General features: G+C 35.0%; 1 pseudogene; it reads right to left on the bottom strand.

Moving 5' to 3' along the window:
• Window positions 1–21,059: 21,059 nt before the first annotated feature.
• On the bottom strand, window positions 21,060–45,060 carry LOC126940275 (probable ATP-dependent RNA helicase DDX6; annotated as a pseudogene).
• Between the last annotated feature and the right edge of the window lie 27,029 nt (window positions 45,061–72,089).

Here is a 72,089-nt window from a genome sequence, read left to right as displayed (position 1 = left end):
CTGTGTTTGGTATCTCTTCTAAAATAGAATACATTTTGACTGCATGATAAAGATTTTCCAACAAATCATTGCTTAAATATTACAATAATTTTGGAGCTAGACAGCTGTTGCATTGGTTGCATAGTCTGACAAGGTATCTTGTAATTTACCTCATGCTTCCTACCTCACTTTCATGAAATGGCTGAGCCAGTGCAGCCATCTGTCAGTATTTCACATGGAAAAAGGGAAAAGAGACATGCATGCTTTCTCCAGTGAAAATTTTCCTCCTTACTTGTGAAGAGAAGCTTTCCATGAAAATTCAACCTGCATGTCACTGACTGTAACCCTACTACAACTGCCTCTTCGGGTTTTAGATTCCCGGAAGTAAAAGGCAAGGAAAAAGTTGGTTGGGAAAGAATTTGACTGGGTGTGTCTTTACACTATCTACCCAAGGACCTACCCAAAACATTTTTTTTTTCCCTAAATACTAGACCCCTTGTCACCTCTTGAGATTATTCACTCTTCTCCTTGGCTTAGAAATCTGAGAGAAAATCTTGAGTTATCCCTTTCCTATATATAAACATATAATTGTAGAAAACATTGGCTTGGTTTTATTTATTTGATTACTCTCAAATGGATTTGCTTTTCTGCATTTCAATTACCCCTATTAGTTCAGATCCATAAATTCATTCAGTATTTTATCAGTCTTTTACACATTTTCCCGCTTTAGTCTTTAAAATACAATTCTAATTATTGATCAGAAGGTTTGGAATTACAGTGTTTTTGATTTGCTTCAGCACAATATGGAAATTCCTCAGCGTGGCAAGAAGTACCTTCCTGAATTTTCCTATATTTTATTCTTAATCTCTCAAACCAGAATATTAAATTATTTCTAGTTAAACTGCATTATTTTTCATTTGTCAAGGATGCCATCATCTCTCCATTTGTTTTTCTTTTACATTAGAGATCATACTTCAAATGAAAAAAATATTTTCATACTTTAGAAACCACGACTAGATACAATGTCTTAAAATACTAGAAACCCACACAAAATATTGCTCACTCATACTTCTATCCCTGTCCCAAATAAAATGTTGCTTTTGTCACCTACTCCTATTCTGAACCTGCCCTTCTCTGTTTACAAAGATGTTGTAAGTTTTTCAGTTTCATGCTGTTAACATTATTGTAGCTTATTCAAGTTTCCTGAGTTATAACTTTGGAGTTTGGGTTTTAAATTTTTGTGCATATTCCTTATCAAATTCAGCCTCATTCATCTTTGTCTCTTGAATTCCTTTCTTTCCAACATCCAACGCCTTTTTCATAGCTTTTATGAATACCCCTCTACAAGGTTACAAAGGCTTTTTAAAAAACAAAATCTTATTGTTGTGGTTCAATAAAGACACATGACTATTAATGAAATTCTAAATTTTATTCAGATTTCTTAAGTTTTTCCGGTAATTCCTTTCGTCCATGTCAGGATCTAATCTAGTATACCATATTGTGTTTAATCACCATGCCTCGTGAGACGGCTGTGGCCTGCGACCATTTATCACTGCCTTTCATGACCTTGAAGATTTTTGGCGAATACCTGCCAGATATTTTTCTGGATGTCTCTCTGTATGAATTTGGCTGATATATTCCTAATGATTATAGATGTATGAGATTTTCAAATGAATGTCACAGAGATGAAATAATTTTTTCTTTATGTAAGGTCAGGTGATACAGCTTTTAAACTTAATTACTTCACTGAGGTAGTGTCTGCTAAAGTTCTCTTTTGTCCAGATACATTTCCCTTTTTATCCACTTCTCTTTGAAACCTAGTCAGTTAGATCAGTGTACACTCAAAAGAGTGGACTCCTAGCAAGGGAGTCTCTGGGTGAATTATAAATTAGTTGTCATTTCCTTGAAATATTTCTCCCTTCTTCAGCATTTATTTACTATACAATATTTTATTTATATCAGTATGGCTAATGGATGTTTATTTTATTATTTGGGTTATAGGCTAATAATAAGATATTAATTTTGTTTTTTAAAAAGTTCCAGTTTTTCCCATTGGGAACTCTTTCAGTTTGCCTCCTTTTGTTGTTGGTGGTGTTATTTATTTGTTTTATGTGACCCTAACATTTATTTTTTGAGCATTTCCTTACTTTCTGGCACTCTAAGATGTTCCAAGCTTAATTTGTTTTTTTCCTTACATTTTTCTAGAGCTGTAGCTCTACAATAAACTGTTTCTCTAGGTATCCCTGAAGATCAGAAAATGGTATTTTTATCAGAAAATGGCATGTAGAACATGATATTTGAACACAGGATGTGATTGTTGTTAGTGCTGTGTCACTGGGCCTGTATGTATGTGTGTATGTGTGTTGCCGTATGTGAATACACACATACATACATAGAGCCTATATATCTAAACATGAGTTTATAGTAATGTCTCCAACTTTAATCTAGTGCCATATGGTTTATTTTCAATTATTTTTTATTGTTCTACTTTTTTCTCTTCAACTCTTTTTTTTTTTTTTTTTTTTTTGCTGTAAGTTTTTATTGGATAGATTTATAGTTCCTAATACATAAATGAAACATGGCTTTTCTTCCATAGTACTTTTATTTTCACTATTTATTTTCCCAAAGATCTATCAATCCTTCCCTCTGAACAATTTATGCTTATTAAATTATCAGTGTACGGTTTTAAATGTAAGAACACCCTGAAGCATTAATTTTTTTTAGAAGTTTCACAATCATGTGTTGCCGTAAATATTATAAACACACAATAAGGGTATGTTATAATGCCACTCCTAGGATCATGTAATGTTACAGGTAAATTGTGAATACTTTTTAGAGTTTGGATTAATAATACCTGAAATAGGAAAGAGCCATATGCTATGGGATTCCATCCATAAGAGCATACTGCTTCCTAGCAGTGTCTGGGATACTGATTTTTCAAGATGTCTGTATCTGCTAATATGCCAAACAATGTAAGATATGATATTTAATCTCAGATATATTTTTAAAAGGTTAGACAGGAAAATAAATGTATATATTCAACAAAAGTTCACATGGTGTTTATGACAAGTAAATGTACATTAGTGTTCTTGTTGTTTACAACTGGAAACAGTAGATAGCTAAATGTTTCTTCATTTGAAGACATTTACACAAGTTTTTTTTAAAGTGGTCCATCAGCACTAATACCAGAATGAGTAAGTTTTGAAAAGTAGGTTACATTCCTTTATATGTAAAATGCAGTCCTAGTTGTTAATTCCTCTGACAGCTCTGGAGATATAGTCAAAGCTTAATAGAGACCTTGGGGCAACTAATTAGTATACAGGAACATACCTGCCCGGGGATGCAGTCAGATCTGGACAGAGAGAAAAGAGCAGAATTAACCCTTTTCAAAAAATAAAATAAAACGTACTTGAATGTGTCAATGTGTCAATTAGTGGTAATTCATCTTACAATGATTATTTCCATGCAATGTTAGTTATATATTTTACGTTTTAGTGCAAAACCTTTTACAACTTGATGAATTTTAAAAACAAAAATGATTACATTCTGGTTAGTACCTTATTGTGGTACAAATCGGAGTTTAAAACTGGGTTTAATTCAATTATTACAAGAATTGAGTAGTTTACATTTCATTTAAGATACACTGTTTAAAATTACCGAGATCTTTTTTATACTTTAGATTTCAAGTAAAATAGAAATGCAGAGAATGACTAGTGATTTAATTCATTATCACCATACTTAAAACACTTAGTGGCATATATTAAAAATTACTTTTGTAGGCCCGTCATGGTGGCTCACACCTGTAATCCCAGCATTTTGGAAGGCCAAGGTGGGTGGATCACTTGAGGTTAGGAGTTCAAGACCAGCCTGGCCAACATGGTGAAACCCTGTCTCTACTAAAAATACAAAAATTAGCTGGGCATGGTGGTGGGTGCCTGTAATCCAAGCTACTCGGGAGGCTGAGGCAGGAGAATCGCTTACACCCAGGAGGCGGAAGTTGCAGTGAGCAGAGACTGCGCCACTGCACTACAGCCTGGGCAACAAGAGGGAAACTCATTTCAGAAAAAAGAAGAAAAAGACAACTTTCTCTTGTCACTTAAAAAAGTGTTTATATAATAAAGACATTAAAAGTGAATTATAAATAAAGAAAACTTGTCATATATTATGGTGTTATAAATTTTACTTATTACAGTATATTAAAAATAATTTTAATTAAGCAAGGACATAATCTTGTTGTATGAATGCCAATATTTTTTACATATATTGCTTCTTCCAAATGAATTTAGGTTGCATAATGTAAGTGTGAATCTACTAAAGATTATTAGTGAGACTGGAAAATTAACTCTTGTTCAGAATCAGAAAACAGAGGGAAAGAAATAGAAAAAGGGATCAAATAGTAGCCTAAAAATATAGAGGTTTAAGAGGCTAATTTAAGAATTATTTTTAATTTTCCAGTAGACCATGTATGTGTTTGCCTCTATTTATTATTTGTTTACAGTGCAGTACAGTTAAGTTACATGTTACAAACATAATTTGTTGCAAGTTAAAATTCTTACAAGGAAAAGATTACCCAAAAAGAATAACTACTGATAACTGCTTAATGTGATGAAATAATGCTGTTCTCAGGTGAAAACTTACATGCACTCTGCAATTTAGTTGCACTTTGAAAGTTTATATTGGTTATCTCATGAATAATATGAAATAAGTATTGAGGAGGCAGGTTATGATGATACTGAAATGCAGGAAAGAGTTCAGGAACACCTGGGCACTGACTAATCAGTATAGGATGTTGTCAGGGTTATACACCTAATCAACAAGAAGATACTGATGTTTGAAGCGGTTCCATTAAAAGGACTATACAAATTGTTGGTGGAATTTATCCAGCTTGATGATATAACTATGATATCAAAAAGAATGCTAGTGCAAACCCAGGTGTCCTAACTTACTGAAGAACTTGATACATTGATTGCCCAGTTACTCTACTTGTAATTCCTAACATATATTATGACACTTTATTCTTTTTTAATGTTCCCTCTTTTTAATTTTTATTTCTATAGATTCATGGAGTATATGAGCAGGTTTGTTACGTGGTTATATTACACAGTGGTGAGGTCTGAGCTTTTAGTATACCTATCATCTGAATAGTGAACATTGCACCAAATAGATAACACTCCAACCCTCACCTCTCTCTCATCCTCTCCTTTTTTAAAGTTCCCAGTGTCAATCACTCCACTCTGTATATCCATGTCTGCCCATTATTTAGCTCCCACTTATAAGTGAGAACATAAATCATTCGATTTCCTGGTTCTAAGTTATTACACTTAGGATAATCACTTCCAGCTCCATCCTTGTTTTGGCAAAGGACATGAGTTATTCTTCCTAATAAACTTTCCAAATGTTGTCTTCTTTTTTGTTTACCTCTGGAAAATAAACAAATATATATATACACACACACATATATATACACATATATATACACACACACGCATATATACACACATAGGGGACACCTATGTTTGCACTAGCATTCTTTATTGATATCATAGTTATATCATCAAATATATATATATTATATATATACAATATATGTATATATATTTTAAATGTTTTTAGATGAAGTCTCGCTCTGTAGCCCAGGCTGGAGTGCAGTGGCACAATCTCAGCTCACTGCAATCTCCACCTTTCAGGTTCAAGTGATTCTTCTGCCTCAACCTCCCGAGTAGCTGAGAATATAGGTGTGCGCCACCACGCCCAGCTAATTTTTGTATTTTTAGTAGAGATAGGGTTTCACCACGTTGGCAAGGCTGGTCTCAAACTCCTGACCTGTAATGATCTGCCCGCCTCAGCCTCCCAAAGTGCTGGGATTACAGGTGTGAGCCCCCGCGCCCAGCCAGAAGAAAATATTTAAATAGTACTTAAGTAACACTTGTTTTGAAGGCTCCAATTATTGTAAGCATTAATTGAATATGTAGCCCATGTTTTCACTCTTTGGTTTACTTTTCCAGACCAAGTTTCCAAAGTGTGTTTGCTTCCTTTAAGTGTTTTGCAGCATGAGTGTAATGTGGTTATCATGAGGTGAAAGGGATAGTATTTCAGTATCCTTAATACAATCAAACAGTTTTCATGGATGTTGCTTACTAAAGACAATAAAAAATCTCACAGAAAACGATTAAAATTAAATTACTTATAGCTATTGAGAAAGAGCCTTATTTATTAACCTTTATAGGTAACATTAAATTAATTAATTTCAAGATTTCATTTAGAAAAGTATGCACAGTATTTTTTTTCAGAAATATGAAAATTTCTGACTACATTTTTCTCAATTTTTTATTTGTTTGCTTCTAGGTGAAGAGAGCCAAGTATCCGAAACAGGTGCAATTCATTTATTCATAATGCAAATGAATATTGAGCTCCTACTTTCATCAGGGGACTTTGCCAAATGCTTACTATACTCATGTTTCCTAAATCTAGGGTGAAGAAGAATAGGGGTTTAAAAATAGGCTTTATCTCTGGCTGTTAAAAATCTACTGAATTTCAATAAGCAATTGATTCGTGACATTCTTCTAGGAAATTCTCTGTCTTGTTATTTAAGCTAAGTGTGAATGCAATTCCTAAAACATTTTTAAGAGAAAATATATATATATATTAGATTCAGCCTCTTCAACTTTACAAACTATACAGACTAAATTTATGTAGTCTGTACTATAACCCAACCACTTTAAATACTTTGGATTATATTGAACTCTTCCCAGAGAGAGACGGTGGTTTAATCATTTTTATAGCCCAGTTCACTTAGCAGAATGCTATTTATTGAGTAGGTGAGTAATAAATATAGCAGGTCTTCAAATAACATTTTGTTCACCATCTTTTGTTATAAACTTGATGAGGGGGGGAAAAAAAAGGGTTCCTGGTAAAGGCCACTGTTGGTATGAAGTTTGCATGTCCTCCTCATGTCTGTGGGGTTTTTTTCTGGGTACTACAGTTTCCTTCCATATTCCAAAGATTTGCATATTAGGTCCATTGCCATTTCTACCTTGTCCCAGTCTGAGAGTGTGTGTGTGTGTGTATGTGTGTGTGTGTGTGTGAGCACACACACCCTGCAATGAGATGGCATCCTGTCCACCGCTGGTTCCCACCTGTGCCCTGAACTCCCAGTATAGCCTCTGGTCACCCATGATCCTTACTGAAATAACTGAGTTAATAATTGTCTTACTTGTTTTTATTAATCTTTCTCAAGTGCATGCATGAATCACATGTATTTTAATTTTTAATATTAGAATTATTTTGGTCTTCCTTTAGAAAATCGTTGATGTTTTTGTGATCAGAAACGTGCCATAGGAACTTACCATTTGTTTAAATCAATTAGCTCATGGTAAAACTGATTTCATTACACGTTGTTTGCTTAAAGTCACAGTTTCCAAGAACCTATCAAAAACATGCATAAGAAATTGCCATATGTGTTTTGTTAAAAATGAATGTACTTGTCTATCTTTCAGATACTGTATTGAAAATCAGATAAGGCCGGGTGCAGTGGCCCACAGCTGTAATCCCAGTACTTTGGGAGAACTAGGTGGGTGGATCACTTGAGGTCAGGAGTTTGAGACCAGCCTGGCCAACATGGTGAAACCCCGTCTCTACTAAAAATACAAAAATTAGTTGGGCATGTTGTTGGGTGCCTGTAATCCCAGCTACTCTGGAGGCAGAGGCAGGATAATTGCTTGAACCTGGGAGGTGGAGGTTGCAGTGAGCCGAGATCGCACCACTGGACTCCAGCCTGAATGACTAAGGCTCGATCTAAAAATAAATAAATAAATAAATAAATTCAGATAAAATAAATTTTAAATGTAATATATTCTCTTACATAAATTTTCACATGAAAATTCAGTTTTCTCTAAATAAACCAACAGTGTAAAAATATCATCAGTTTTATCTATGAAGAAGAATTTTTCAAGCAATGTGATTCTTTCATAAAATCAGAGCCAATTAGAGCTCCCGAGTAAATCATTGAATTGGGTTTCAGTAGCATCTAAGGGACTCTTAGTAATGATGTTTTACCAAATTATTAAATATTCTCTGTTTAAAATATTTAGGGAAAAAGTACAAGCAATAAATCTACTTATATGTCAAGTACACGGACATCACAACTATTAAAAATGACAATAATGCATGGATAGTCTCATATGCAGTTTTCTTCTAGGCTCAGAGTATATTAAAATCTTGAAATCTCACAACGTTCAGAATAGACTCTATTATTTTATATATCTATTTTAATAATAATTATGAAAGGATTGGATTTATTTGATTTATTTGCTCTGTGAATATGTGAGTAATAGAGTTCCTGAAGAATTATGATCTGAATACTATGGGAGTACATATGTAATTTTAACAACACATCTACATTGTATATGTGTGTATATTGGTTTGTAAGTTTATGTATATGTGTACGACTCCTTTCTCCTCATGAACATATATCTTTGGAGAATTTAAACATCCATTTCAAAACCTTCTGTATGTATTATATGATTAAAATTTATAATAACATATACAGTACACAAAGAGATAGAGTCCATTGAAACTATTCTATTACAAAATCTCTACAGCTAAAGTTGGCTGACTTAGTAGGTATGACATTGTGAGTCATTAAATAAATATCTTCAAATAAATTGATGGAAGGGACAATGGTGGACATGTTAAAGGATAGAGTCAAGAAACAAATGAACTTTTGAACCATCCTGACCTTCAAATCCCATCAAAACAATAACATAATATGATTTTCTATGTCATCCATTTTTCATGGTCCTCATAAAGAGGCTGCTTCTACTTATATCCTCGAAGATATTTCTCCATGGAATGACATCTCAGAAATCCATGCTATAATTAATTAAATCTTTTATTTTGGCAATGGTAATATTTTGTACTTGTTTCTGAATACGTGTTATGATCCTTGTAGATCAGATCTTTTGTGAAATACAAAAGCCATCCTATTATCTCTGAATCTTTAATCAAGGATTTATACAGAGCATGCTTTAAACAAATGTTATTTATGATAATATGGGCCCTTAATGAAATAATCCAGCAATAAATAAATATTTTAACTACTTAGAAAATTCAAATAAATGATGTCAAGCTATACCTAGGGTAAATTATATCATGACCATTGCTTGACTATATTATGTCACTTATATTCTGCTACCATTTACTTGTATGCTATTGTCTCAGATTCGTATTTTCTATGTTTTAATAGCTCAGGAAGGTGCATACATGTAAGCAGAACATCTAATTAAAAGAATATTATTTCCAAACACGCTTTTGAATTTATACGTGAAATCGTGTTAACTGTTCACAAATAGGAAAGACAGAAGCCCATTTCGGGAATAACATCTGATTTCTTTGAAAATTATCTTATGGACCTATTAGAACAGATCAGGGCAAAGTGGTCTGTGATAGGTGAATAATATTAGAAACCCGGAGAGTCAAATGTTGAATCAAAGGCAATTCAAAATTGGTTCAGAATAAACCACTGTCAACAAATCACCATGAAATGTGATGATAATGAAAGAAAAAATTGGAAAACCCAGATTGAATGATAAAATAATTAATCCCTAAAGTGGCTGGCAGAGGAAGGAAAGTTCAAGCTAAATCAATGTAGTATCTTTCCTCAGCTAATGTATTAACTTATGAGGAGGCTAGCTATTGATTTTTTAGTCCAGATCTTTCACTGTTTTTTCTAGAGAGAAGAATATTGGACAGTTTTCTACTTACATATGATCTTTTTATGAAATAGTGTTTTATATATAATGATGCAAATACAATTTTGTTTTTTTTCAAACGTGTATTAAAATTGCCTAAATTAATGTGTAGGATTCTGGCATTTGGCATACAGGATTCAGCTTTGCAGAATAAGGACAAATGATCTCTCCAATAGTGATAACAAATATTGATATAAAACCACTGTGGAGTGATCATTTAAAAATACATAGAAAAATTACCTAAAAGTTCTGGGAGAATTTGCAATCATAAATTGCTTAATCAGTGTGCAAATAAGTGAAGTTCTATTTCTGCATTTTAAAATTTAATATTACAATATATGAGTGGTTACAAAGTCAAAATAAAATCATACCACATTAATGCCAAGTAACATTGTAAACACAAATGTCAATGCAGCAATAAAACGACTGAATGCTTAAAGTTCATTACAGATTCATTACAGACTAAACATAATTGATATAATGATGTTTACTGAACCACACCGTTCCCAACAAGACATCATACCTACTTGTGTTTCTAAATTTCATTTGATAATTGAAAACTTAAAAACAAACAAAATCCACACAATATAACCTCTTTTATGTAGAAGCAATGAGGTTTGACAAGGTTTTCTGAAATTTAATTTTTACCTAGTACACTCAGCCCTCCTAATCTGAAGTTTTTCATATCTGTGGATACAACTAACCATTGATGAAAAATATTTGGAAAGAAGAAATTAAAAAAAAATAAAAAAAATTGAGAATACAGTATAACAACTCTTTACATAGTATTTACATTGTATTAAGTATTATAAGTAATCTAGAAGTTATTTAAGTACAGAGGAAGATGTGCGTAGGTTATATGCAAATATTACATCATTCTACATCAGAGACAAGGATGTGAAGATGTTGGTGTCTGCAGCATCCTGAAGTCAACCCCTCTGAGATACCAGGGGCCCCCATAGCGTTCAATTTCACTTACTACCAGTGTTTAGTGAGTAGGATGTATTTGTGACTTGTAAGAATGTTAGAATGTGATAGTCATCATCTCAAATTGCCCTGGCATACATTAGCCTACTATTTTAGTAGTAACAAGTTATTTAATTATTGTATTGGGTAAAAGAAAGTGTGACTTGAATTACACTACAACATTTCATAGCAATGTAAGATAAAATATTGATTTTATTGATAACAAAATAATGCCTAAACATAGATTTGAAAATCAAAAGGTACTAAAAGTCTTGTAATGAAGACTTCCTCACAATTCTATGACTTCAGTAGTTCTCATTTGTAATATTTAAATATTTACCTAAATAATTTCTCCCATATTAAATATATACACAATTTGCAAAAACATTAATAAAAACTTTCCTTGACTGCTTTTAACTTTATGTGTTACTATCATATTCTTTTCATGATACATAAGGCTTATGTCCCTCATAGATATACCATTTTATCCTCTTCCTCTCCATTACCCCTGTATTTCAGTGTAACCAATAATCAGTGTCTATATTATATGACTTATGAAAATATTGTTCAAGTAGTAGTTACATCCCATTTTCTCATTTCTTTTTCTTTTTCTTTTTTTTTAATTCCAGAGCCCACATAGTTAGAAATAAAAAATGTAATAGGAGTGGAGGAAATGTAATTGAGTGAAAGTGTCAAACAGCAGACAGGAGATGAGGACACTCATACACACACAGAAAGTGAGGGATTAGGGGGAAAAAGCACAATAAAGAATAGCAGATGACAAAAAATGTTATATTGAGAGATGAATGGAAAGGAAGCATCACATGAACAAGAAGAACACACATCAATTTATAAATACTTCCTATTCGTTGAGGAGACACATATTTTGAACTACCAAACACATCTAATTATTACGATTTACACACTCAAAACCTCTTAATTTCACTTTTAAATACACTTTTGCTGCACGTACATCCTTTTTTGACAAGTGAAGCTTGTCCTTTGTTTTTATATACAGCTGGATAATGATGGCCCAAGAGACTGTAATGTCAATTACAATATTTCACAAAACATCAGCAACCTGGGGAAACCCTCCACTTGGGTAGCAGATAACACATCCACTACAGAATCCTCTTGTACTCCAGAAAAAAGACCTTCCAAACTATTTCAGTTTTATGTTCTGCCATAGTGCAGTTTGCTTCTGCCGTCTCAGTATTTGGTAATCAATGGGTGTTTCAGAGTTGGCCATTCCCACAGATTTTCCTTACTTGAAATAGGTAGTAGAATTGCCAAGGAACAAACATAGAATTACTTCATGCATTGACCTAGAAACATTGCAAATTATATTTATCTCCTAAACTCAATTACTACTTTTAGAGATGTATAAATAAATATTAATACACAGTAAAGAACAAGGTAACAAGGTTTAACATCTTTACATCATAATAGCAATAGATAAAATATGTAAATTCTATGGGTATATCTAATCTCATTTGTTCACACAAATTGTGTAACTTGACACCACGATTTACTCTATTAAGAGAAATTTCGAAGGTGACTCACATGGCCCAATACCTAAAAATTAAGACAATTTACAACTTGCAGTATTGTATAAGTATTTATTGTGTACAAACACATTCAGATTATATGTTGTTTAATTGTCAGGGAGTTGCACTTTTGAAGAAATCAGTTTTATTCTCTCTCTCAGTCTGTCTCTATTTCTCTGTCTCTCCAATTTTTTTTTTTTTTTTTTTTTTTGAGACAGAGTTTCGCTCCTTCTGTCCAGGTTGGAGTATAGTGGCACAATCTCGGCTTACTGCAACCTCCGCCTCCCTGGTTCAAGTGATTCTCCTGCCTCAGCCTCCCAAGTAGCTGGGATTACAGGCATGCACCACCACACCTGGCTCATTTTTTTGTGTTTGTAGTAGAGACAGGGTTTCACCATGTTGGCCAGGATGGTCTCGATCTCTTGACCTCGTGATCTGCCTGCCTCGGCCTCCCAAAGCGCTGGGATTACCGGCCTGAGCCACCTCGCCCAGCTATGATAGTGAGTTTTTGTTTGGTTTCTTCTAACTACTATTGGAGGGGGTTCAAATCATAATAATGAAAAGTTTGTTGTATATTTTAAGGCAGAGGGCCATTTGTAAAGTTTAATGCCACAGAGTTCTAATTTATAATACCTGACTTCTAAATCAGATACTGACATATTTTCTTTTACAAAAATGTTGTCATAACCAATGTGTATAATGTTTAAAGCTTTTAAAATACAAATTGGTTCAAAGATATTATATATATGTACATTTTCATGTACACATATATGTATACACAATTCGTAAAAATCTTGGCTGAAAAAGGCACTTATGTTTGCAAAAAGTTTACTACAAAGTAGGCATTCAGGCAGATTTTTAGCTATGTGTATTTTCTTTCTTTTTTTTTTTTTTTGTTAGAGGGAGTTTTGCTCTTGTTGCCCAGGCTGGAGTGCAGTGATGCGATCTCTGCTGATTGCAATCTCCACTTCTGCAACCTCCGCTTCTGGCATGCGCCACCACGCCCGGCTAATTTTTTTTTTTTTTTTTTTTTTGAGATAGAGTCTCCTTCTGTTGCCCAGGCTGGAGTGCAGTGGCGCGATCTCGGCTCCGTCTCTAGGATTCAAGCGATTCTCCTGCCTCAGCCTCCCTAGTAGCTGGAACTACAGGTGCCCGCCATCATTCCCGGCTAATTTTTTTTTTTTTTTTTTTTTTTAACAGAGATGGGATTTCTCCGTGTGGATCAGGCTGGTCTAAAACTCCTGACCTCAGGTAATCTGTCCTCCTCGGCCTCCCAGAATGCTGGGATTACAGGCGTGAGCAACCAGCCTGGCCATATATTTTACTTTTTTAGCATAACCGTCAAGAAGAGATTTGAAATGAATAGATATATTTTATTGTTGACGTATTATATAAATTTTTAATGGCTAGATGATGATTTCTGGAATTATTTGAATGCATCTTGACAAAAAGAAAAGCTTTCTAAAGCTTACTCATAAACGAATGATTGGTTAAAATAACAAAATGAATAAAAAGGAAATTCATTTTACTTTCATAACAATTTTTCTTAGTCATGCCTAAAGTATTACTGAAAGAATCAATATATGTCTTGTTTTCTCCAAATGTAATTATTCATGGCTTTAAATCACTATGGCTACATCACAGTATTCTAATTGACTGTAGTAAATTCCTTTTTAGAGGAAATAATCTATTTAAAGGTGGATTGTTATTAACATTTAAAATAATAAACAGAAAATTGTATTATCCAATTAGTTGTATATTCCCACTGAAATAAATCTTGCTCTCAATTTCCAATACAGCAGATAATTTCAAGGTTGTATTAAATACGTAGCAGCTGGAGGTTGCCAAATGAATGTGTTGAATGAGTACATTTTAGTGAACTGTGTACTATCTTTTCTGACATGCATGTAATCATAACACATTTTCTGGCAGCTGGATTCCCTACAGCAAAATGAAGCTGCAATAGAAGATAAAACACATGCTTATGTAATGACTATAAAATAGTATGTATATATTTCTGAAAAATGTCTCAATTGGAGGACTGACTCTAGCTGAGGTCTTATTTCACAATTCGCATCACTGAAGCATTTTCAAAATCCTGGGTATCTAGCTCTTGTAAACTAAATCTGAAATTTTATTTAACACATGCACAGTCTTTCTTAAAATATTTTCTAAATAAAAAGATAAAATGATTCTAGTAATTTTAATTTTTCATGCCACAAGCATGTGGAACCAAAGTCATACAAGTTTTGGCGATTTTTTTTTTAATTTTAAATTCAGTCTTTGAATTTGAATGAATACATGGGGAAAGTATTTTTGTGTGAAATACTCATTAGAAATCGCTTTCTTCCCCCAGAAAAGCCTATAGTAAGCCACTGGGTTTGAATAGTATAAATAGTAGTTTTGTTTTGTTTTATTTTGTTTTTAATTTCCTGGAGTCAAACTTTACCAGTAAAACAAAAAGTACATAAGTGAGTAAAACCTGAGATCTGGGACATGCTGCCTGACTCCCCACATCCTTTCTCACCACATCAAAGTCATGCTCTCTGGACCAGAATAATAGATAAGTCCAGTAAGTGGGCATCTGTGGTTTATTTCCTATCACTCCGTTGAGAGCATTTAAGTTATGAAACATATTTTTTTATATCTTAAAAAATATTTAAAAAATTATAAAAAAAACACATTTTTTATATCTTAGAGAATTATTTAGCTTACATGATATTCTCCAGGGATGACTATAGTGATTTTTATTCATAGGGACTACCACGTGTTTTATTTAACAAATTTAAAAAGGTTACCTACATTTATACCTATTTGCATCATGCTTTCTATTCTTATTCATCACATTTCTTCTTGACCTACATTAGTGTAACGTGTATTTAATATTTGAGAATGTGTAATTATACTGTAGAAAGAGAAAAATATATAAGATAGTTGAAATTTATAAGATATCCTGGTATAGAAAATGCATATTCCAGCAGATTTCAAAATATAAGTTAACATAAAATGCTTTTAGTATCTATACTAATGTGGGATATTATAGAAATAGGACATTATAGAAATATGTATACTAATGTGGGACATTTAGTATGTATACTAATGTGGGACATTATAGAAATAGTATGTATACTAATGTGGGACATAGGTGGCTTAAGCCTGTAATCTCAGCACTTTGGGAGGCCGAGACAGGCAGATCACAAGGTCAGGAGATCGAGACCATCCTGGCTAACATGGTGAAACCCCGTCTCTACTAAAAAATACAAAGAACTAGCCGGGCGCGGTGGCAGGCACCTGTAGTCCCAGCTACTAGGGAGGCTGAGGCAGGAGAATGGCGTGAACCTGGGAGGGGGAGCTTGCAGTGAGCTGAGATCCTGCAACTGCACTCCAGCTTGGGCCACAGAGCGAGACTCCGTCTCAAAAAAAAAAAAAAAAAAAAATAGAAAATGCATTAAATAGATGATAATATATTTAGGAAACACATCCATGATTTTAGGATGAGTAATGATAAAAAAGAAGAAGCCTACCATTTATATAGGTTATAATATTAAATGACAGAAAGAGAAACAGTAAAAAAGCCAAAGGCAAATAAAAATTCTTATGGAAATATTAACTCTCACACATAGAACTTGGTATTTGGGAGAAAATAACAGAAAAGAGTGTGACATTTTGATAGATTTGAGTTTCTTGAAACTGTCTTGAACACATTTAGTTATTCACATTTTTGGGAGGCACATACCTATATTTCTATTTTTCTAAAATATGTTTATTATAAAGATGCTATAAGTATTAGCATACTGATACTGATAATATTTTCTAAATGTTTAAATGCACTCTATATTTCTGACTGTAGTAATTTTTCCTTTCTAATGTCAATTCTTATCATTTCTTAGTTTTCTTTGATCATTCTTGTTGAAATTTTTCCCATTAAAATCTTTAAAAATATTATTTCCCTAGATTTAAAAATCTGTTTTTCTCTTTTGAGTTTTTAATTTGTCCCTTTTTATTTGTATTATCTCCTTCTTTCTATAGAACTAATATTTATTTATTATGTTTTAGCCTTACTATTTCAGTGCTTATTGTTTTTAACTTTTTATTAAAAAAAATATAAATTTCCTCTAAGTACTGCTTTGCTATCTTTCTGTTTGCTTTTTGGATATATAAGCCCTTGATTAATGCAGTAATGATTTTGGATATTGCCTTTATCTTTACATGATTGCATTTTTTTAAGGAGATGATGTCAACATTTTATTATTAATAAACAGTCATATTTCAAGATGAACAGATAATGCAGTCATAATATTGGTACTTGTTGAACTAAATACAAAATAGTTTTTACATGCCAAATGCTATGTGTATATATGTATACAGTTCATGTGTAAATATATAACTAGATATGTACATAAAACCGATGTTTTAAACTATATTAGTTAAATTTTATCATGTTATCTGTTATTCAATGGATCTAATAAAGACAGAGTCTGTTGTTATATTTGTTTATTCCAAGAATTTATAATATGTTCGTTGAAAAATTTTTGGTTCATCTGTTCAAATTTATAAAAAATCAGAACACATAAATTCATTACAAATTATGCCCTTTACTGTAAACCTCATTATTCCATTTAAATTCCCTTCCCTAATATATCTTTCTGTTCAAAATAACATTGATATTGTTTTGTGTTGTTGATTTTTTTTTTTTTTTTAATATTCTGGCCTTACTGAATCAGGTTCATACAAAGATTGAAATTACTGGTTTATTTATTTTTTCACCAATATAAATACAGTATTTTATATTTTCACTCTAAAAAAAATCTGTGCCATTTATTGTCAGTTTATTATGTAATGTTATTTATATTTATTCTTTTTTTTTGGAGTTCCAGTGGGCTTTTATTGAGATAAATTAACAAAAATCAAGATTTTACCATATTTTTTGCACCTTATAAACTCAGCAGACTCTGGTCCATATATGTGTACATACAACATAACACATCCTAACAAAAACCGATCCCCACTGGAACATCTGCCAATGAACAAAAAGCCAATTTTCTCTTCGCCAATATTTCTGAAATTTTGAGTTCCCACTGTTCACTTCTTAGTAGAACTGTCCCATGTGGCTAGAGACATTGGAATTCTCTACCACTTTTACTGAACAAAAAATAATGTTTTTCTTTTGTTTCAACAAAGAGAACAGTGACTTTTGTTTTCTCCAGGCAACCCGTCCCCCACAACCAATGGTTAAAATACAGCAGCTTGTATCTTATAACCCAGCCCTACTCCCTCCCTTGCCCAGCATTGTCTACCGGATAATTTTTATTTATTTATTTTTTTGGGGGGGGGAAGGAGTCTCGCTCTGTCACCCAGGCTGTAGTGCAGTGGCAAGATCTCGGCTCACTGGAAGCTCCGCCTCCCGGGTTGGCGCCTTCTCCTGCCTCAGCCTCCCCAGTAGCTGGGACTTTAAATGCACTTCTCTTGTAATTTATCAGCTGTGGAGGGGCAGAGTCCAGGTGCCATGCTAGCTCCCTCTGACCTTTTAAATTGTGACAACCATTGGACACTTAACTCTTTACCTGAAAGATGAGTTTTTAGATCAGCAAGTTGAGTAAATTTTCTTTGGGAGTTTTAAAAAACTATCTTTAGAGATATAAAGTACAACTACAATCTCACAGAAGTCCACTAAAGTTCACCAAAAAGCTGACTGACTTCAGCTCTCATGAGGCAAATAATTTTGATAAAGGTATTTGGCAAGAAAATGATTCCACAACGACAAATTTACAGATACCTCGAAAGTTTAAAAAATAGCAAATTAAAATAACATGGTTTAATTCCCAAGAACTTATTTCATTTTTTGTTACTCATCTAGAAGGTCAGGAGTGTGGCTAAAGGCAGTTTCTGATGAGGTTATGAGCTTCCAAAGGGTTTCTAAATTCTTAGTGCAGACACCCTCCCTTTTGGAGCAAAACACCCTCCCTCCCACATCTATTAAAGAAAACTCAAAAAACCAAAAAATTAAAAAATTAAACCAAGTCCCCAAATTGAAAGTGTTACTGAAGTATAACCTCTAATGAGGAGTGGCACCTAAACTATCTGGGATACCACTACTGCACACGGTCTTGTAGAGGCAGTGGTTCAGTTTTGGTGCTTGACCCTTTAATAGGAATTGTTAAAGGGAAAGATGTTCTAAGGACTAGGTCAAAGCCTGGACTTTTCTTTTTTTTCTTTTTTAGTCCCTCATAATAAGGAACACTGTTACTGTTACCTCTTTCCCGATGCCTCCTCATTAACCTAGTACACTAGGTTATAATGGAATTAAAACATTAAAAAAATGGCCTGGCTCGGTGGCTCACGCCTGTAATCGCAGCACTTTGGGAGGCCAAGGCAGGTGGATCACGAGGTCAGGAGATCGAGACCATCCTGGCTAACACTGTGAAACCCCGTCTCTACTAAAAATACAAACAATTAGCCAGGCGTGGTGGCGGGTGCCTGTAGTCCCAGTTACTCAGGAGGTTGAGGCAGGAGAATGGCGTGAACCTGGGAGGCTGAGCTTGCAGTGAGCCGAGATCGAACCACTGCACTCCAGCCTGGGAGACAGAGCGAGACTCTGTCTCAAAAAAAAAAAAAAAAAAAAGAAAAAAACATAAAAAAAAAAAAAGTTTACTGGTTTTGATTCATCTCACTCATTTTGCCTGGAGATCAGGCCAAATATCAAGCATGTTGGGAGGGGCATAATTTAAAGCAACACTATTGATCGTAAAGCATTTACCAGCAATTTACAGTACAAAATAACAGACAACAATTCTTGTTAAAATGCAAGAGAATGGCAATCAGCTTTCTGTAGCAGGAAAGTTAACAGCTCTCAGGTTGCCCATTCCTGCAAAAGTTTATGTATCAAGGTTGGCAGAGGGCAACACATTTACACACTAGAGGAAAGGATCCACAGAAAACTAAGCTCCAGAACTGCTAACATTATCAAAGCTGGTACTGGCTCATATTCTGAAATGCAAATCTGTGCTTTATAAATATACTGCTCAACCGCACTGCCATTCAACAGAATTCCCACACTGCAAGGTAGATTAATCTTTGCCCCCATTTGCAGAGCTTCAAATATTCCTCAAACTTTTAGAAAGGGAGGAGAAGCAAAATCAGAGTTTCTCAAAAAAAAAAAAAAACCCAAATATGTATATATGATTATCAATGTTTTGAAGCTTCCTTGCCCTCTCGGGTAAATCTACTCTAAAGGTACTAGATGACACAGTGTGCCACAAACACTACATCCCAGATTGCTGGGGCCCTTTACTAACACAGGGAACCATAGAAATCTGCTCTCTACAGCAGGAGGCCAAAGTACTTTCTAGAATTTATGTTGGGTAACACTGAGCCCCCTCTCATCTTTAGCTGTTTCCATAATCACTCTAATCCCCTTAATCCCAGCAACCTTCATCCAAAATATCTATCTGTCTGTCTATCTATCTAAACCCAGAAAAAGAACGTATTTACAAAGTTTATACAAATATACTCACTCATTTTTATACGGGACACGTTTTGCCACAGAGGAAAGAGGGTCAAGGCCCTCACATGTCTATACATCAAGTGCCATACTGCTATGGGAGGCGTGTGTAAACCAGACTTTAGTGTCTGCTTTAGAGCACAAAGGCTTGTCATACGGCTCCTGCAATGATAGACTGCTCTTTCCTTTGGGAGTGATGATGTTTTGTCTGCTCAGCCCAGAATAAATTTTTACTTGAGATTGTTTATTTATTTTTTATTTTTTATTTTTTTGAGACAGAGTCTCGGTCTGTTGCCCAGGGTGGAGTGCAGTGGTGCAATCTCGGCTCTCTGCAACCCGTGCCTCCCGGGTTCAAGCAATTCTCCTGCCTCAGCCTCCCAAGTAGCTGGGACTATAGGCGCATGCTGCCACGCCTGGCTCATTTTTTGTATTTTAGTAGAGACAGGATTTCACCATGTTGCCCAGGCTGGCTGCGAACTCCTGAATTCAGGCAATCCACCTGCCTCGGCCTCCCAAAGTGTTGGGATTACAGGCGTGAGCCACTGCGCCCAGTCAGGATTGTTTTTTTAAAATACATGTATTTACAGTGTGGATGAACTGCAGTTGTATATCAACTCCTCCACATAAAGAGAAAGAAAATAGTGTCTAAAATTACTAATGAGTTTTATCTTCCAGCCCTGGGCTCATTGAGTATCGGGTAGAAAGGGAAGAGGCTTCAACTTGAAACTAAAATGAAAAGACAAAATATTTTAAAAGAAAAAGAAAAAAGGAAAGAGTTACTATTGTTGATTCCTTGAGCTGTGTCTAAAAGATGATATTCTGAATGGTCTCATAGCATAAGGCACTTCACACAAATAAGTAATAAGCTCTTCAGGTTTAAAAAATTGGATGAGTAATATTCCATGGTGTATATGTGTAACAAACCTGCACGTTGTGCACATGTATCCTAGAACTTAAAGTATAATTAAAAAAAAAAAGCTAATGAGGACTCGGAGAAGTTGAAATGCACTCAAGTCAGCTACTGGAGAATTTTGAAATCATAGATAAGCTTGTGTGTTCATTAAGATTCTTCTCTTTTTAGGGTTTCTCCCCTTTTCTTCTTTCTTTTACTTCCTTGTCTCCTTTCCCCAGAAAACATTTTTTTTAAAAACCAGAAGTTAGTGCAAGTAATGTTAAGTAAGCACATAGTGCAAACAAGTGGAACCAAAAAGGTGTATTCCTTCTTTTCAGCTTTTTTCCCATCACCAGTTAAAAAAGAAAAAATGCCTGAGCTCTTTTAAGTCTTCATAGTTCCAAAATAAAACATGAAAAACCCACAAAGAGAAGAGCATTCTCCTCAAAACGATGCATCACAGATCCAAACGAGCCTTCTGTAGTTTGTCAAAGCATGCTTGTTAAGGTTTCTCATCTTCTACAGGCTCACTGTGGTATTCTGCCACACACAGGCTCTTGTCAATGTTGCTTGGAATAGGTGTAATTTCTGTTCCCAGCTGCTCCTCAATACTTTTCAGGTTGAAGCGACCATCATATGTGATCAAGTTGATGGCTAAGCCAGGATGACCCAAGCGACCTGATCTTCCAGTATGATGGAGACAGGTCTCTGCCAGCTTTGGGAAATCAAAGTTTATTAACACATTCACAGCTTGTATATCAACACCTCGGGTAAACAGATCAGTGCAAACAAGATTGTGGCATAAGCCATTTCAGAAATCATGAAATACACAATTTTGATGTTCCTGCCTCGTTTTAGCATGAATATAGAAGCAAGAATAACCTAGTTGAGAAATCTTGGCTAGCAATTCAACTTGCTGAGAGGAGTTACAGAAAATGATCGACTGGTTTATCTGAAGCCTGGAGAAAAGTGCATTGAGGCAGTGTACTTTTTGGAGCTCAGTTACACATGCATAGTACTGGGTTACTCCCTTTAGAGTTAGTTCCTCCATTAGGTTAATCTCATAGGGTTTCTGCAAATGGGAATTCATGAACTTCTGTACACTAAGAGGAAAAGTAGCAGAATATAGTAAAATCTTCCTGTTTTTAGGTAGCATGAGAATAATATCCTCCATTTTTCTGCACAAAATTCTGTGACAGCAACTTATCTGCCTGCTCATCCAATACTATCATCTGGACATGATTAACCTTTGCTACTCTTTTTTCTTCTTCTTCTTTTGAGACAGTGTCTCCCTCTGCTGCTCAAGCTGGAGTGCAGTGGCACAATCTCAGCTCACTGCAACTTCTGCCTCCCCGGGTTCAAGCAATTCTTCTGCCTCAGCCTGCTGAGCTGCTGGGACTACAGTCGCATGCCACCAGCCTAGCCAATTTTTGCATTTTTAGTAGAGACAGGGTTTCGCCACATTGGCCAAGATGGTCTCCATCTCTTGACCTCGTGATCTGACAACCTCAGCCTCCCAAAGTGCCAGGATTACAGGCGTGAGCCACCATGCCCGGACTCTTCTCTGAATAAGATCCAGGATTCTCCTAGGGGTAGCAATCACCACGTGCATTGTATCATCAAGCCTTAGTAAGTCGTCTCGTAAATTGGTTCCTCCTGTCGTTGCCATCACTTTCGCCCCTCCCATGTGTTTCCTGATCTGCATGCAAATGCGACTAACCTGTAGAGCAACTTCTCTAGCTGGAACACGCAGCATTTCTTGTATATTGTGCTTCTTCAGATCTCGCGGTTCAAGTAAGGGAATGAGGTAGGCTCCGCTCTTGCCTGTTCCATTTTTTGCTCTAGCTAAGATCCCTACCAGATAAAGCAATGGGATTGCTCTCCTCCTGAATAGGAAGTGGCTTTTCCCAGCCCATTTCAAAAATTCCCATTAATAACTCCCGTTTTAAACAATAATCTTCAAACTCATTTTCTTTTGTGGAGGTCACATCTGAAGGTTTAATTCTTAGATTTTTCGGAGGGAGTTTTAAAGTCTTTTTCCAGTCGTCGCCACATCTAATAGTGGTGGTCTAAACTGTGCTTGCTGCTGGGTGCCATTATTGATTGTCCTGGTGTCTTTCAGCATAAGGCACTTCACACAAATAAGTAATCTGTTGCTGTGTCTGGACCCTCCCAGGGTCACCACTGGGTTTCAAAGGGCCCCTCCGCTGACCATTTTGACTGGACAGACCCCTTATAACAAGGTTCTCTCTTCTGGCTGTGCTTATGATGTTTTAGTTGCAAAGGTGTCTTTCAAACTTCAAAATTTTGAAAGTCAGTAGAGAAATTGTAGTAACAGTTTATTAGGATCTCCCAAACGAAGAGATAATTATAAGTCTTGCTCAATAAATGAGTCCCTGTTGCAATGCTGGCAAGCACCTGTAAGTCTCTGAACAGTAAACAGCAGTAACTTTGCTCTCTTGCACGGAATCAGTTTTTTATTTTTGAAGAGCCCTCTAGCAAGCTTGAGTTGTATCTGAATTCACTCACGTCAATCAACGAGGCCACTCACGCTCGGCACCCTCGGTCCTTTATGGTTGACTTGAAGATCCTCAAATCTATATTTATTCTAAACTATCACATTTGATCTTCTTTCAGTTACTTCTCACTTAGCGCTGCATTCTTTGGTACAGTAAATTACATATAAATTTATTAAATAAGATATGTAACAATTGTAAAATGTTGTATGTGTTGTCTACTAATTTTATTATTGTTTTAAATAATTGATGCTTTTAATCAACGTTTTAATTTTAAAAATAATCAACAGAATTTTTTATTTTGTATTGATGTCACTAATTTAAAGATACTGTTCTTTCCACATCAGTGAACTAACATATTCTATAAAAGGTGGAAGAGGGGTTCATTTTCATGTTTGCTGCATGTTCTGTTTTCTGATCTGACAGATTTACAGACATCTTGAGCATCGATTTCCTTTGCATAAGCCATCTCTTTTCCTTTCCTGACTTTAGTATCAATTTGCATGTTAGTTTTTACTTCAGTTAGGGAGAATCTGTTTGTCTGTTTAGCTATCATCATGAAGTTTTTGTGTAACTAATAATGGTTTCGTTATCGGACAATGTTAACATTGATACATTCTTAAATATTATTTTAAAAAGATTTTATGACAAAAATGATGGAATAAACCTAATATTTTGGAAGCCTATTTGGGAAATACTGAAAACTATCTAAATATATAATAGAACAAGAACTACACATATAATATAAATGAATATATATATATATATTTGTTTTCTGAACAAGGGTATTTAATTTCATGGGGAAATCAAAGATATGCTGCCTAACATGGTGCTTGCTCTGCAGTAATAAAATATTTATAAACTGTGAATATAATTTTTGAATAATAAGAGTATTCAAAATAAAAAATTATATTTTAAACTTGACCTTTGTTTATTGGGTATATTTATCATTGGCTTAATTTTAGCACATAGATAGCATACAGATATTATATTTTTGCTAACATGATATATTAGAGAACAAAATTGTGATACAAAGATGATTTTGACAGACTAGAAAAATAGACCACATCTGACAAGTGACCTCTAATAACTGCAAGTGAAAGCCATGAAATTAATTTCAAAGAACCAAATGGCCATAACAGCAGATTATATTAAAACAAAAATTCTTAGGGACTTCAGTTAACACAAACATCAATGACTTAATATTTTGACGTAAATGCCGAAGTAGTTCATGTGACTTTAGTCTAGATTAGTAGAAGGGCAGTGGTCAGCATAAAATGTGTGGCAGACCTGCCAGTTTTCTTCTTTAGACTGATTGTATTACTTATTTGCTTTTTGTTGGACCATGTTTATTGGCATTGACAAGGCTGGACCTGCTACAAAGTAACTGGATTTAATTTGAGAGACTCCGAACATTCTGGTAGGCGAATGACAAAGAGAATGGCAAGATTAGCTTACCTGTTGCAAGGAAGAAAAAAAAAAAAAGACATAAATAGAGACATAACAATCAGAATTTGGTGAAATTGTGTGGAGAATGCAATCATAGTCACAGTAATAGCATCTCTGCACCATCACATGGTAAGTGTCTGCAAAATTTTAAACCATCTTTCCTGAATACTGTTTTGCATTTTATTAAAAAACTTTACAAACAGAAATAAGTCATTGCTTAACAAATGAATATTTTTAATTCTTGTCCAAAATACTTAAAATTACAATAATATAGAATGTGAATTGCTAAACATGTTTTAATATTTAATAGTTTATATATTCATGAACAGCATGAGTCCTAGAAGAGAACAAAGATATTTAATTTCTATAAAATTTTTTGTGCATTTTACCTTATAAAAAATATATTTCAAAGTAATATTTTACCATCATAAATACAATTCTAATGAGCAGAAATTAAATCTGTCAGGCCAATGTATTGAATAAACCTACATTCGTAGTTTATTGTTTTTTTGTCTTTACCATTGATCCATGTAAGGTTTTGATTCCTGATGCTTTGGATCCCCCTTCACAACTTTTGCTCTGTCTCTCAGAAATGTGTAGGATGAATGTGGCAGAAAAAAATTAACCTACATATCTCCTTCCCACTGCAGGGCCTAAAATAAGCACTTTACACTTTGAAGTCCCTGAAAATAAATGATAAATAATAACAAAATGCAGATCAAAATGCAAAGACATAGACATGGATATAGCAACTTAATAAAAATAATTGCAGGTCTGTGAAGCACCAGTAGGTCTTTTTTTTTTTTTTTTTTTTTTTTTTTTTTTTTGAGACGGAGTCTTGCTCTGTCGCCCAGGCTGGAGTGCAGTGGTGCAATCTCGGCTCACTGCAAGCTCCGCCTCCCGGGTTTACGCCATTCTCCTGCCTCAGCCTCCCGAGTAGCTGGGACTACAGGCGCCCGCCACCTCGCCCGGCTAGTTTTTTGTATTTTTTTTTAGTAGAGACGGGGTTTCACCGTGTTAGCCAGGATGGTCTCGATCTCCTCACCTCGTGATCCGCCCGTCTCGGCCTCCCAAAGTGCTGGGATTACAGGCTTGAGCCACCGCGCCTGGCCACCAGTAGGTCTTAAAAGTACACAAGTACTTATCATCCGGCAGTGGAGAAGGTCCAACCTGGAATTCTAGTCAGATTCCACTCTCTTAAGTCAGGCATGCTTCTGAACCATTCATGGTTTCAGCTGTAAAATGAGTGTGTTTTAAATAAGTGATTCATGTCATAAGCATAGTAAAATTGCTGGTATATGTTAAATTATGAATTAATATTAGGTTTTATCATTATTATTATGTCAATATATTCACAAATGATAATATACTTTATTTCCCGGGTTGTTATGAAAATGAAGATAATATCCAAGGAGTATAAAATTTATATATTGTGAATCCATTAAAAGATAAAAGACTTAATAATTAATCTTTGTTTTTATTAAAACTTTCTGATTTTTTTCAAAAATATATGCATCTCTAAATAAGTTTCCAAAAGTTTTGGAACTTCTAGAATTAGTTGCTGTTAATATAAAAAGTAACAGAGTTGATATTTAAAGTTCCAACTTCTAAAATAATGTTTGCAACACATGTAAATATTATACACTATAGTTAGAACTTAGATAAATATAAAAAATTGAAAATGGCAATATTGATCTTTGAAAATGCAGATCATTTGAAACACTAAGCCTTTGGCATTTACAAAAAATAAAATCGGATAAGGTTATGTTTAAATATTTTTAACTATTTTATTGGATTGGTCTATAGGTTGTAAATACGTTTATATTACCATTCTTTTAAGTTACTGTGTTCAAACCATATTCAAATGAATTTGAATATAAATGAATTTGAATATAAATTGTAAATACATTTATATCAGCATTCTTTTAAGTTATTCTGTGTTTTTCGTACTTTCTGTTTATTTTTCACAGTAAAACTATATTCTACAGTAATAATATGCTATAGTTTCAGGACTTACTTGATATTTTGCTTTTTATTGGTTACAAAGTTATCAAAATGTATATATAAAATTTAAGAAATGAATAATATGTCTTGTGTCCCCCCCAAATAAAACAATTATTTGATAGTTGTATACATTAGCACTTGCTTTAAAATCTTCAAGATTTTTAAAAATTTAATGAATCTGTATAAGTTGATTCAACTGACATTTACAATTACTCCTTACCAACAGTAAAGGCTAATAAAATAATTTTAAAAGAATTTAAATTTATCTACTCTTAAATTGTAACTTATCAGACTTAGGTAATAAGAAGTACACATACAGTTATTATGTAGGTTAGCTTATTATTAGTTGTGTAAAACTATGATCTGAAGAAAAAATTTTAAGGTCAGATTCACATAGACTAGATGGACAAACACTGTTTGAAAATATAAGTGATTGTAATAATTTTTAGTAGACAGTGGTAAATGAAGAGATTTTATGGGCGGAGATAAGAAGTTTCAGAAAAGTAATAGTCTGAAAATTCCAGTGTCAGTGGCAAAAATAATCAGTGACACAACGTATGTGTAAAATGGCAATAAATGACAATTGGCATCACATAAGCTAGTCGATGGAGTTCCTCAAATGCCTAAGCATGTTTCATTTAAGAATGGGAAACTTTTAAGAAGCCAAAGTAAATAAAAACACAGCATGTGTGTTGCTTTTGAGAAAAGAGACTGAACATAAGGAGACTATTTAAGACACTATTGCAACAATCCTGGTGAGATAAAACTAAGGATATGAATTAGTGTTGTAATTGTAGGACTAGAAATGAGAGAAGAGTGTACCTGCATATGGAAATTCCACAGGTCTTGGCTGTTTGTATTCCCCTGAAAAGTGAAGATTGAGAAATACGAGGCAGAGATACCAAGCAAATGGGGAGGAGAAATCCCACCATTTCCAGCATTCTCAGCAATGCTTGTTTTTCTTTCTTCAGTCGGAAAACAAGACATCTGTTAAATTATGTCTCTCCTCTTTCCTTTTCCTTTCCCCATTCTTTCTCTCTTCATATCTGCACATAACTACACAGACATAAGCATACACACATACTCACACACACGCAAGCAATTACAATCAATATAATAATAATCATCCTCATTGCCACCATCACCACCACCATCTTTAAACCCTGCCATCCTGTTTCAGATTAATAATGTTAAAAGAAAAAAACCTTCATACAATTAAATTTTACAGCGTTTAATTGAGCAAAGGACAATTCACAAACCGGGCAGCCTTCAAACAAGATTAGATTCAGAGGTACTCCAGCACTGCCCCAAGGTCATAGAGGATCTATGAACAGGAAAAGGAAAGTGACATGCAGAAAACAGAAGTGAGGTATAGAAACTGCTGGATTGGTTCAGGCTTGGAGTTTGCCTTATTTGAACATGGTTTGAACAGTTGGCCACCTTTAATTGGCTGAAACTTGGTGACTGGTACAAGAGTAGGTTGCAATCTGTTTACACATCCAGTTAAGATACTGTTCACTATGCACAGAGAAACCTTTACTGAACTTAAAATATGTAACGACACAGCTTTAAGCTAAACTTAATTAAATAATTCATATAATTTTACACCATTTCAACTTTCCTTATCTATTCTCATTATAATTACAATATCCTTGCTCCTCATTATAGTTCTCATGTATTTAGAATGTATTTCTCTATGCTGCTTTCTTCCTTTTATTTCATGTCTCGCCTTTAAATTCACACAGAATTTTAGGTGCTTACTGTTTTCTTTATGTCCTATTGAAACTTCATCTGCTGTAATCTGGTTCATATCCACCCAACCTATAGAATTCTGAACTATGAATTTCTAAATGTCAAGTTCCATAGACTCTTCTCAGACATCATCACACAAATTCATGTTCTGTCTTTGAAACTGAAAATCAGATTTAATTTGAAGTTATATTAGTCTACCTTTAAAATCACTATAGTATCCCTACTACCTGTTCAATTTCTATACCCTCCATCTTATTCAAGACATCCACAATTTTTTACTGTGACTTTCATTAAAATTGTGTAATGCGTGCAATATTTTTTCTAAACAGTTTCCAAGGATATTTATTTTCAACTCAAAAATGTAATCATTATGTTCCTTCCCAATGCAAATACATGCAAACATATATAAACAGACGCTCATTGAATAAACCAGCTAATTCACTCTTCTACTTTAGCCATAGTAGCTATTCTATATTCTTCTCTTAGAGTTCCTTTAATGTCTTTTGCTTTCTATAGCACACCTCCATCTGCCTAGTAGTCTTTTAATCATCACAGAGAACTCTCTCATGACATTTATTTCTAAAAGCCTCTCAAATAGGACTTTTAGGCTTTCTATTCAAACTTTCATAAATTTGTAAATTTTGCCTTCTCTGCCATTCTTGATAATTAAAAATTTATACATTTTTGGGTAATAGCTAATGGTGTCTTTTCACTGTAAACTGAACTATATATAGAGTTTAGTTTTATACAATGCATCTATGTGTATCTTTTCATTTCCTTTCCTCTTTACCTGCAAAATTATAGCTGTCCAATTACAATTTTCTTGAAGAAAGAATGAGAGAACACAAAGAAAGAAGAAATCGAAAAGTTAAACAAGATGAAATATAGCAAGAAAGTAAAATTTTTATTCACTTAAAAAATAATCCTATTACCACTTAATATACTGATATATTAAGTTTCATAAATATAGCACTTTAAAGTTAAAATAGCAAATAAATAATTTTACAATTGCTTTCTCTAAGAAAACAGGATATATAATTACTCATTCAAAGGCTAAAATATTGTCATGCTTAGGGTTAGCTTCCAGTCCATACTGCGGTCCAAGGGGAGTGAGTGGATATGAGAATAGCTGAAAGAACACTCAGGGGTCCGTAGGCAGGTGAAACGTAGTTTTATTCAGCAGCTCTCTCATCAGCAGCTTACTCATGCTACCTGTCTCATGCTGTCCGCCTGTATCTCAGCTTTCTGCGTCAGCTCTGTGTCTCATCTCAGCAGTCAGCTCTGTGGCTCCTGACACCCCCATGCCTGAAGCTGCACTCCCTGGCCTGGAAGGCCAGCTCTGTCAGAGTCAGCAGCTTAACTCTTTCCCTCTGGGCACAAGCTGGTTCCTGGCTTCCCCTTGCTCACCTTCAAGGTGACTGGCTCTCCCTTACAGGGGTCAGTAGCATTACTGGCTCTCTGGGTGTGCGTGAGATGAGTTGTGCCATGCCCTGTCTTCCCCCTGTCTGTCTACAAGATGGAGGGCTTTAGCACTCTTTCTTTCTCTGGGTACAAGAGTGCCTTTTCAGTGTCAGCAGGGCAGTTATACCTTTTTCAAACAATAGTGGCTCCAAGCCATATATGAGCTTATGCAAACAGGTTATATAACAAGTGGAGTTATGCGCCTGCACTCCAAACTCACTGAGTCACTCTGGCCCAGACGTCTGCCTCAGCCTATTGTTGACCAAAGTACACCCATGTACCTTACACATACCTTAGCCTCAAATTATCCATTTTTTAATTTTTATTTTTAACTATTTATTAGTGTATTTTTTCTCATATTTGTCTACTAGTCTTCTCTAAATATGTCAAAATTTTCTTAATTTACTATTTTTCTGTTTTTCCACCTCTAGAAGTGTATTCTATGCATGTCAAAATACACCTTACATTTTGTATTTTTCCTAAATACAGTATTTTTTGAAATTGTTCTCATCTTTTCCAATATGCTGTAATCCAATCTTTAAGCAGGTCTACTGGATTGCTTACACAGCAGCTTGGACTGGTTGCAGAGCCTTCTCTTTCTCTGGGCCTCATGCAAAAATAGTAGTTTTGTAGTCCCTCGGTAAGCGGGCTGGAGTAACAGCCAAATGAGGAATATATTGTCTTAAAAATCCAAATAGGCTCACTAGGCCTAGTGTGTGTGTGTGTTGGGGGTGGGGGGTGTTTTTTTTTTTTTGGTTGTTGGACATGCCAGATGCAACAACTTATCAGTCACCTTAGAAGGGATATTTCAACATGCCCCACACCACTGAACTCCTAGAATTTCCATTGAAGTAGAATCCCCCTGAAGCCCCCTGAATTTTTATCAGAAGTATTTTCTACCCTCTGATACACAAAAGTTTTACTAATAAGTAATAAACAGTGGCTGCTTCTTGCACCCAAGATTCAATCAGAATAATTTAATCAGTGTAATGGGCCAATGTAATTCATCTGTGAAAGAAAAAAAGACGTCAAGATCTCTGTAAACTAAATGTTGACATCAAGCTGAAAAGTTGATGAACCTGTGAGGCAAGACAGTAAAAGTGTATTGCTGGCCTTCTCAGATGAAAGCAAACTGTATCGGGTATTTCTTATGAATAAGGATGGGAAAAAGGCATTTGCCAGATCAATAGCTGCATACAGGTACCAGGATGTGTTTCACTTTTATCAAATGAAACCACATCTGCTACAGCAGCTGCAACTTGAGTTACCACTTGGTTAGGTTTACAATAATCCACTACTGTTTCAGAGGTTCATCTGTCTTCTGCAGGGGTTTAAGTAGGCAATTTGAATGAGAATGTGGTGGTAATCAACATACTTACATCTTTAAAGTTTTTGATGGTGATACTAATCTCTGCCTGCCCTCTAAGTATTGTTTGTTGTTTGCTATTTTCTTAGGTAGAGGCAACTCTAATGGCTTTATGCCTGTAATCCCAACACTTTGAGAGGCTGAGGCAAGCGGATCACCTGACGTCAAGAGTTCAAGACCAGCCTGGACAAACTGGTGAACTCAAAATACAAAATTAAAAATACAAAAATTAGCCAGGCATCATGGCGTGCACCTGTAATCTCAGCTACTCGGGAGGCTGAGGCAAGATAGTCACTTGAACCCAGGAGGCGGAGGTTGCAGTGAACCAAGATCACACCATTGTACTGCTGTCTAAGCATGAGTGCAGCTTAAGCATGACTGAGACTCCGTCTCAAAAAAAAAAAAAAAGAAGGCTGAGGCTGTTGTTGGGCCTTCAATGCAGGCTAATTTCTTCCTCTTTCCACTCCTATTTCCCTCCCTTTTCTCCCAGAAGTGTTTATTCAAAAAAAAAAAAAAAAAAAAAAAAAAATCTGCACAATAAAGAATAGAAACCTGCACGCAAAAATTCACCTAGGAATTGGCTTTCTAGAGAAACCAACATGTGACACTCTTAAAAAGAAAGCTGTAATAAGGAATACCTCATCGTCAGCCTAACAATGACGGCCCCATCTATGGCAGCACATCTTACAAAAGGGGCAGTACAACTACTAGCACTTACACTCATGGTATATATAATGACATATACTGATGGAAATAATTCATTAACTTTGGATAAATCAAGCATTTTAGATATATGGGGGACAGAGTGTGTATAAAATAATGTACTTGATGGCTATCGATAAAAGTAACAGAGCTCTGGAAGAATATAATGTAAATCTGAGCCAGATGAATTGCTAACTCAATGCTAAATATGTAACTAGATGTCTTCTGGGTAGTTTACACTGTTTTCATTTCCTGAAACAAAAGAGAGAAAAAAAAAAAATCTGAGGACCAGACCTGAGATTTAATCAAAAGAATAGCCAAGCTCCAGAGACTATTAAATTCCCAACCAGGGCGGATCTGTTTGGCCAAGTTCATAAACCAGTTACAAAAGTATAAAACGCTGACACATAATATGAGGCAAACAGCATCTGGGTTGATAATAATCAAACTGTGGATCATCATATTTTCTTGAACCCGATGAGCCTGGAAAAGTGGCCTAAGTGGCCTTGTCCTTTTTTTTTTTTTTTTTTTTTTTTTTTTTTTGAGAGCTAGTGTTTTCTCCTTGCTTGGAGCTGATGCAGAAGAAGTTTCTTCTCTCCTAAAAGATACCATGTTTCCCTACCCCGATTCTGCTCTTAGGCCTTTATCTTGGAAGGATGTCTATGGCTAAAATTAAGCAACAGTATAACCTCATCAATGATGTGCTGGCTCTGATAAGAAAAAAGGACTGAATCTCCAAGGCAGCCGTAAGGTTTAGCTGGTATGTACCAGCAGGAGTCATAATACATTTGAGTTTGATCGGGTGGACCGGGCACCATAATGAATAGCTGATCAAATTAGGAGCACATTTCTGGATACATGAGTCAAAATTCTGTAAAGGGTCCCATGAGACTGTGCAAAGTTGACACTAAGATGGCTCCTAGATGTATTGTAAAAGTTATATCTAATACTAAATATAGTTAGTACATCAGTATTATTGTGACAGACCATGAAAGAAGTATTTGAAATGCCCAGAGAAATAAACAAGATAGAATAGATATGTTATCTATTATGACATATACATATACAACAAATGATGATCTAAGCTAACATATACAACAAGCAGTTATGCTCCATTAAAAGAAACAGGGGCTACGTGTCTTACTAAGACAAAAAGGAATACATTGGAAAGAAAACACGGTATCTGTCTTCCATAGATAAGGAATGATAATATAGGAAATTATTAAGGACATAAGCTTAATGATGGCTATGAACATATTGATTTTACCCTTAATAGAAGGTAATACATTGGTCTGCCAAAATTTCATGGATGCTAGCAAAGGACAAGATTCTCCTGGATCAGAGACAAATTTGTACTCACAGCAAAAGCCATAGTCAGAGTAATACTAGAGTTACTGGCAAGCAGAAGCAAGGTGGCTTTTTGTCTGGAAGAAAATATTACCTGATTTCTCAGAACTCCTAGCTGCATAAACAATCCTGAGAAAGGTCCAGAACAAATGAGTAGTTACAGTCTTGCAATTTTGACAAATCCAACAGTATGTGTAGGAGTGCAAGAGACCCATTCTGGACTCTATCCAAATAATCAGTGTGCGTGGCAGGGATCCAGATAATAGAGTCCAGGTGTATGCAATTACTATAATAAGTGGCAAGTAGCAAGGTCAGACCATCACGGGGAGACCTGATCCTCAGAGATTTACAAAGACAATTAAGAACTGGCCAAGATGGATAGCCTCATTCCTCCCAGGTCCTTCCTCTTGCTACTAAAATATACTGAGTCAAAACAACAAACAAGCATAGGAGAAACTGTAAAAGTTAGAAAGAAGTTGGCATACTACTAAAAGACCTTGTGCTCTGAGGAATGACTCAGCAATGGGCCCTTGGTTTCCTTAGTGACTTTCATACATCTCAGACAGGACATTGCAGAAGTCTTTAAGCCAGAAACTCCAACAGGCAATGACAAAACACACACACAAAAAAAAACCTGACTCTGTAGCCAAAGGACTGAGAAAAAAAATTGGCCTAATAAAACAGGAAACATTTTTCATAATACAAGCTATACTTCAGTCAAACAATCTCAGAAAACCATTCTCTTCATGCCCCCATATTTTCAATAGTGATGAATGGGGCGGTGAGCATTCACTCTACCTTTCCCACATCCAATAAATGATTCAGAGGTTAGAATTATCTAACTAAGATTTGGAATCAGTCATCACAAAATGCTTTAGCAAATTATGAATCTTGTTGAATCAAATACAAAAAGAAAAACGTGATAAAGATATAAAAGTTATAGAAAAGAATTATATGCAAATTGTAGAGCTAAACAATGCAATGATAACAAAAAATCCAAAACATCTGGATGGACTCAATAGTAGAGTAAAGGTAACAGAGAATAGACTCTGTGAAGTGGAGGTCAGATCAATTTAATTTATCAAATCTGAATAATACAGAAGTAAATAGACTTAAAAAAAATTACAGAATCTGGGAGAAAGAATGTGGGTCTCAGAAAATATTCAAAGGAAATGTGGCTGAAAACTCCCCAAATCTAGTGAAAGACATACATCTACAGATTTAAGAATATGAATCTCGAATAAGATAAACCTTAACAAAAAGCTAAGACATGATAATTAACTCTAAAGAAACTAATTATGAAGAATAATCTTGGAAGCATTCATAGAGAAATGGCAACTTATTTATAGAGAAAAAAACATTTCTAAAACAGTAGATTTCTCCTCTGAAACCACGTAGGTCAAAACGAACAAAAAAATAGCATTGCATGTTTCAAGCACTAAAAGAATCATCAAGTGGAAGTTCTGTATGTGGCAAAACTATCCTTCAGAAATAAAGACAAAATAAAACATCACCGGATGACAGAAAACTAAGACAAATTTTCACTAACCTTAAAAAAAAATAGCTAAATGAAGTTCTTGGGACTTCAGAAAAGAAAGAACATTGAAATTAATAGAAATAAAGGTAAATATAATATACCGTTCTTATAAATTTATTGAATTACATCAGTTTGTTGAAGCAAAAATTAAAAATATATTGTGTACAGTACATGCCAGGGAAATTCTTAAAATAATTATAGCACAAATTGGGCAGGGTAAAGGGATATAATTAGAAGATTTTTACATTTATTCCACTTGGAATAAAACAGCAATATCAGTAGACTGTGTTAAAATACTTATGCATATTTTAATACTTAGAACAACTATTAAGAAAACCATTCAAAGCAAGAACTTAAAAATGCATTATACATAAATCAAGGAGAAATCCTAAATCATGTTCAAACAATCCACGGTAAGGCAAGAAAAGAGAAAGGAATGAGAAACAGAGGAAATAAACATAAAAAATTATGTATATAAAAATATATAGTTACATATATTATATATCAATATAATATATAGATAGATAATTTACAAATTTGTACTTACAGCAAAAGCCATAGCCTGCTTCCTGTTTTGTTAGGACAATTTTTTCTCAATCCTTTGGCTACAGAGTCAGGTTTTTTTTGAGCTTTTATTTGTCCTTGACTATTGGAGTTTCTGACTTGTAGACTTCTGTAATGTCCTGTCCGAGATAAATGAGAGCCAGTAAGGAAATCAAGGACCCATTGCTGAGTCATTCCTCAAAGTACAAGGTCTTTCAGTAGTCTGCCAACTTCTTTCCAACCTTTACAGTTCTTCCTATGCCTGTTTGTTGTTTTTGCTCAGTATATTTTAGTAGCAAGAGGAAAGACCTGGGAGGAATGAGGCTATCCATTATATAATTATATACTTATATATTATAATCATATAATTATATACTTACATATTATAATTATATATTATATATAGTTATATGTTATATATAATTATACATAATTTATATATATAACATAATATAATTTATAATTATATATATAATTTATAATTTATGTTATATATAATTATACATAATTTATATATAACTATATAATTTCTATATAATATATATATTTAGTTAAACAGATAGTATATATGGGCAGTCAACAAAGTTGTTAATTGATTTGCATACTATCAAAATTTTGGACCCGAGCCAGTTTTTGGGCTCAGAAAATACTGACTGAGTTAAAATCCACGTCTCCCAGATTAAAGACCTTGTAATGTGATAGTAAATGTAAATGTATTTTTTAAGCTTCGTTTGGTATCAGTTTAAGGAGCACAAAGGAAGTTGTTTTACATGAACATATTACATAATGCTTAAGTTGGGGCTTTCAGTATATTTATCACCTGAATATTGTACATTGTACCCACTAAGTATTTTTTTAATCCCTCACCTCCCTTCCACTCTCCAACCCTTCCAAGTCTCCAATGTCTGTTATTTAACTTTCTATGTCCATGTGTACAAATTGTTTAGCTCCCACTTACAAGTAAGAACATGCTGTGTTTAACTTTCTGTTTCTGAGTTATTTCACGTAAAATAATGGCCTTCAGTTCCATCCATGTTGCTGCAAAATATATGATTTCATTCTTTTTTATTGCTAAATAGTATTCCATTCTATACATACCATTTTCTTTATTGAGTAATTCACTGATGGGCACGCAGGTTGACTCCGTATCTTGGGTATTGTATTGTATTACATAGTGCTGTGATAAACTCAAGAAAGCATATTTTTTTAAAATGATTTCTGTTCCATTGGGTAGATACCCAGTAGTGGCATGGCTAGATCATATATGGTGGTAGCTCTATTTTTAGTTCTTTGGGAAATCTCTGTACTGTTTTCCATAGAGATTGTACTAATTTACATTCCTACTAATAAGTGTTCCCTTTTCTCTGTATTTTCACCATCTACTTTTTGTCTTTTTAATAATAGTCATTCTGACTGGTGTAAGATGAAACCTCATTATGGTTTTAATTTGCATTTATTTTTTGATTAGTGACTTTGAGCATTTTCCCACATGCTATTTGACTATTTGTACGTCTTCTTTTGAAAAATGTCTATTCATGTCCTTTGCTCACTTTTTAAAGGGGTTGTTTTTATTTTTGTTGCTGTTGTTACTAAATTGTTTGAGTTTCTTGTAAATTCTGGGTATTAGTCCCCTATTGGATGCATAATTTGCAGATATTTTCTCCCATTCTGCAGATTGTCTGTTCACTCTGTTGATTTTTATTTTTTTTATTTTTTTGCTATGCAAAATCTAAGTGCCATTTCTTCTTTTGTTTGTTTGTTTGTGCTTTTGAAGTCTTACTCACAAATTCTTTGCCTATACAAAAGTCCAGAAGAGTTTCCCCTAGGTATTATTTTAGCATTTGTATAGTTTCAGGTCTTATATTTAAGTCTTTAATTAATCTTGAGTTAATTTTTTGTGTATTATGAGAGATATGGGTCCAGTTTCATTCTTCTGCACATGAAAATCCAATTTTCTTGGCACCATTTATTGAAAAGGATATCATTTCCCTAGTGTATGCTTTTGTCAAGTTTGTCAAAGATCTGTTGGCTATAGATGTGTGACCTTATTTCTGTGTTCTCTATTCTGTCAATTCAATCATACTGATTCCCCTAGTCGGTCCCCAGAGGGACCTATAGATATTTTTCAGGGACCTTTCGACTAGGAAAATATATTTGAACACTGTGAGAAAAATTGAACCAAAGTTTCAAATCTACATTGATCTCCAGGAACCCAGGCCATTATCTGAGTCTTATGCTAAATTGGAGCTCAGACTTCTTGAGTAATAAATCAGATCTAGCCAAAATCCAACTCACAGAGTGTCCTCTACATCTGAAGATTCACTCTGTGGTTATTTTTTACTGGTTATATTGTAATAAACATACATAGTTGTTGATATAAGCCCTTTTCTGATAGGCCTAGTGCACAAGGCCAAATGGACTACTCTGAAACTGTCCTCATACTTTGGCTGAGATAGCATATCAAAAACAATATATTTTACATTATATTTATATTTACATTATATTTACAATATATTCATATTGTTTAAAAACAAGATATTTTAGGGAGTTTAGCAGAAATTGGTGCCACTTTTAAAACTGAAGGATTCAGCTGGGCATGGTGGCTCACACCTGTAATCCCAGCACTTTGCGATGCTGAGGTGGGCAGACAACAAGGTTAGGAGTTCAAGTCCAGCCTGGCCAACATAGTGAAACCCTGTCTCTACTAAAAATACAAAAAATTACCTGGATTTGATGGCGGGCACCTGTAATTCCAGCTACTTGGGAGACTGAGGCAGGAGAATCGCTTGAACCTGGGAGGCAGAGGTTGCAGTGAACCAAGATTGCACCATTGCACTCCAGCCTGGGCAACAAGAGTGAAACTCCGTCAAAAAAAAAAAAAAAAGAACCTGAAGGATTCAGGGGTAGTGTGGCCCAAAATAGCACCATCTAATTCACAAGTCTGAGACTTGCCAAAACCAGATGCATCCTCAAAAATCTTTGTAGACTACTGCAAATCAAAAAAATCAAAAAAACAAAAAAAAAACAAAAAAAAAAAACTAGTAGACCCACTTGCAATCATTTTTCAATATGTGTTATCATTGCTAGAGCTGAAAAGAGAACATATGATGACTGCAGTGTTTATAGAAAGTCCCAATGGGAGAATTACAAGCTAGCACCCCACCCTGGTATTTGGAGCAAGGTCATAGTATCTGCCATGGAAGATTACATACCTTTTGAGGAAAAACAAATAATCGAAAAATAGCAGAAAACTCTACTGGACTGCTGGAAAGCTACTTGGTCCTGATAGAAAATACCTGTTTATGAGCTACCTAGAGATGACCCCATCACAATTGTCCATCATGGGTTGGGTATTTTAGAAGCCGCCCTGTCTACATGATCATGTGAGCTCAACAAAAATCTTGTAGAAGGCGGCATTGGTATATCCAGGATATTGCAGAAGTGGGAACATAGGTCACAAGCAAGTTGCATGAGAAGTAATCCCAGAAGTTCATGTCATCATGCACTATTGCTGTACCAGTACCTCATTCATCATTATACCTATGACTGTAAGGGGGCTTTTTACAAGCAGTTGATGAATGAGGGGGAAAAAACCTGAAGTTAGTTTAGAGTGGCCTTGAAAGAGACTCATTATGTAAAATTTTTCTGATGTACAGTGCTTTGCTTGAGCAATTAGCCACCTATAATTTGTAGAAAGATAAATCATTCATCAATAGAAAATAAAGTGACACATGGGCAGTGACAAATGTCTTGGATGAGTCAGGAGTCTGGAAGGAAAAAGATTGAAAGATTTAGAACTAGAAATTCTATGCTAGAGACATATAGATGGATCTATGGAAATGGATATGAAGGGTAACGATTACTATCAAATATGAACATCCATTACATAGTATACAACAATGAAGAAGACCTAAACAAAAAAATTATGCATGATTGTTCAGCTAGTTGACATCAGTCAGCCTCTGTCCTCAGTCAATCCTGTGCTAATATGATAGGCACATGAGCAAAGAGGTCATGATGGCAGAGGTGAAAGTCCCAAGACTGATTTAGCCACAACCACTGCTGAATGACTAACTAGCCAGCAACGGAGACCAATACTAAGTCCCTGAGATGGCATCATTCTTTAAATACATAATAACTGATTATATTAGACTCCAATGAATTGAGCCAGTGTTTCATCTTGACAAAGGTAAACACATAATATGGATGTATTCATTTGTTCTCACACTGCTTTGAACAAATACCCAAGACTGGGTCATTTATAAAGGAAAAAATTTAATTGACTCACCATTCTGCATTGCTGGAGATGCCTCAGGAAACTTACAATCATGGTGGAAGACAAAGGAAAATCAGGCACCTTCTTCGCAGGACGGCAGGACCGAGTGAGTGCCAAGCAAAAGTGGAAGCCTCTTATAAAACTGTCAAATCTCGTCAAATATTACCAACAGTAGGCACAAAGAGAAAGCACAGCTAAACCAGCTTGGCAAAATGTCTTCAGGATGAGAAAGTGTTATACTGAAACTTACATTAAGTTTAGAATATTTCCTTTTGTAAGATTTCTAATATGAAAAAAATAGGTAAGTAATATAGCCAGGACTATCAGCTAAAATACCCACTGTTGCTTTGGATGTAATATGAGACACTTTTTTATTATTTCAGGAGTAAATGATTTATCAATAAACATTAGAATATTTACTGAATATTCTTTATAAGAAGGAAATAATTATAAAATGCCTAATTGATAACATTTTAAACTTGTCCATGACTTCTCAGTAGCTTATTGCATTTATTAAAGAAATTTTCTTCAATTTATTATATGAGATATTGTATAACTACTAATTTAATAAGTTAAGATTATAGAGTACAATTGAGATCTTTATATAAGTATATATTAATTTTAAATAATCATAATGTGGGAATCCATGCTTTGATTAAAAACTAATCAGTATGTCAGAAAATATTTTAAAACAATATATTTGAGCAGTAAAAGTATACACCCTTTGCATGACTACATTTGTAATCTCAACATTTTTGTAATAACAGAAAACTGTCTTAAAGTTTCACTAGACTGTATTCGCAATCGATTATTAAGTATTGCCTTTAACAAAGTTGTAATATACAGTAAGTACACAGCAGTTTGTTCAAATTTGGGTCAGTTAAAATATGATATCAGTCTTAAGGTTTTAATACGAAGTTTTTTTTTTTTAAATAAAATGCAACAAATTTTTCAAAGTGATTTAAACTTTTAAGGTAATTTGGTTGAGATATCTAGATGAAAAAATCTATATCTTGAGTGTATATGACTAATGATCATATATTTATGTCATAAATCTGCAGACGAAAATCTCTGATTTATAGCACATATGAATTATTCTTTGAAGCTAGGAAGTCAAAATTACATTGGGGAGAACCACTGCAAATAAAATATGCTGACCATTGTATATGAAGATATGAAGATGACATTCCTGACATACCTTGAATTAAGGCATTGAGATTTTTCTGCAAAACAGACAGTTGTGTTTTACATTATCTATTTTTTTTTTCTGTACTTTGGGCTAGCTATGTTTTTTTTTTTACTCAATTTATCTATTGGCTACTCTCATTAATATTTAAAATTCTAGCTATTGTTTTTGTATATTTCAAAACATTTCATGGATGTAATACACAAAATACTGAGATAATACAAAATAGTAATAGGCTTGAATAAACACAAATGCAACCAAATGCAACTGGTTGCATTTGATTCCAGATCAAATGCATCTGGAAAATGATGCATTACAAATTGTAAATAGTTTTCAAATATAATATTTAACATATTATTTTATAATAATTTAAATATTTAAACACTGAGGCACTATTTAATTTTCTCCAGAGTATTTGGGTATGGATGGAGCACTTATTTTCAGAGAGCATCTCTGCTGCATGTTTTCACATTTTGGGACACTATATGTAAACCTAATTGGCTGGGAAAATTAAAACTTTCAATTTTGACCATACTTTCCATGAAACTTTAGGAGTCTGAGAGAAATCTTTTACTTCATTTAAAGTTATCAGAATTCTACATAAGATGTCTCTGTTTTTAATCACTGGCAAACACACATCAGGCACAGAAAATATCATTTAATACCATTTATTTTGTAAATAAATGAAGATTAAAATTTGCCAGTGCTAGGAAGCATTTTTCTTATCACAATTGTGTCTCATGCCACAAATGCTTTAAAGTGTTTTTGTTTTGGTTTGGTTTTTTTTTTTTTTTTGGCAAAACACAAAATACTTTTATTGTCTCCTCTCTAACTGATAATCATTAGGCAATAAATACTATTAGACACCACCAAGTACATACAATTTTCAAATGCAACCCTGTTGCAACAACAATAAAAAATTGGTATAATAATTTTTGTTAAAACACTAAATTATTGATGCTAGTTTCTTTGGGTGGTGGATATGTTTTAAATAGGTATCAAGCATACAATGTTAATTTGTCATAATCCTCAGCTCCACAAGGATTATTAGTAGCAAGCAGTGAAAGGGATCTACCATTCTTTTTTCTTACAAGCTTTACTCTCTTTTCCAATTCGTATCGCCCTCCCTTATAGGGACTTTGTATTTTTTATAGACTCATGACTATGTTTTACATAAATGATATTTTGTTATATATATTTTTTCCAGCCAACCATTTGTTTAGAAGAACTTTGTATGTACCTGTAACCACATCTAATGCGTTGTTTCTGGCAGTTGCATTGTTTGTCCACAGTATATACAAACTACATTTTCCACCTGCAATCATCTAATGATAGGTACATAGAGGACATCAACTGTTGAGTACCAAAAGTGACTATCCACTAATTAAATGTGTTAGAATTACACTAAGAAGTGAATCAAAGAGCAGAACTCTTGAGTTGTAAAATTTATGCATTTCTAAATGACAAAATAATATCAGACAATGATTCATTTTACATTCCTTGCAATGGTAAAGAAGTTTTTATATATCCCGATATTCTTGCCAATACTTGTTATTATACAGATTTCTAATATTTGCCAGTCTGTTGAATATAAATGGGTCTCTTTACTATTTACAGTCTTATTTATTCTATTTATACTGTAAGTAATTATTAGATTAGCCTACAATTTCAGTTTAAATACATTTTTTATACCTGTCAGGGACTAGCCTATTTTGTCTATAATCTACTTATTCTTATTCTTAGATAATTTTTCCAACAGGCTTCTGTATATTCATTCTTAGTGCCAGTAATTTGCTGAATATTTTAAATATTAACTCCCAGTATAAGATTATCTAGATACAATCTTTAAACTATCCTAAATTGGTTAATTTTGTCTATAGTGTTTTTTTTGTTAATCAGAATAGTTTAATTTCATAATAATTCATTATTTTTATTATTTATGCTTTTTGGATATTGTCTACAAATTCACTCTTCCATCTTATATTATTTTCTCTGTAGATATTTCATAGAAAACTCCTCAATTTGTCTGATATTTTATCATAACTAAAATCAGGCTATTCAAGTTGGCAGATTTACTGCAGAAATACGTGGTCTTCTCAGGCAAAAGTTGTTGATTTGTTCCATCATGTTTGATTACGTGGATAATATGATGACCCACTGGGTTTCCTCATTGTACAGTAATTATGTTATTATTTTGAATTAATAATTACATGGTGGGAAGATATTCTAAGACTGTATAAATAAACTATTATTTCTTATGCTATAGAAAGCAATGAATCATCAAAATTAATTATTTAACATAAGAAAGTTGGAAAAAGTATACACTCAAAAAATGAAAGAATAAAGAAAGCTAAGCAAATTCAGAGATGAGATGAAAACTTTAAAAACTTAATTCAATCTATGATTAATATCCACAAATATTGGGCATGTGCAAAAAAAGAACAGAATTTTATAAAAATACTGTAAGAAAAATAAGTTCTTAGAAATTTAATATATCATACATGTGCTTAAAAAATCAGAAAGAAATTTGAAGATAATTTGAGAAGGAAAGAAAAAAGAGAAAGAGAAAGAGAAATAAATGAGAGGATTAAAAAAGTGTACTCATCCTTACAGATATTAATGTAACTAAAGCAGAATAAAAAATGTCTGTGGTTCATGACCAAAGGATTTTATAAGAAAGGATAGCTTAGACACGTTTTAGTATGTGTATATATAAATGCTATTTATTTATCTGTGTATATTAAATTAACATATGATGAAGGAGAAACAACAATGTGTAAAGTTTTAGAACATATTAATTATTTTAGATGCAATAATTTGTATAACTATTCTTTGAGACTTTCTTTCTAATCCCACATTACTTCTACATGGATTTAGATAGCTTTTCTATCATAAGAGAGTGCTATTCCCGTTACAGCCTTTATTTCAGTATTTATCTATCTAGGTATGTATTTCTTTTTATATCAGTGTGTTCAATAGTTTCGTATTTCATTCGCTAGGTCATAACCTTTTTTATTGTTGGTAATCCCTTTAAGCTGGCCCATTGTCATTTATACATGTCTGCATTGTTCTTTGAGTACATCTCTACTGTCTACCACCACAAGATGTTTCAGGTTCATTTTGTACATATATTTCCCAACAATGGAAGCAATTATTTCTCCAAGGACAATAGTTTCCTTTTCTAAAGAATGATATTTAGGCCGGGTGCGGTGGCTCTTGCCTGTAATCCCAGCACTTTGGGAGGCCGAGGTGGGCAGACCACGAGGTCAGGAGTTTGACACCAGCCTGGCCAATATGGTGACACCCCGCCTCTACTAAAAATACAAAAATTAGCCAGATATGGTGGCAGGCGCCTGTAATCCCAGCTACTCAGGAGGCTGAGGCAGGAGAATTGCTTGAACCCGGGAGGCAGAGGTTGGAGTGAACCAAGATCATGCCACTGCACTCCAGCCTGGGTGACAGAGTAAGACACTGTCTTGGGAAAAAATAAAAAATAAATAATAGTAATAATATTTAAACCCAAGACTGAGTGCTAATTGTGCTCATTGCTTTTGAGGTGGCACTGCTTCTTGGGCATCTTAATGGACAGAGATAGGAAACAAAGGCATGCATTCACAGTCATTCATACCTACGTGCATATGTATGTATATGTGTGCACTCACACTCATACACACATGCACATATGCAAACACACAGAGATAGAGATTTCTATTTTTAAAGTCATGATTTCACTATGATCTCTTTTATTTCAAACAAAATGGCAGAATTCATCCTCTCTTCTTTTCCACATTTCTTTCCTCTGTTAATGAAAAAATATTATCCAGTATATATTTACTTATTTGTCTGTCCTTGAATATACACATCATAGTTTTACATTTTCTAAATGATGAGTCTGTGAAAAATAAACAAAAGCATATCAATTAGAGTGCTCATATCCTCAGGAATATTTATATATATATATCATATATATATCATAGTGAATGATTTGATATTATGCTTTACCTCATCTTTCTGTAATTGATTTATATAACTCACTTACAATATGATTTTAAGGATTGTCCCCCCATTCCCCATTCTTGTTTATTATAACTGTTTTCTTTATTTGAGTGTTTGAAATGTTACTATCTTAGTTCAGGCTGCCATACAATGTACCATGGATTGGGTGGCTTATAAGCAGCATTAACTTATTTACCAAAGTTCTGGAAGCTGGAAGTCTGAGATGAAGGTGGCAGCACCGTAAGGTTCTGATGAGGACCCTTTTCTGAACTGCAGAATGCTGATTTCCATTTGTGTCTTATAATGGTAAAAAGAAAGCTATCTAGTTCTGTGGCCTTTTATTTATTTTCCTTTTTCTTAGAGAAGAGTATTGCTATGTTGTCCAGCCAAACTCCTGCACTCAAGAACTCTCCCATCTCAGCCTCCTGAGTAGCTAGGACTCTATATAGCTTCTTCTTATAAAGGTACTAATCCTATTGCTAAGGGCTCCACCCTCATGGCCTAATTGCACTAAAAACCCCACCACCAAATACCATCATACTGAAATTACTGAATCAACATATAAATTTTGCGGAGGGACACAAATATCCAATTGCTTATACTTGACAGGTAACCAAGTCAAGGTTAGTTCAGAACTATATAAAAAGAACCAGTCAGAAAACTGATGTTTCTTCCCATTACTTTTATCATTTTCACCCCATCTCCTTCCATCTTCTCTAGGTAACCAAGCTTGTTAGGGTATATTTTATCGTTCGTGATTTATGTTTGCAATAATATGCAAATACCAGTATATTTTACTGTCCACTCTTCTTTTACCCGAAATGCCATCGTAAATGTCATTAATTTAAATATTAAAAGTAGAGAGTGACTGGTTTAAGAATGACTATGTCATATAGACAGATCAGGAAATATTTTATGTCAAAGCAATATTTATACTGAGACACAGGAAGAAGACAGTTCTATGAGGTACCAGTTTCTATAGCTTTTGAATGTTGATGTTTGTTTTTATAATTTGGATATTTAATTTTTTATATGTCTTTAATTATTTTGACTTCATGATATAGTCCCTTAAATCACAGATTTTAATTTTTCCTTCGTGTATGATTTGTTATTTACACAGTGAATAGAAACCCATAAAACTGTAATTTCATAAAAGTTAGTTTTTGAAAACTTGTGTGTGTTATGATCAGATCAGTATTTCTTCATGTGAGTCATAGTACAAAATTTAAAGCTGAGATCTACTTCACATTTGCTGTCTTGTTATATATTATCAAGATTGCTTATGTTTTACAGTGAATAGAAATGAAAAATTGAGTTATATAACAAAGAGACTTGCGGCAGAATAGTCATCAAACATGTTATTGTTATGTGATTTTATGTTATAAAAATTACAGCTGAATTTTAAGAGGAATAGGATGGATACAGGTCATGAAAAATAAAATATAATTGAAAACATAAGACTAATAGTTAAAATAATCTATTACTTAATTCTAATATCCTCTTAATACACATTTATACATTTAAATCTATTTTGCTTGTCTTAACAAGATTGCATAATGATACCTCCAATATATTTAATATTTACTTAGCCATGGCATATTTAATTATTCATTCAATCCTAGAATATGCAAATAGTTTCAAAATTATTAGATAACACACTCTAAGTAACAAATGTACTAATTGAACTACATTTGTTTATATTCCCTTTGGCATTAGCCTGAGTTTGGATGGTCAAAATGCTATATTTCAAAATTTTGAATTAATTCCTTTTCCCTAGTTCTGGGTGGTGTAGTTAAGTTATTTATTTAAAATATGGTAATTTCTTTCTATTTATATTCCATTTAGGGTTTTCTTTTGCTTTTGTGATTTATAGTTGTATGTAAAACATTAATATAACTCCAAAAGATGTATATAAAAATGTATATACAGAAAATTACTGTGGTTCATTTTTGTTTCCTTTTATTATTGAACAATTTTTATACCATAAAATGTGCCCTTTTAAAAGTTTGCAATCCAGATTTTTTTAGTACATTATATTTCCTTTCTCAACCATTTTAATCCATTCTATCTGATATTAAATGAACTTAATAAATTATTCAACTTTTATTCTACACTCAGTATTGTGTCTTAGACTTTACTGTGATTACCTCATGTTTAGATACATAGACTTCACTTACGGATGAAGTTACTTAGCCTAAGAGAGATTGTATACATTTTTCAATATCATGTCACTGTGCTCATGAATCAGATTTAGAAGTCAGGTCATCTGAGGCCATATTCCATGTACATAGTAAGTCCCAAACTGCTTCTCTACTGCTGTAATGCTGGTCCAAATACTGCAGCATCTCACCTAGATTTTTGTCAATGTGCCTAACTAGTGTATTTGCTGCTGTCCTTCCTACCTATGATCTTTTCCTCACGATGCAGCCAAATGATCCACTGAAAATCTCAGGTCAGATCATGTCTCCTCTCTGTTTGAATTCCTACAATATTTCCCCTTTGAATGGAAATAAAATCCACAGTACTTAAAAGGGCTGATATTTCTCCACGATCCTTACCCTCATTTTTATGGATTCATCTACTAACACTCTATCTTGATAGTTGATACGTCAATCACACTAGCCTCTCTGCTGGATAGCAATGAGGTTCTCTCTTTTAAAGTTGTGATTATTATTTTAATTCTCACTCTTTCCACATATCGTCATGTTTTTTGCACTCTTTATTCTACATATCTTAGCTTATCATGAGTCATTTCCTGACCACAATTCACTTTTTCCCTGCCCCAGCATTTTGGATCCCTTTACCCTGTTTGGTTTCCTCTGTAGTGCTTATTGAGATGACTGGTGTAGGTTAAAATTCATGTACGTGATTCTCTTGTGTTCACCAGAATCACCGCAAGAAATATGATGGTTTTGTCACTGCTGTATTTCTAGGACCCATAGCATATACTTGTCCAACAAAACAAAAGATTAGGCTTTAAAGACCCAGAGCTGATGACGAGGTATAAAATGTTGAGTAGAATTAGTTTACTAATTCTCTACCCTAGAAATACATAGAAAAGAAATAAACTAAATAAGGAAGGAAGGCACTAACATCTGCTATTGAATTGATTCTAATTATACTAATGAAACTTGATATTGCCATTTCCTACTACACGAATAATTATATAATAGCTTATTTGCATGTGAACATATATGGGTGTAAATTAATGCAAATCAGAATCTAATGAACAGTCACCTGTATGTAAATTATTCAGACCAATTAATTGTATAAAACCGTAGAAGAATAATTGCAAAACTCTTCTTAAAATTAATTTCTTGCAGCAAAAAAATGGAGGAAGTTCATGCAGCATTTTTTTGCTGGGTGTCTAGCTCTAAATTGCAGACATTCATTGCGTGAACAGCTTTAGCTAAATATGGAATAATGAGGATCTTTTGGAAAACAGAAGCTGCTAAATATTCAAAAGATATTTGTTCACATCTAGTTGAAAGGTAAAGCTGAAAGGAATGATGTTTAATAGACTGACAAGTATTTAGAATAAAAGCATGTCGCAAATTATATTACAACCATGGAAACGCTAACTACTGATAAATTGAACTTAAAATTCTCCTTATCCCAATTGAGTGACAAAGGGAACACTAAACACATTTCATATAAAATCTACCTTGACTCATTGATTGGAAACCTTTCTTACATGCTGAAATTTAACCTTTGCTAATGCATGGCAACAGATCTAAGCTTGACGTATTTTTTTCTTTTTCCTTTTTTTTTTTTTTTTTTTGAGACAAGAGTCTCGCTCCGCAGCCCAGGCTGGAGTGCAGTGGCACGATCTCAGCTCACTGCAACCTCCGCCTCCTGGGTTCAAGTGATTCTCCTCCCTCAGCCGCCCGAGTAGCTGGGACTATAGGGGCGTGCCACCATGCCCAGCTAATTTTTTGTATTATTAGTAGAGATGGGGTTTCACCATGTTAGCCAGGATGGTCTTGATCTCCTGTACTCATGATCTGCCCACCTAAGCCTCCCAAAGTGCTAGGATTACAGGCATGAGCCACCACACCCGGCCTTGTTCTTCCTTTTTAAAATTTATATTTTCTCAATGGAACATTTCAGAATATATGGAAAAAGTCAAAGGATTGGTAGAAGAAGAATGAGGAAGAAGAAAATATTTAATCCCTACTTTCAAGGCACTTTTTGATTCTGTTTTACGTTAACTTGTGATATCTGCTAGGGGTGTTTGAAAAAGACTATAGCTTATTAATTTACTCATATGACAAAATGAATGATGTTTTCATTTAGACCAGTAACAGCAAAGGAGATGAAACAGCAAAGGAGATGGAAACTTTAAGACATGATGTGAGTTTGCTATACCTTTTGGAAATACTCAATTTTGTTATAAAGAATAAGAAAATATAGGAAAGATAAAATTCATAAGACAAGTTAAACACAGATAATAAATAACCTATTTGTTCATGGACTATTGATACATTAATAGGATACATTAGGTATACATAAAGGATGAGTAAATAACACGGAAGATGTAGATACCCTAAGATAGGCTAAGTGTAAAGTAAGTTAGATGTAGGAAACAATATAGTAACAATATATAGATAATTTGATGAAACAAACAAGAGTACCACTTTTAGAGAGAAATACATGAAATCGTTATGATTATGGTGCTTCTGGGCTGACAGCTATGTTTCTCCTAAATTGGCCACCCATTGATGACGCTCGGTATGGTCCCACTCTGCCCATATGTGCTCAGCCCAAAAAAATACAGATGAAACTCATAGCTGTTCAGCAGGATAATTGGCAAGCTACAGCTATTGGCAAAGCATATTTTAATGTATCATTCTAATATAAGATGTGTATGTATCATTGGCCCACACATTTTCCATCTGTTGGGGTTCCTGTGCTCAAACCTTGATTCTAGTCCTTATAACCAAGCCATCTGTGGAAAATGATACAGTGAGGGTAAAGAGGAGGGGAGAAACAAATAGATAGATAGAAAATAGAGAGATTACACATGAATGTTGCATAACTCAGGATTCAAGTGGTGTGATCCTTCCGCCAATATATTTCCCTCTATAGCACCTTGCTCCTGCTTCTCTTAATGCATTTCCATTTAATTTGTTAAACTGTGTGTTTCAATCACCTTAAATTGGTTTGTGAGTGATTCTGTTCCATGACGTCTGAGATATAGTTCATCTGGTATTGTACTTGGAGGTTACCACTTCATTAAGGTAATTCCCCACATGATCAGGCACTGATGCCCTTAAAACCTGGCAAAAGGGTCAAATATATTGGGCCACTTTTTTTTTAAGCTTTACTGGATCCCATTTTCATATATACCTCTCTCCATGGGCCAAGAAAATCCTCCCACTTAGAGTTCATGCCTACACTTCGTAGAGCATGCAGTGGATGCCTGAGAGTGAAATTCTGAGTCACAATTGTTCTGAGACCAGTATCAGTGTCTTCATGGGTTCTTACTCTAGTTCTGTCCCTGTAGATAGAGGCCAAGATGACTTGTTTACAATATAGATAAACAAAACTTGATCATGTGGGCAACTGTGTCCACCTGCATGCTCTCAAGATCTCTCATAGTGCAGAGTTGGGAGGGAGGCAATTGTCAGCTGGAGGCCAGGACTGGCACTGTCCATGGTGCTATATTTCAGCCTGGCAATAAAGGGAGTTCAATATTTTCAAATTCAAACCTGGCTTTTCAAGACTTTATAAAGGTACATTCGACAAAGTAGAAGCATAGATTATACTTTATTTCACAATCTGGTAACTTTTAAGTCTCTAGACATATGGTATGTGGGCTGCCATTTGTACCCAACCTTCTTGCAAGTATTATGACTGAGTCTGTCTTAAGGCCTTTATTTATCTATATAAAGAAGGAAAATGTAATAGTATGCAAAAGTAAAGTGATTTTTTGAAGAAATACCAGAACTTTGACTCAAATATTACATAATTTTAAAATAATTTTGCTTCTCTAAAAATTATGTAGCATTTTGATTTTTTTATTTTTGGAAAACATTGCAAACAAAATAGCTAGTGCTTAAGGAAAGGCAGACTGGAACAGATAAATGAGGTAATGGAAACTTTGGGCACTTTAATTGTTAGTAATAAGATTTGGTGGCAAAATCAAATGTTTGAGTGAAGGCTAGAGTGGGGTCAATGTTGGAGCAGTGCATGTCTAGACTTTGTTATGGATACCATATTTCAGTCAGTTCTTCTGAAATCAAACTATTTTTAAACAGACCAAAAAAATCCAGGACAAAGTTCTCTTATTTATCCACTTAGACTGCTGCTTTTTTTGAATTTTATTAGCTACCTGCCTTTTCTTGTCAAATTCTCCTGAAAATTTTATTTAGTGTATAGAAAAGTAATGATTTTATACATACTTTTGAGTATTTAATTATGCAATATATAAAATACTTGCAAACCCACTAATTTTCATGATGTCTCCTAAAAATATTGGCAAATGTGGTGATGTTTATGAGAACTGCTTTGCCTATTGATCAATCTTTACTAAAAACTTAAGAATTTTATTCAACTATATCTATAATATAATGTATAATTTATCATCAGTGGTAAATAAAAGTAAGTTTTAAAACAGAAAAAAAGTCTAATTCAATTAAAAAATTTGAGATACCGAAAGACAACTTCAGAAATTATGAACCTTCAAAATTGTTCAGAGTAATTTTGCATGATCAAACACAAAAGTCACTTCTGTAAAGGAAAAGTTACAAAAAGTATTACTAAACATTTTTAAAAAGATATTTTATACTTAAAAATTGCTGAAGAACAGAAATAAGTAAAAGACAAATTGATTTTTATACTTGATAAAAAATATAAAGTACAACAATGTGAGAACCTATATATGTCTACATTAATTTTACTGATTTCCAGAAAAACAAAAACATAAATTATGAATGAGGTGAGAGCAGGAATAAACAAGAAAGAAAATGTTAAAATGATGAAACTGTCAAATAGAGACAATTTTATATCTTTCTTTTCAATTTGAATTCCTTGTATTACTTTTTCTTGTTTGATTTCTCTTGTTAATTCTTCTAGTACAATAGAAGTGAGGAGAGTGGATGTCCTTGCCTTAAACCACATTTTAGAGGAAAAGTTTTCAGTTTCCTTCCATTGATTATGATGTAGTGATGCGTGAATTTTCAATAAATGACTTTAATAATTATGAGATATTTTTCTTCTACATCTACAGTGTTGAGGGTTTTTATCAAGAAAGGATGAACTTTGTAGAATACTTTTCAGTGTCAATTTAGATGATCATATAATTTTTTTTGTTTTCCAGTCAGTCAATGTATGCATCATATTGATTAATTGACATTTGTTAAAGCAGCCTTGAATTCCAGAGACAAATTCCACTTGATCATGATGTATAATCATTTTGTTGTGCTGTTAAATTTTATTTGATAATATTTTATTAAGAATTTTTGTATCAAGTTTTACTAGAGATACTAGCCTGTAGTTTTCTTTTCTTGTGAGATGTTTTTCTGGCTTAGGTAGAAAGCTGAGGATAGCCTCATAAAATACATCAGAAAGTGATCCTTCCCTCTCTGTTTTTTGAAGAGTTTAAGAAGTATTGACATTTGTCTTTCAAAGTTTGCTAGAATTTAGCCATGAAGCCATCTGGTCTTGGACTTCTCTCTGTTGGAAGATTTCTTTGTTTTTTTGCTTGTTCGTTTTTCACTTTTTACTTTTGTTATGAGTACATGGTAAATGTATATATTTATATATGAGATATTTTGAAACAAACATACAATATGTAATAATCACATCAAGGTAAATGGGGTATCTATGACCTCAATAATTTAGCCTTTGTGTTATAAACAATTCAATTATACCTTTTAAGTTATTTTGAGATGTACGATTAAATTGTTATTGACTATAGTCACCCTGTTGTGTGATCAAATGCTAGATCTTATTCATTCTATTTTTTTGTACACATTAAACATTTCCATTTCCCTGGATCTCCACTACCTTTCCCAGCCTCTGGTAACAATCCTTCTGCTCTCTATCTTCATGAGTTCAATTGTTTTAATCTTTGTCTCCCACAAATAACTGAAACATGTGAAGTTTACCTTTCTGTGCCTGGTTTATTTTTCTTAACATAATGACCTACAATTTCATTCATGTTGTTGCAAATGACAGAATTTCATTGTTTACACTGGCTGACTAGTACTCCATTAGGTATACGTAATGTTTTCTATCCATTTGTCTGTTGATGGACACTCAAATTATTTCCAAATGTTGGCTTTTGTGAATGTTGCTGCAAAAAACATGAGTGCAGATACCTCTTCAATATACTGATTTCCTTTATTTGGAGTATATGCATAGCAGTAGGATTGCTGGGTCATATGGTAGCTGTGTTCTTAGCTTTTTGGGGAATAGCCAAACTGTTCTCCATAGTGGTTGTGCTAATTTACATTCCCACCAACAATGTAAGAGGGTTTGCTTTTCTTTACATCCTTGCCAGCATTTGCTATTGCCTGTATTTTGGATAAAAGCCATTTTAACTAGGCTGAGCTAATATTGCGTTGTAATTTTGACTTGCATTTCTCTGATGATCAATGATGTTGAGCACCTTTTCAAATGCCTGTTTGCCATTTGTAGGTCTTGTTTTGAGAAATGTCTGTTCAGCTGTTTGCCCAAAATGGCAATAAGATTATTAGATTTTAAATAAGATTATTAGATTCTTTCCTATATTGTTGTTTGAGCTCTTTAAATATTCTGGTCATTAATCTCTGGTTAGATAGGTAGTTTGCAAATATTTTCTCCCATTCCATGGGTTGTTTCTTCACTTTGTTAATTGTTGCCTTTGCCGTGCAGAAGCTTTTCACCTTGATATGATTCCATTTGTTTATTTTTGCTTTGGTTGCCTGTGCTTGTAGGGTATCACTCAAGGGAGAGAGAGGGGTAGAAAGTTTATTCAAAGGAGTAATAACAAATAACTTTCTAAACTTAAAGAAAAATATCACTATTCAAGTACACGGTTATAGGACACCAAGCAGATTTAACTCAAATGAGACTACCTCGAGACATTTAAAAATAATTGACATACAATAAAGCTCCAATATTTCTTGCTACAGGCTTTTCAGTGGAAATCGTACAGGGTAGGGGAGACTGGCATGAGATGTTTAAAGTGCTTGAATTATTATTTTTTACCCTGGAATAGTATATCCAGTGAAGAGATCCTTCAAATATGAAAGAGAAATAAAAACCTTCCCAGACAAACAAAAGCTGAGGAAGTTCATCAGCGTCAGACCTCTCCTACAAAAAAAGCTAAAGGGAGTTTTTCAAGCAGAAAGAAAAGGATGTTAATGAGCAAGAAGAAATTATCTGAAGGGACAAAACTCACTAGTAATTGTAAGTACACAGATAAACACAAAAATATTAAAATATTATAATACTGTGATAGTCACATGTAAACTACTCACACCTTTTTTTTTTTTTTTTTTTTTTTTGGATATGGATCCAGGCAGTGCAATGGCTCAATATCTGCTCACTACAACTTCCACCTCCCAGGTTCAAGCAATTTTCCTGTCTCAGCCTCCCGAGTAGCTGAGACTACAGGCAACCACCACTACACTAGCTAAATTTTGTGTGTGTGTGTGTGTGTATTTCAGTAGAGACTACTATGTTGCCCAGCCTGGTCTCAAACTCCTGAGCTCAGGCAATCTTCCCACCTTAGCCTCCCAAAGTGCTAGGATTAAAGGCATAAGCCACTGCACCCAGCCAACTACTCAGATCTTAAGTAGAAAGACAAAAAGATGAACTGATAAAAAATAATAGCTACAAAACTTTTCAAAAAATAGTACAATAAGATACAATAGAAACAACAAAAGGTTAAAAAGCAGGCCAGGTGTGGTGACTCATGCCTGTAATCCCAGCATTTTGGGAGGCTGAGGCAGGCGGATCACCTGAGGTCAAGAGTTCATGATCAGCCTGAACAATATGGCAAAATCCCGTCTCTACTAAAAACACAAAAAATAGCTGTCATTTTGTTCTTTGTTTTGTGGTTGTTTCATGGTTTTCTCTTTCTTCATTCCTTGCTTTGGGGCTCTGACCCACCCCCCCCACCCTGGCAGTGTCTAGGGGTGAGTGTTTACAGCTGAAGCTCCAGTAGGCGTGTGCTACAGGGTGTTCTTTCAGTTTGCTGTCTATAGGCAGCTTGTGTTAACCAGCTCAATAGCTCAATGAGACCACTTTCCTTTTCAGGAGAGAGAGATTTCTGTGTCCTGGGGTTTCTTGTCTTGGTGTACCAGATGAATTAGATCACACGTGGCTTGGAGAATGAGTGCAAGGTTTTTTTGAGTGGAAATAGCTCTTAGCAGATGGGGGAGCCAGAAGGGAGATGGTTTTCCTTTGGAGTTGGGCTGCTCGGCGGCCCGACTCTACTTCGACCACTCCAGCCACCACATCCTTCTGCCAATTGATGGCCTAATAGCCTGCCTGTGCCTTTTGACATGCTCTTCCAGCAGCCTGTTCTCGACGACCAGCTCCTTGCGTCTTCTTCCGCCAATGTATTTCTCCTGATGTCCAGCAGGTATTGTGTGTACCTGCTAGGGTCTCAGGTTTTTATAGGCCCAGGATGGGGACATGATGGGCCAGTGTGGTCTTGGAAAACGCAGCATTTGGGCTGGGAAGCAGGAGTGTCTGTCCTCACCTAGATCTGTGGGGGTGGGGCCCTAGCCAGGGACCACGCCCTCCTCTCCCCAGCACTTCCCTTCCCCCTTGTCCATATCATTTAAAGGGACCATGGTCTTCCCTTCCCAGCACTCCCGTATCATTTCCCCTCTCTGAAGTGGTACATCTAACTGACGTTAGAATATATAGGATGACCAGTCTTAGCTGCTTCCTGCTGACAAGGGCATTGTTTTAGGGGAAATAGCAGCCAGATTCCTTTCAGAATCTGTCTAAGGGTTCCTAGCAAAGGGAAGCCATCGTCCAACGGTTTGGTCGCCTGATCATTTAGAGTCTGATGGCTTCTAGGTGCGAGAGAAAAAAGCAAGTTTTATAAGTTTAAGTATGCATGGGTTAAACATATGTATTATACAAGGAAATAATTTAATGCCAAAGATTACAGAGACAAGAAGTACAATATACTAACAACAGCGTTGTACCCCTAGCTGTTTCACCCTGGTAAAAGAAATTAAACCTTGTATAGGAGTGGTTAAACTTTAGAAGAGAGAGAACTATTCTTGCCCTATCTTTTAGCAGTTAATAGGTGCACCATGGGAATTCCGGAGTTTGTGGGCTTGCCTGGTGGCCATTAAAACTTCCATCTCTTTCCTGTATTTGCTCTCTTTCCTGGGCCTCCCTGTCTCTATTATAAAAGATTGACATAGCCACTTTCAGGAGGTGCTCTAATGTACTATTTGGTCCCAGGGCCCATGTTTGTAACTTCCTCCTGATATCAGGGGCTGCCTGAGTAGTAAATGTATCCTTAGGATTAGTTGTTGCTCAACTGAATCACGAGATAAAGAGGTGTGCTTTTCCTTAGCCTTTCCAGGAAGGCAGTGGGATTTTCATCAACTTCCTTGTCAATCATGGACAACTTATTATAACTGAGAGACTTGGTCCTAGTTCTACATAAGTCTTCCATTATGCACGCCTGAAAGTGACTCCTCTTCTAATCTTCCACCTCATCATTGGGATCCCATTTAGGGTCATTCACTGGTACTGCTTCTCTTCCAGTTGGATAATATTTGCCCCTTCCCTGACATTATGTGTGATGCACCGGTCATCCCTAATTCTCTCGCTGCTTGCAGAGCAGCCTGTTTCTCAGTGTCCGTCAGGGTCTGATTCAAAAGTAACATAATGTCTCTCTAGGAGTGTTCAAATATTTCAAATTATTGAAATCTTCTCTATATATATCTGGGTCATCTGAAAACTTGCCAAGATCCCCCTTAATTTGCTTTAAGTGTCATAGGGAGAAGGGGACCTGGACCTTACTGGGCCAAAATTCACTGGGCATCTGTTGGAGGGGCAGGAGTGAGACCTGGGCTTGTTTAGAGTGAGGATTTATAGGAGGGGGCAAGTGAGAGGCTCAAGCTGGATAGTGAGGTCTGGGTGTACCTGGAAGAGCAGGGCTGGAGGGAGCTGGCTCCTCTGCTGGGGGTGCCTTTGGGACTCACATCTTTACTTCCCTGTGCTTGCCCCTTACAGCCTTCCCTGAGACAGCAACAGGATGGCTGAATCAATCCTACATTGCCAGTAAAGGTCTGGATTGCCTTGCAAGGTATAGAAAGCCTGCACATATGAGGCCTCAGACCATCTGTCCTCATGTCTACAGAAAACTTCCAACTGCCAGATTATATCAAAATGGTTGATACAATCTGGTATCAGATTGGTTCCTTCCTGAGGCCAAGCCAGTCCTTCCTGTAAATTATAATTTGGCCAAACCTTGATGCAGAGGGCAATGAGGCTCTTTTCCTCCAGATTCTGAGGGTCAAAGCAGTCCCAGTGGTTCAGGATACACTCCAGAGGAGTATAAGCTGGCAATAGTGAGGAGAACTGGTTGCCCATACTGAAAGACAGGGAATAAAGGCGTCCCTCATTCCCTTCCTTCATTCAGCAAAAACTCAGGGTGTGATGGAGAGAGAAAGTGAGTGTCCTTCTTTCACTCTCCACCCCTTATCACTGAGCCCTGGTGACCTCGGCAGGTGTCAGTCGTAGGTACCAATGTGGTATGTACCCATGAAGAAGGGAAAACCTGGAAAATAGGAATTAACCGCCCTCACCTAGGCCTCCATTTCTCCCTGCTGTCAGCAAACTTTGAGTTTCCTGGGGCTGTTTATGCCGTGAGGCATGGCCTCCTTCCATAGGGTGGGGGTCAGTTGGCGAGAATTGATCCAGCCCATTTACATTGTACCTGTTGCCTGAGTTTGGATCCCTCAGACCTGTTTTGTTGTTGTTGTTTTCTTTTTCTTCTTCTTTTTCTTCTTTTTTTTTTTTTTCTAGGGCCCCAGCCTGAAGCTTGGAATCAAGTTTGGGACAGAAAAGGTATTTTCAAGGCTGTTTGTACCAGTAGAGAGTATCTCAAATGCACCCTGCTGAATTTGCAGGTCTCAGCCAACAGAGGCCATTCCTCTGTTAACTTCCCTATCAGAAACAGAGCAATGGGGAGGCCTCTCACAGAGAAAAGAGAAAAGGAGAAAACAGTTTAAGGGGCAAAAAGGAGGAGATTCTGCGGGGGGAAAAAAACCCTTGCTTAGTGAAACTGGACCCCCTAATCCTTACATCTTTCAGCCAGTTCAGACCAGGTTGAATTCCTTGGCTAGGGGAGGAAAAGTTCCACTGACCTCGCAGGCAAGTAGTGCTCATCTGTTGGCCCCGTGGGGTCGTGACTACTACCACAGCTTTCTCCTGGCCCCTCCTGGTGGCTGTTGGACTTGGCGATTGTCCTGAGGGCCCGCCCAGGCACCCAAGCTAGGAGGGGAAAGGGGAGCAGGAGATGTCCTGAGCCCTGCATGCCTGTGGCTGTCAAGATGGAGACATACATGGCACCTCTATGAACAACTGGTCTGATCTGCACCTTTGGTGGCTGAACCTAATGCTGTCTTTATTTAGTAACATTGCCGCAGCCTGTAGTAAAAGTTAACATTATAAGAAAGAGATAATAGCCATTTTAAACCCTGTGAAAGAGAAAAACAGACAAAGGCTAGGGGTTCTCACTGGCAGGTTAGGGCGGTTTAAAACTCTGTGAAGGGAAACAGAGCCTCTTGCTCTCAGAAAAGAGAAAGAGATGGCAGGGTTTTGGAAGAGAGGCAGACCCAACACTTTCAAATTCTCTCACACTCATCTTCTGCAATCCCAGATGAGCCCCCATTTGAAACAGGACAGGTTCCCTTGTGCCCCTCGCAGGAGTGTGGCTGGCTTCTTCAGTGCTCTGCTGCTCATACCTCTAAGGGAGCATACAGACGGGCAGGCTGTGAGGCTTCGACCCCGTGGTAGTGTCTAGGGGTGAGTGTTTCAGCTGAAGCCCCATTGGGCATTTGTTACAGTGTCTATAGGCAGCTTGTGTCAACCAACTCAGTTAGACCTGCCTCCTTATCACAGGGATAGGATCCTAGATCAAGGGATGTGTCCTGGAGTCTCTTGCCTTGGTGTATCAAAAGAATCGGATCACACGTGGGCTTGGAGAATGAGTGCAAGGTTTTCTTGAGTAGGAGTAGGTCTCAATAGGATTAGGGGGAGCTGGAAGGGAGATGGTTTTCCCCTGGAGTCGTGCCTCTCAGTTAAACTCTGCATTGTTTTGCCAGTTGATGGCCTGCTAGCCTGTCGGTGCCTATCAGCTTGCTCTTCCACCGGTGTGTTCTCAATGACCAGCTCCTTGGGTCCTCTTCTGCCAATGTATTCCTCATGACGTCCAGCTGCTTCTGTGTGTCTGCCTGCTAAGGTCTCAGGATTTTATAGACTCAGGTTGGAGGTATGGCGAGCCAAGGTAGTCTTGGAAAATGCAACATTTGGGTTTAAAGGCAGGAGTGCCTGTCTTCGCCCAGGTCTGTGGAGGTGGATCCCTAGCCAGAGACCATGCCCTTCTCTCGCCAGCATTTCCCTTCTCCCCTTCTGTATCATTTAAAGGGACCAAGCTCTTCCTTTCCTAGCACTCCTATATCAGTGGTATGTTTTAGTCTCTTTTTTATTTTTTGTGTGTATTTATTGTATAACTTTAGACTTGAGGTTACCATGAGGCATGCAAATATTTAATACTGTCTTATAATTCATTATTTTAAACTGATGACAACTTCCCACTGATTGCATAAACAACCAAACTCAGAAACAAGAAAAATAAAACTAACAAAAACTAATTTTAACTTCATCCCTCTGCCTTATAACTTTTTAGTTTCTGACGTTGATGAACTCCATCAGCTTTTGTTTGTCTGGAAAAGACTTTATTTATCTTTCATGTTTGAAGGATCTTTTCACTGAATATATTATTCTAGGGTTTGTTTTTTTGTTGTTGTTTTTTTTTCCTACAGCACTTTAAATATGTTATGTCAGTCTCTCCTGGCCTGTAAGGTTTCCACTGAAAATTTTTTAGCCAGAGAGTGTAGCTTCATTGTATGTTATTTGTTTCTTTTCTCTTGCTGCTTGTAGAATCATTTATTTATCCTTGACTTTTGGAAGTTTGTCAAATGTTTTGAGGTAGTCTTATTTGAGTTAAACTCAATTTTATAGATGTGCTTTATTCTTACATATTTTATCTTTGTGGCTATGTATTTTCAAATAACCTGTCTTCAAGCTCCCAAATTCTTTCTTCTGTTTGATCAATTCTGCTATTAACAGACTCTCAAGCACTCTCCAGCATGTCAATTGCACTTTTCAACTTTAGAATTTCTTTTTAGTTATTTAAATCTCTTTATTAAATTTATCTGATAGAACTCTGAATTCTCTCTCTTTGTTATCTTTAATTTCTTTGAGTTTCCTCAAGTCAGCTATTTTGAATTATCTGCCAGAAAGTTCATATAACTCTGTCTCTCTGTGATTGGTCCTTGGTGCCTTTAGTTCATTTGGTAAGGTCAAGTTTTCCTGGATGACCTTGATCTTTGTGGATGTTCTCAGTGTTTGGGCATTGAAGCACGAGGTATTTATTGGAATCTTCACAGACTAGGCTTGTTCGTACCTATTTTCTTGGGAAGGCTTTCCAAGTATTCAAAGAGATTTGAGTGTTGTGATATAAATTTGTGGTCATTGTAGCTTTATCCGCATTAGTGGACACCCCAAGCCAATGTTGCTGTGGTTCTTGGCGACTCATAGAACTACCATTTTGATTGTCTTGGATAAGCTCTGCAAGAATTCTATGGATGAACAGGAAGAAATTTGTCCTTTTCCTTTACTATCTCCCAAACATACAGTTTCTCTCTCTGTGCTGAGCTGCCTGCAGCTGGGTGTGATGTGGCAAAAGAACCACTGTGGCCACCACCACCGAGATCGTGCTTGCTCAGATCTGAAGCCCACACAACACTGGATCTCACCCTAGGTCCATTGTAACCACTACTGTGCTACCACCAATGTTTACTCAAGGACCTTGGGCTCTATAATCAACCAGTGGCAAAACCAACCAGACTTGTGTCCTGCCTTTAATGCGACAAGTGCCCCTGACCCCTGAGTGAGTCCAGAGATGCTGTCTGGGAGCCAGGGCCTAGAGTCAGAAAACTTAAAATCTACCTCGTGCTCTATTCTACTGCAGCTGAGCTGGCACCCAAACCATAAGACAAAGTCCTTCCCACTCTTCTCTCCTCTTGCCCCAGGCAGATGAGTCTCTCCCCACTTCCACAGACCCACAGATAATACTGTCAGGCTATAATCGACGTTCACCTAAGGCCTGAGGGTTCTTCAGTCAGATTCTGGTGAATGCTGCCAGTCCTAAGACTCACCCTGCAGGGCAGTGGACTCCCCTCTGGCTCCTGTTAGGTCCAGAAATATTGTCGAAGAGCCACGGCCTGGAAATGGGGACCCAAGAGCCTGCTTGGTGCTCTACCCCACTGTGGCCAAGGTGGTACCTAAGCTGTAATTCAAAGTCCCCTTCACTTTTCCTCTACTTTTTCCAAGCAGAAGAAGTCTCTCTTTGTAGCCATCAGTTGTGAAAGTGCTAAGTCACTCTTGAAGCCAGCATATCTCAGAGTCTCCCTCAAGGCCCATGGAGTTTACTACCTGGTTACCACTGCTGATTATTCAGGGTCAAAAGGCCCTTTACTCAGCAGGTGATGATCCCTGCCAGGGGTGGGTCCTTTCCTTCTAGGCAGCAGGTTGCCTTCTGGCCTAGGATGTGTCAGAAGTATCATCCAGAAGCTAGGGCCTGGAATGGGGACCTACCTCATAATTATCACTCATGCCTTATCTTACTGAGTATCTGAGCTGGTATCTAAGTTGCAAGACAAAGTCCTTTTTGTTCTTCCCTCTCCTCTTATTAAGCTGAAGGAAGGAGTCTTTTTTGGAGCTGCAAGCTGTGCTGCCTGGGGTTAGAGGAGGAGTAGAACAAACACTCCCTTAGCTGCCCTGGCTGCTGTTTCACTCGATTGCATATTCCTGAAGTCCACTAGCTCTGAACCCAGCATAGAACTAGGACTTGCCAAAAAGTTGCGGTTCTTGTGTCTTGGACTCTTTTTAAAGTTTATTTAGGACCCCAGAGCACTTTAGCTCACAGTACTAAGACTTGCAGAAACTCAAATTCTGACCACCGGGATGGGCGATTCCCCTCTGGCTAGGGGTCACGTAAATGCTCATTTTGTGAGCCTTAGCTGAGTTCTACCCAGTATTTGCAGCACTGGGTTCAATGCAAAGTCTCACAATTGCTGCAGTTTTTCTCCTCCAATACACAGACTCTCCATGTCATTTGGAAGGTTCAAGGGAGAAATGTAACATAGGCAATTCAAGTCTGTCTTTCCTCCCTATTCAGTGCCTCTTTCAGCAATATAAAGTTAAAAACAGATGCTGTGGTCATCTACCTGATTTTTGGTTCTTATGAAAGTGCTTTTGATGTGTAAATAGTTAAGTTTGGTGTTCCTGTGGGGAAGGATGGTCTGTGGAGGCCTCTATTTAGGCATCTTGCTCTGCCCTCTCCTGGAAGGTTTCCAATTATTACTTCAATGTCTTTGTTAGTTTTTGGTCTGTTCAGACTTTTTATTTCTTTTTTATTCAACCTCGATAGGTTGTAGTATTCTAGGAATTTATCCATTCCCTCTAAGTTAATCCAATTTTTGGCATGTAATTGTTTATAATAGTCCATTACAATCCCCTGTTTTAATTGCTGAAGCATCGGTTGTAATGTCTCCATTCTCATTTTTGATTTTATATATTTAAGTCTTCTCTCTTTTTTTTTCTTAGTCTAGCTGAGGGTTTGTAAATTCTTTGTAATTTCTTCATTCTTTTAAAAAAAACTACCTTAGCTCCATTTATTTTCTTTCTGTGTTTTCTATTCTCTATTTGATTTATTTCTGCTTTGGTTTTTATTTATTTATTTTTTCCTGCTAAATTTAGATCGAGTTTTTTTAACTCCTTGAAGTATAATGTCAGGCTATTTGTTTGAGATCTTTCTTCTTTTTATTTTATTTATTTATTTATTAAATTATATTCTAAGTTCTAGGGTACATCTTTCTTCTTTTGAAAGAAAAGGTACTGAAAGTTGCTTATGTTTGGATAAAGAAATACTATCAAAGTGTCAAAAATGTGAAGTATTTATGGCACTAATAATAATCCGTACTGGAGAAAAATCAAATTTAAAAAAGGAAAAAATAATATTCTAAAATGTTCACAGAAAACAAAACAAAACAAATACACAAACTAGGTAAATGCTTTCTAAAAAAGTATTTTGAACCTACAACTCTACACCCAACCAAACCATGGATTAATTCTATGTAAATAACGAAACAGTTTCAAAATGTGCAGGGACTCAGGACTTCCATGTAATACACATGGAAGTTATATTTGTATATTTTTTGAGCATCACCAACCTATCACAAGTAAAGAGGTCTCTGATTAAAAAAAAAAAAATGCAATGACGAATGCTGTAAATAACAGCTCTATAACAAATCTAGAAAACATTTGACCCTGTTAACATTATTGTGTCTAAGGTTGGCTCCATTTGTAAAGTTTTCATTTGATAATGTAGCATTAGTTGGTGATACATAGAAATTTAAACTTGTACTGGCTGCAAGAAGCATGTTAGTTAATTTGGATCTTTAGGAGGGAAGAGGGAAGACAAAGCCTGCACAATGAAGACCTTTTCCCAATATGAAAAATGGCAAAAGGACATACTGTGTTTTGTACCATAAAAAAATTACAGTATTTTATGGTATATGATTATATATATAATATATAGGTATTCTCTAGAATTCCCTAGACTTTATATACATGTTTTAGGACATATTTTATATATATACACACACACACACATATGTATACATACATATATATATACACACACACGTATACATACATATATATACACACACGCATATATTCTTGGGCACCTAAATATACATTTCCTTAAAATGTAGTGATTTGGCGTACTTGCCTATTTATAAGAAAGAAAAAGGTAATTATACACACACACACACACACACACACACACACACACACAGCCCTGCATTGCTTAATGTTTGGAATACCTTCTGAGAAATGCATCACTAAGCGATTCTGTTATCATTCAAATGTGTACAATTCTATATTTTTATTTTTTACTTTTTAAACCTTTTGCTTAAAAACTTCAGGCATGAACACACATGTTAACTTAGTCCTACACGGTGTCAGGATCATCAATATCACCCTCTTCCCCCTCCACATCTTACTCTACTGGGAGGTATTCAGGAGCCATCACACACATGGGGGTGATATCTCCTATGATAACAATACCTACTTCTGAAATACAGTTTGAAACACCTGCCTGGGGAAGTTTTACAGTAATTTTTATATATCTAAAGAAGAGTACATTCTGAAATAACAACGAACAGTATACCATAAAAAGTACATAAACCAGTAATATAGTCATTTATTAACATTACCAAGTATTATGTACTGTACATAATTGTAAGTGCTCTACTTTTATGTGACTGGCATTGCAGGATAACATATTGTGAAGATGTCACCATTATTCAAAGTATATTCTTCAGTTTATAAATGCCTTTAGCTGCAAGATCCCTAAATGACTACTGGTCTGATTTATCTCACTTTAATAGAAATGAACTTATATTTATTTAGTTTCATTATTTAATAAGAATTGAATTTAAAACTATGCACTAGTTTTACCAATCTCTTTTTACTCAGTGCAGTTATTCTGAAATTTATTTATGTTGTTAAATGTAACAACATTTTGCTCTTTTGAGTAGAACTCAATGACAAAGAACTCAATGACAAAGAACTAATGAGTAGTACTCAATGACAGTACAAAGTCACCTATGGATGAATGCTTCAGTTGTTTCCAGTTTATGGCTATAAAAATAAAGCTCTATGAACATTTATGTTTATGTCTTTGTGTAAAAATGTGTTTTGATTATTCTATTACACAACTAGTACTGCAATGAATGGGTTACATGGCAGGTATATTTTTAACATTTCAAGAAGCTGCCAGATTCTTATGCAAAATGTTTGTGCCTATTTAAATTTCCAGCAGCAGTGCATAAGAGTCCCAGTTAACTCACTTCCTTACTGACACTAGGTACGTTCAATCTTTGAGTTACCCTATCAAATACATAGTCATATTCTATTGTTAATTTTCATTTCTCTGATACTAACATAGAGCATATATCTCTTTGGTTGAGCTATTTAAATCATTTGCTTTAATTTTAATTGTGTAGTTTGTCTCCTATTTGTGTGCTGTAAGTGTTCTTTATATATTTTCCTTGCAATTTCTTGGCAAGGTAGCCACTTTAAAATTTTGTCTATGAACTCATGATATCCCTTTTCATTTTCTTAGCAATGAATATTGAATATCGAACATTTTTGTATTTTATAAAGTCCAAGGTTTTTTTTCTTACATTGTTCATGTCTATCATTCTATTAGGATACCATTGCCTCACACAGGGTAACCAAGATTATGTCTTATAATCTTATTTCCTGGAAGTTTAATAGCTGTCTTTCTTTCGTCTAGGCCAGAGGTTCTCCATCTCAGCACAATTGATATTTTGGGCTGGGCAATTCTTTGTAATGGAAATCTTTCCTATTCATTGTATGTTTCATAGCTCTAACTTTAACCACTAAATGCTAGTAGCAACCACTCTGATATAGTTTGGATGTGTGCCCCCATTTAAATATCCTGATGAAATGTAACCCTCAGTGTTGGAGGTGGGGCCTGGTGGGAGGTGATTGGATCATGGAGGCAGATTTTTCATGAATGGTTTAATACAATCTCTTTGGTGCTGTCCTTGCCTTAGTGAGTTCTCCTGAGATCTGGTCCTTTAAAAGTATGTGGTACCTCTTGCTCCTGCTCTGGCCATGTGACGTGCCTGCTCCTATTTACCTTCTGCAGTGATAGTAAGTTATTTGTGGCCTCTCCAGAAACTTAGCAGGTGCCAACATCATGCTTCCTGTGCAGCCTGTAGAACCATAAGCCAATTAGACCTCTTTATAAATTACTCAGTCTCAGGTATTTGTTTATGGCAATGCAAAAATGGACTAATACACCCTCCCAATTTTGACAACAAAAATATGTTTCCAGACATGGTCAAATGTCCTCTGGGAATAGGGAGAGGGGTGGAAAAATCTACCTCAGGTGAGAATAGTAACTACTGATGAAAGTCTCTGATTCATTGTATGCTAATTTTAAGGTGTGGAGTGAAGAGGCAAAGGTACTTGTTTTCACATATGGTTATGCCATTGGCCCAACACCATTTCTTGAAAAGAGTATCCTTTTTCCGTGGAATTACCTTGTAATCTTCATTTAATAATAGTTAATTATATATGGAGACTATTTATGAAATCTATTTTGTTTTGGTACTAACTGCAACTTTATTATGAACCTTAATATCAGATAATAAAATCAATGGAATATTTTTTCTTTATTTTCAAGCTTGTGTTGGCTATTGTAGGTGATAGAAATTTCTATAATCATTTTGCAATCACCTTGAAAAGTTTTATAGAACTGCCTGCTGAGAATTTGATTAGAAGTGCTTTTCATTAGGGGGAATTAATATTTTACCAATTTTTAGTCTTCCCATTAAATGCACAGAGTTTATATCTTATTTATTCAGGTCTTCTTTAATTTTTCTCACTGATATTTTTAGTTTTAAAAGTACAATTCTTGAGCATATTTTGTTGTTTATTTCGTGTATTATTCTACTGTAACTTTCACTGTTTTCTAAATTTTAATTTATGATAGTTTTTGTGGCAAGAACAAAGGAATCTAGTGGCCCTCCATATCCACAGCTTCCACATATGCAGCTACAACCAACCACAGATAAAAAATACATTTAAAAAATCCAATAAAAGTAACAACAGTGAAAATAATACAAATAAATATTATAAAATGTATAAACTGTAAAACTATATGTAAAAACTATTTGCATAGCATTTATATTTTTAGGTGGTATAAGTAATCGAGATAATCTAAAGTATATAGGAAGAGATGTGTAGGTTATATGCAAATATTACATGATTTTATGTAAGGGACTTAAGCATTCATAAATTTTGGTGTCTGTGGGGGATCCTGAAAAACATTCTTCACAGATACTAAAGGAAGACTGAGGATTTATTTACCTTTTATTCTCTAACCTTGACAATCTTATAGATTTGGCTGAATTTTTATTTATATTTACACCTATATTTTTCTACATAGATGATGATGCAATTTGTAAATAATGTGTCTTTTACTTTTCTCGTTCTAACTTGAATATCTTTTTATTTAACTTTTGTCATATGATATGGTTGTAGGAACTCAAGTACAGTATTGAAAAGCCATGTCTACAATTCTTTTTCTCTAACCTAGGGAAAAACATTCAATTTTTCACAAGTAACTATATTATATAACTATATTAAAATGTTATTATGTGAAGGAACTTCATAGAATCTCTTCATCAGGGTGAGAAAGTTCTTTTCTATTCTTTTCTTGCTGAAAATTTTTATCAGAAATGAATGTTGAAGTTTTAAAAGGTTTTCCCTACATTACATATATGTCATTGTAATTGTTATTCTTAATTTATATGATGAGATTCATTAAATTTCTTTCTTAAGCTAAAATTTATATAACATAAAAATAATTGTTTTAAAGCTAATTCAGTGTTGGTTAATTTTGAACATTAAGCTAACTTTGCATTATTGGGATAAAGCACACTTTTTAAAATATATTATTTGTTTAATATAACGTAGGACTTTATGTGCTAAAATGTTGTTTATAAGTTTTGCAAGAACAGTTAAGAGAGGTATTTGTCTATATTTTTTCTTTTTTTAAATTTATTTTTTCCAACCACCTGAAGCTTATTGATATTTTTATTTTCTTATGTCATTGTTAAGTTTTACTATCAGTGACTTCTGGTCTCAGGAAATGCATTTGAAAGAATTTATTTTAATTCTATTTTCTGGAATAATATTTATAGACTTGATTTTTTTTTTTTTTTTTTTTTTTTTTTGAGATAGGGTCTCGCTCTATCACTCAGGCTGGAGTGCAGTGGTGCAATATCTGCTCACTGTAGCCTCCTCCTCCTGGGTTCAAGTGATTCTCCTGCCTCAGCCTCCTGAGTAGCTGGGACTACAGGTGTACAGCACCACGCCCTGCTAATTTTTGTACTTTTAGTAGAGATGGGGTTTTATCATGTTGGCCAGGATGATCTCGATCTCCTGACCTCATGATCCACCCACATTGGCCTGCTAAAGTGCTGGGATTATAGGTGTGAGCCACCATGCCCAGCCTAGACTTGATTTTTTTAATCCAGATGTGTTTTATAAAATTTGTTATTGAAACCATCTGTGTCTGTAGTTTTCTTCTTGAAAGGTTTTTAATTACAAGTCAATCTTTTGATGAGATATAAGACTATTTAGATTGCCTAATTTTCCTCTTCTTAGAATTTGTACCTTTTAAGTAATTTATTACATTTAATTTCACAGAATTTATGTACTTATTTATTTATTTATTTGGACATTATTATATCATAAACATTATTATTTATGTTGCCCTGTTTGTCTTGAACTCTTGGGCTCAGGCAATCCTCCCATCTCAGCATTCCAAATGGCTGAAACTACAGGCATGTGCCACTACACCTGGCTTTATTTTATTGAATTCAAATTCATTGACATAAAGTTTCATGGTGTTTTCTTATAATTCATTCAAAATGCCTGAGATTGGGTAATATATAATGAATAGAAATTTATTAGCTAGTGGTTTTGTAGGCTAAGTCCAATATTAAAGTACCAACATCTAATGAGGGCATTCTTTCCACTTCATAACATGATAGAAGGGCAGAGAGAGAGCAAGAGACTAGGAAACTACTTCTGCAATAATAAACTAACTTACATGACAATGACATAATTCATTCATGAAGGCACTACCCTCATGGCCTAATCAGCTCTTAATAGTCCCAGTCTCTTCATAATGTTACAATAGCAATTACATTTCATAGGAGTTAAGGAAAGGACATATATTCAAGCCATAGCATCATACCCTTGTCTCGCCAAATACATTTCCTTCTCACACACACAAAAAATTAATAAAATAAAGTCTTAACTCACTCACAAAATAGTCTTAAGTCATTCCTGCCCCAACTCAAAAATTCAAAGTCCAGAATCTCATCTAAATCAGATATGGGTAAGACTCAAGACATGATTTATTCTGGGGCAAATTCCTCAAATTCCTCTCCAGCTGTGAGCCTATAAGATGAAACAAGTTACCAGCTTCCAAAATACAACGATGAGACAGGCATAGGACAGACATTCTCATTCCAAAAGGGAGAAATAAGCAAGAGAGAAAAAAAGAAGTAACCGGTCCCATGTAAGTCCAAAGCCCAAAAGAGTGAACAACATTAAATTTTTGGTCTCCAGAGTAATAATCTTCATTGATGCCGTGTGTTACCTTCTACACACACTAGGGTTAGATTTGAAATCCCCAAGGCCTCTGATAGATCAGTCCCCATGGCTTGGCTGGATTCAGCCCATGCAGTAGCTCTCATGGGTTGGAGTCTTCTTCCTGCAGCTTTCACACAGTTTAGCTACATGCTGGTAGCTCTACAGGGTCCTGGCAGTAGCCTCACCCCTAGGGCTCCATTTGTTATTCCCCTAGTGGGAACTTTCTGTGGTGGTTCCACCCCCATCACAGATTTCTGTCTGGACCCCCAGGCTGTATGATACGTCTTCTGAAAACTAACTGGAGGGGATGGTGGTTCCATAGCCTGTACACTACACCTGCAGAAATAACACCACGTGTACACCACCAAGATTTACCAGTTGCACCCTCTGAAGAGTTGAAATAGTATCTCTTTGGTGCTCTGTTCACTACCTGGGTCCAATATACCCACAAAACAATCTTGCACATGTACCCCTTGTATCTGAAGTAAAAGCTAACTTTTTAAAAAAATTGTCATTCTTTGTCACTAGTAACAGCTATTAATGTAAAACTTTCCTTGTCAAGTATTTCACTGTCACTTGCTAGTTTTAATGTTTGCAGGAAATATATTTTTCTTCCTTTTTTTAACTTTTGAAGCTAATTTGTATTTTTATATATTAGTGTTAATATTAATGACAGGTGCAATTAGGTGATTTTTAATTTTTTTAATTTTTAATTTTTGTACATAGAAGGTGTATATATTTATGGGGTGTATGAGATATTTTGATACAAGCATATACTGTGTAATGATCACATCAGGAAAAAGGGGATATCCATCTGCTCAAGCATTTTTCCTTTGTGTTACAGACAATCTAATTATACTATTTTAGATATTTTATACTGTACAATTAAATTATTGACTATTGTCACCCTGTTGTATCCAATATTATATCTTATTTATTCTAACTACTTTTTATACCCATTAACCATCCCCACTTCATTCTGCCACCTCCCCACTACTCTTCCCTACCTTTTTTTTCCGCCCTTTTTTAACCCAACTTAACAACCTATACTTCCTAACTTAAGTCATTTAGAGTACTTACAGTTAATATGACTATTAACTTCATAGAATTTCAATATACTACATTGTCATTTGTGTTTCATTAGTCTAACATGTTATTTAATGTTTTTCCTCATTAATTATTTTTCTTTATATTTAGTCTGTTTTTATTTTATTCTGTCTCCTGTTTTTACTTATTACTAGCAACTGTTTTTCTTTTCTTTTTTTTTTTTTCTTTTGTCCTTTGGGTGTTTTTTTGTTATTGTTTGCTCCCCAGTTCATAGTATATATCCTTACCTAAACTCAGTCTACCTTTAAGTGATATCATACCACTTCACATAGATTATAAGAACATTAAAACACAATATATCCACTTTTTTCCTTGAAGGCTTTGTGTTACATTTTTAGTTAGTTTACTTGGAAATACAAATTACACAATACATTGTTATTATTTTTTCTTTAGATAGTTATATCAACAGGTTTTAAAATTGGAAATATGCTATTTTATGTATACTCACATATTTACCATTTTAAGCGCATTTTACTATTCTTGTAAATCTAAATTGGCATCTGATATCATTTTCTTCCTTTTATGTGTTTATATTTTTGAGACATAGTCTCGCTCTGAGGCCCAGACTGGAGTGCACTGGCACAACCATGGCTCACTGTAGCCTCAACCTCCCAGGCTCATGTGATCCTACCACCTCAGCTTCCCAAGTAGCTGGGACTACAGGTGAGTGCCACCACATCCAGCTTATTTTTAATTTTTTTTTAATAGAGACAGGGTCCCACTGTGTTGCCCAGGCTGGTCTCAAACTCCTGGGCTCACGTAATCCTTCCACCTTTGCCTCCCAAAGTTCTGGGATTACAGGCATGAGCCACTGGGCCTAGACCTATATTATTTTCTTATGCCTGAGTTGTTGTGTTGCTGTTTTTAATATATCTTATAGTGGTAGCCTGCAAGAGAAGGACTTTTTTTCTATTTTTATGTATAAAAAATACCTTTATTTAGCTTTCATTATTAAGAAATACTTTCCTGAACACTGAAGTCAAGCTTTACAGTTTTTGTTTGTTTTTTTTGTAGTTTGAACATGCCACTCTATTCTATGATTTTGCATTGTTTTGGACAAGAAGGATGACCTAATTTTTGTATTTATTTATCTCTGAGTAGTTACATTTTGTTTTTTTTTTTCAGATTTTTATTACTGGTTTTCAACAATGCGATTATGTTGTGTGTTAAAGTTTTCCTTTTTTTGGATGTGTTTAAATAGGGTTGATTAACTTTCTTTGTATTTGATTTATCCTTTTCAACAAATTGAGAAATTTTTGATCTACTATTTCTTAAATCTGATGTTGTCTATCTTCTATTTGTTTTCATTCTTTTTGCAATTCACGTCAATCGGGTAGTACAGCAAGTAGTATATTGTATTTTGCTTTTATCACTCAGTATAAATTTTATCATTTTTATGAGCATGTATAATTTCATTGTTAGTGCTAATACTTCATTACATTATATAATAGGTTTGATACATGATTTAAAACACTCTTCCAATATTCATATCTGCAGAGTTAAGAATGTAAAACGAAACTGCTTTTATTTTTGGATACTTTTTTAAAATGACACTTACTCTTTGGCTGCTTTTTTCAAAGTTCACAGAATAGGAAACAAACTTTCCCTAATCATAATCATCAAATTGTTCTACATCAATATTAAGTGGTGATATAATATTTCGTCATTCATTCATTTTGCAACAACTT

This window comes from Macaca thibetana, chromosome 17 (assembly GCF_024542745.1).
Source record: "Macaca thibetana thibetana isolate TM-01 chromosome 17, ASM2454274v1, whole genome shotgun sequence".
Taxonomy (NCBI): Eukaryota; Metazoa; Chordata; class Mammalia; order Primates; family Cercopithecidae; genus Macaca; species Macaca thibetana.
The sequence above is the reverse complement of the archived record's forward strand: the minus strand, read 5'-3'. Positions and strand labels throughout refer to the sequence as shown.